Genomic DNA, 57463 nt, shown 5'->3' on the forward strand with positions numbered 1-57463 from the left:
AGAAAGAAAAAACTCCCTACGTTCCGCAGGCTAAGGAAGCACATAGTTTCATTTGCTGTCTTTGGGTTTAAAATTCTCATGTTCCTTCCTACTCAAGGAAATAAAAGAGCAGGTGGAAGCATTTGGTTATTAGACCCTGTAATTCCTTCTGAAGACATGAGGTGGAGAACTGGGGTCTCAGCCCACAAGACCTCCAGCAGCCTCTGGTCAAGTCCATCTGCACTGGACTGTGTGCCATGCCGGGCCCTCAATGGGGCCTTCCCTTGCAGGCACTTAACATTTCCAACTTTCTGACCTAAAATGACAGATGTTGTGTCATTTGGAGTAAAATTTTGTGGGTTTTGGGATAGCACGATCAAGGGTAGCCACAGGAAGATTTGGGAGGCTCCCAATCTGAGTCCCTTCTACTGGTTGGGACCACACTGAGACAACTGGAATTGATGTAGCACCCATGGCGTCCCAGTCATCATCCTGTGGAAGAGACATTCCCAACCCTGAGAAGGAGATGGTGCTGTTAGAGGAGGTGGTTGAAACACCAGAAGGAGAAGAAACGGGACATGGACCCAGAGGAGCCGGGCAGTAACACAGGATAAAAGGGTGGGTATCTGAGCAGAGACTTCCCGGGTCAGAACCCCTTAGAAAAGAGAAACAACATTTAGAGAAAGTGGGAAGGTTGAGGTGTGGGAGATGAGGCTGGGCCCACACACAGGTTTTTAGGACACGGGAACCAATGGGGCATGCAGTGAAAAGACTATTCTGGTTATCTATTACTGGAAAACAAACTACCAGCAAACATAGCAGCTTGAAAAAGCCATCTTTCCAATTTCCTGACTGGGCTTAACTACATGTTTTCCTTTGGAAGTCTTTCACGTGTACCGGAATCATTAGCAGTTTTGACTGGGCCAACATCCAAGCAGGCTCACTCACATGGCTGTCCTAGATGCTGGTGTGGGCTGGGCATTCAGCCCTGGCTGTGCACCAGAGTACCTACATGGGCCTCTCCATGGCTTGGGCTCCCATGGCACGGAGGGTGACTCTGAGAGGAACATCCCAAGGGAACGTAAGCCAGAATGCCCAGTGAGGAGCTGCAAGGCTTCTTATAACCTGGTCTTAGTCCCCAGTGAAACCTCTGCTGTCACATTGTATTCAGAGCATGTCACCAGGGACGCCCAGGTTACAGGGGAGGGGGCTGACAGTCTACCTTCTGGTGGGGAGAGGCAAGGTCACTTAGCAGAAAAGCATGTGGGATGGAAGACGTTGTGGCCATCTTTGGAAAATGCAATCTGCCACCTTCAGTCTCTGAAAATCCACTAGAAAGGACTCTTTAGTGACTGTCACCTTGCTTCACGGTAACAGGCTAGCTCATACTGCTGTCCGCATAATCTTGGAAGTACAGCCCAAGACTCTAAGAAAATGCCTAGGTGCTGATATGAATGAAAATGTGAAGACCTCTCAGATGTCATACGATTAAACAGATATTAGAGTCTTCTGCAACTTTCAAAGACATTTATATTTATTTAAACTTGTGCAAAGTTCCAAACTAAACAATACCTAAATGATTAAACAGACGTTAGAAGGTTCTGTAACTTTCAAAGACAATTAATTTAAACTGAGAAAAGTTCCAAACAGCATCTATCATAAAAGCTTTTTAAAATAAGCCGGTCGACATGAATCAAATAAAGCTGAAAACAAATTTTGATTTTACAAATGTGGATGAATGTCGCCTGCTATGTCAGTAAGCCAAGGATGTTGCAGCCATCAAGCCCTCTGCCACTGCAACTGCCCCCAACTGTGCACCCTGAGGGGATTCAGGATGGAGAAAAACAGGATACCGGCCCTAGATAGTTAAGATGCATAACAAAGGAGTAGTTTCAATAAGTCCAGACTCTGGCATCTTCCTACTCAAAGAAAAGCACTAAATTCGTCAACTTGAGATGTCTGGTTTTCTTTAATTAACAGTAATCTTTTGATGTTCTGACTACCTGATTTTATTTGTTTGTTTGTTTGCAAAGACTCCTATATATATCCTGGCTCCTCCCTTACCTGTTCAGAACAGTCCCTCAGAGCCATCTAAGTGGCTGTCTCCCCAGCTTAAGTCCTCAGGATGTCTGACAAATAAAGCATAATTCTCAACTTTTAGGTTGTACTTTTTTTTTTTTTTTTTCAGTCGACACAAAAAACTTGTCTGAAACATGAACTTACTATCAGAAGCTGAAAGAGGCAACAAAGGATTCCTCCCTAGAGCCCTCGGAGGGGATATAGCCCTGCAGACACTTTGGTTTGGAATTCTGGCCTCCAGGAATGAGAGAATAAATTCCTGTGACTTTAAGCCAGTGAGTTTGTGGTATATGTTGTGTCAGCCCCAGGAAACTACTGAACTTGTCCTGCACAGCTAGCCTCGTGCTCTCCTTAGCAGCCCAGAGGACACAGCTGTGGCGAGCAGAGCCGCACTTTGGTGGTCTGGTCAAGACCAACAAAGATGGGACTTCCCTGGTGGTGCAGTGGTTAAGAATCCACCTGCTAATGCAGGGGACATGGGTTCGAGCCCTGGTCCAGAAAGATTCCATATGCCGCCACAACTACTGAGCCCGCGCTGTAGAGCCCGCGAGCCACAAGTACTGAGCCCATGTGCCTAGAGCCCGTGCTCCACAAGAGAAGCCACCACAGTGAGAAGCCCACACACCGCAACGAAGAGTAGCCCCCCGCTCGCCGCAACTAGAGAAAGCCCGCGCACACCAGCGAAGACCCAATGCAGCCAAAAATAAATTAAAAAAAAAAAAAAAAACACACCATCAAAACCAAGTCAGACTTGCTGAACATAAGGGAGAGATAAGAAATCTCTCAGCTCACAATGGTTCTCGGCCTTTCCTCACATGCTTCAAATGCCACAGTCCACAAGGAAATGGTTGGCTAAGACGGGAGAAGTTTGGATTTAAAGATTTGCAAAAGCAGAAGAAAAAACACAAGAAGTTTGCATATCTTTTCCCTTCCTCACATATCCTCTCTCATCTAAATCAGGCACTGGTCAGTGCTGCAAACCAGGAACAGTCAATACCTCATAGCAACACATTCTCATACATTAAAATGCACTGAAAACATGCTTTGCTTCCTTCTCTTTCTATTTAACTTGGTGAAAATTAATATCTTCTTTACTCTCTGGCACCTCTTTCACTTGATGACACCAAATGTTTCCTGTTTTTCTCTGTGAGGGAGGAAAGACCATTAGAAAGATATGAAGGAAACATGGGAGTTAATGCAAGAAAACTTAATATTATATATGCTGCTCAAAAAGTAGTGGTGACACAAAATGGCCTAACTCATGCTGGGGAATACTGTGGTCTTTTTTGACACTAAAGTCCTGATCTCTGATAACAAGTGTTCTTACAGGGTTTCGTGCTCTGTCTCCTGAGTGTAGGCTGTGTCCTGTGGCAATTTTTGTTTTCCTTTGGTAGGAGGTAGTCCTGGTCTGCCCTTGCTGGCCCACCATCCTCACTGTCCCTGGATGTCTTGGGAGCCTTTTGCCACATGGCTGTCATATTGTCCCGGGTGTCAGTCTAACTTCCAAGAAGAAGATAGCTTCCTGGGGATGAGCTGCATTTCCAAACAAAAAACCCCTTGAGAAGCTCTTTTGCTAAGAGAACGTGGTCTCAGGTGGAGTTAACAATTCACCTGGTGGGAACCTGCACTTATCTTCTTCCTACTCACTTTCCCAGCTATCAAATGTGCACCAGCCAATCAGAACTACAGTGAGGCACCACCTCACACCAGTCAGAATGGCCATAATGAAAAAGAGTACAAATAACAAATGCTTGGAGAGGGTGTGGAGAAAAAGGAACCCTCCTACACTGTTTGTGGGAATGTAAATTTGTGCAGCCACTATGACGAACAGTATGGAGGTTCCTTCAAAAACTAAAAATAGAGTTACCATATGATCCAGCAATCCCACTCCTGGGCATATATATGGACAAAACTATAACTCTAGGGCTTCCCTCGTGGCGCAGTGGTTGAGAGTCCGCCTGCCAATGCAGAGGACATAGGTTCGTATCCCAGTCTGGGAAGATCCCACATGCCGCGGAGCAGCTGGGCCCGTGAGCCATGGCTGCTGAGCCTGCGCGTCAGGACGCTGTGCTCCACAACAAGAGAGGCCGCGATAGTGAGAGGCCCGCGCACCGCGATGAAGAGTGGCCCCCGCTTGCCACAACTAGAGAAAGCCCCCACACAGAAACGAAGACCCAACACAGCAAAAATAAATAAATTAATTAATAAACTCCTACCCCCAACACCTTAAAAAAATTAAAAAAAAAAAAAAAACTATAACTCTGAAAGACACATGCACCCCAAGGTTCGTAGTGGCACTATTTACAGTAGCCAAGAAATGGAAACAGCCTAAATGTCCATCAACAGATGAATGGATAAAGAAGATGTGGTACACATATACAGTGGAATACTACTCAGACATAAAAAAGAATGAAATAGCCATAAAAAAGAATGAAACAGAGCACGAAACCCAGTGGTTGAGAGTCCACCTGCCGATGCAGGGGACACGGGTTCGTGCCCCGGTCCGGGAAGATCCCACATGCTGCGGAGCAGCTGGGCCCACGAGCCATGGCCACTGAGCCTGCACATCTGGAGCCTGTGCTCCGCAACGGGAGAGGCCACGACAGTGAGAGGCCCGCGTACCGCAAAAAAAAAAAAAAAAAAAAAAAAAAGAAATAATGCCATTTGCAGCAATATGGATGGACCTAGAAATTATCATACTAAGTGAAGCAAGTTAGATGAAGATAAATATCAAGTGATATCACTTATACGTGGAATCTAAAATATGACACAAGTGAACTTATCTGTGAAACAGAAACAGACTCACAGACGTAGAGAACACACTTGTGGTTGCCAAGGGTGTGGGGGGTAGGGGGAGGGATGGATTGAGATCTTGGGATTAGCAGGTGCAAACTATTATATAGAGAATGGATAAACAAAGTCCTACTGTATAGCCCAGGGAAATATATTCAGTGTCCTGAAATAAACCATAATGGAAAAGCATATGAAAAAGAATATATATGCATAACTGAATTACTTTGGTGTACAGTGGAAATTAATACAACATTGTAAATCAGCTATACCTCAATAAAACAAATTAAAACAACAACAACAACAAAATGTGCATCAGGCCATTCCTGAGATATGGTGAGTGAGATTCTGGAAGTAGGATGCTTAAAAACATGCATAGAGTATTTTTTTTAATGTTTTGAACATTTTTTTAGTTTAAATGTACTTTTTTGTTTTTTTTGTCCCCTTCCCTATAAGGCTTTCCCCTAGGTGTGTACAAGGCTCCTTCCTTCCCCCTGGATTTGGCTGGAATGTCATCCTCTTTGTGAAGCCTGTCTTTACCGGGAACTAAAATTAAAACAACCCCTGGTAGTACTGTTCTCCCCTCCCCTGATTTATTTTTCCCATAGCATTTATCACCATCTGACATGCTATTACATTTTATTTGTTGGTTTTGTTTATTGTGTCTTTTCCACACATCAGCACTTAGTCTGTACAGAGACCCATACAGAGACAAGGGGCTCTGTTTTGTTCACCTCTCTATCCTCAGCACTAAAGACAGGACCTGGCACAAAGCAGACACACAACAAGATCTGCTCTCTGGACGAATGAATAATTGATGTATCCACATTATATGAACACATTCTCGGAGTTTTAAGAGTCAAGCAGGGAAGAAAAAGCAAAGGCCCATTTTGGAAATGTATCCCCTTAAATATTTCCCTTCCTCAGAGGAACAACCACAATTATTAATTCAGGGATATTAACAGTCCTTTTGCTTTGTCTTTACCCAAACACACATGCAGTTTTGTTTTTCATTGCTTTTGTCCCTTCTTTTTTTTTTTTTCTTTAAAGATGTAAGTGCAGGGCTTCCCTAGTGGCGCAGTGCTTGAGAGTCCGCCTGCCGACGCAGGGGACACGGGTTCGTGCCCCGATCCGGGAAGGTCCCACATGCCGCGGAGTGGCTGGGCCCATGAGCCATGGCCGCTGATCCTGCGCGTCCGGAGCCTGTGCTCCACAACAGGAGAGGCTGCAACAGTGAGAGGCCCGGGTACCGCAAAAGACAAAAAAAAAAGATGTAAGTGTGTCTTGTCCGTCATAAAACAAGCAAGCAAAGCTCCTCTTAACCCTGGGTTATTCAGTTACTGCATTTTCCTCCTCCTGTTTCCAGCTGAACCTCTTGAACAGCTTGTCTAAACTTGCTATCCTCCACTTCCCCACCTTCTATTCTCATCCTAACTTAGGTCCGTCCCTACAGTAAGGCTTTCCTTCCAGATCCTCCCAAATGACCTCATCTAGTCTAATTACTTCAGGTACCACCTCCACGCTAACGACTTCCTGTCCCCCTCCTGAGTTCCAAACCCATGTATCCAGCTGCCTACGAGACATCCTGACTCAGCTAACCCACAGACATTTCAGACTCTAATGTACAGAGCTGAAATCATCATCTTTCCCCGGAACCAGGGCATCTCCAAGTGCTCCTTGGCTTTGTGGATGGCACGTCCATCCATATCCTTCATTCCTCCCCTCTCCCTTTCTCTGACATACGTAATCAATCACCGATACATGAACCCTCATGAATAGCTCTCAAACACCTACACTTCTCTCCATCCTCATGGCTTTTGATCAGGGCCATCATCACCATCAATTTTTGCCAAGATGATGACATTAACCTTCTTGACGGTGACCTAACAAGCCTCTAGTTTGACTACTTCAAATCCGTTGTCTATATTGTAGGTAATATTTACTAAGATGCATATTGATTATGTTCCTCCATTGCTTAAAACTCATCAGTGGCTCCCCGTTGCCCTCGGGACAAACTCCATACTCCTTAACCAACTCAAAACACCCTGCATGAGTTGGGCCTTTCTTACCCCTCCAGCCTCATCTCTCACTACCCTCCTCACAATCTACCCCCCACAGCCATAATGAATTACCAGTTGTGCCCCCAATAAATCATACTCTAACCATTTTCAAATCTTTGCCCATCTGTTCCCCTCACCTCTAGGGCTCATCCCTGTCACTTGTCTTCTCCGTCCTCCCTAACCTTCTCCTGACAAGCTTCTAGTCCCACTTTCAGGCCTCAGTTTAAACGTCATTTCCATTGGGAAGCCTTACCTGACTCCTCACTTCTGGAGTGGCAGCTCCTCTAAATGGCTCCAAGGCAAACACACAGTACTTTATCCCCAGAGTTACACGTGTGTCCCATCCACCAGGCCTGAGCTCTCTGAGGGCAGGGATTTCGTCTGTCTACTGCACAGCTAAATCCCTAGCACCAGGCATGGTACCTGGTTCGTGTGTGTGTGTGTGTGTGTGTGTGTGTGTGAGAGAGAGAGAGAGAGAGAGAGAGAGAGAGAAAGGAAGAGATGCAAGGAAGCCAGTGAAGAGACAGATGCAATGAGAACCCTGGGGAAGGAGGCACAGATAATTACAGAAGTAGGTCTTGGCAGACTGCACAGAAGTTATAGCCACTAGCAAAATGTGAAGGACTGGATCATGTAGTTTTGTCATTATTTTAAATTTTATTTTATGAAAGTGGCATCGCGTCATATCTATTTGCAAAATGCCCTTTTCCCCTATGATTATAGCTTGGGCATCTTTCCCCGTTTGTACTTCAGATTGTGATGGTTAATTTTATGTGTCAACTTGGCTAGGCTATGGTGCCCAGTTCTTTGGTCAAACACTAGTCTAGAAGTTGCTGTGAAGATACCGTGTAGAAGTGATTAACATTTACGATCAGTTGACTTTAAAGTTTTTTCTCGATGATGTGAGTGGGCATGTAGGGAAGGAAAGATTCTTCTCTACCTTCTTAGGGTATCTGGCCTGCCTAAGAATTAAACTGACATAAACCAGATTAACAGAAGAAAATCATACACATTTTATTAAATTTTACATATACATGGGGACTCTTACAAGAGAATGAAGTTCCAAGGAAGTGACCAGAGCTGAAAGCTTTTATACCCTTTAGGCAAAGAAATGATAAATTTGTGGAAAAAATGACAAGAAAAAGGGGTTTGGCCTAAGGGCAGTAATTGTGGGGAAGTCACTTAGAAGCTATATATGGGGGCAGAGGGATGCAAAACTAGTGAAAGATGAGGGTTATTTTAGCAGGTTTGTTCACACAGATCCACTTCCGTGTTGACTCCCAGTCTCTGGTGACAAGCATGTATTTCTCTTCCTGGTACAGGGAGGGCACATCTCTCATGGGAAATTTCATGACCTGCTTTTAGGTAGAAAGGGCAGATCAGAAAGCTCTTCCTGGATCTGCTGATTCTCAAGTGCCTTCAGATCAAAATAATCAATATGCCAAAGCAGCACATTTTGAGACGGCCTATCCTCAACCCCTTCAGCCTCTTCTGTCAGCTGAAGGTCTTAAGAGCAAAACTGAGGTTTCCCTGGGAAGCAGGAATTCTGCCTCAAGACTGTAACATAGGGGATTCCCTGGTGGTGCAGTGGTTGAGAATCTGCCTGCCAATGCAGGGGACACGGGTTCGAGCCCTGGTCTGGGAGGATCCCACATGCCGCGGAGCAACTAAGCCCTGTGAGCCACAATTACTGAGCCTGCGCATCTGGAGCCTGTGCTCCGCAACAAGAGAGGCCGCGATAGTGAGAGGCCCGCGTACCGCAATGAAGAGTGGCCCCCGCTCGCCGCAACTGGAGAAAGCCCTAGCACAGAAACGAAGACCCAACACAGCTATAAATAAATAAATTTATTTTAAAAAAAAAGACTGTAAAATAGGTGTGTGTGTGTGTCCCTTATCGGCTCTGTTTCTCTGGAGAACTCTGACTGATACACAGACCCACCTTATAGACCCACCCACCATTTCTGACCTTCCCTCTATATCTTTCTCATTTGTATTCTCTTCCTCAGTAAAAAAAAAAAAGAAAAAAGAAAAAAAAAGGCGATTAGATTTCATTTCATGAAAGTGAAGCCAGTGAATAAAGAACATGTTAATTCTCATCAGGTTAAAAAGAAACAAAAGACCTTAGGGTGCTAGCTGATATATTTCTTTCTGTCTGCATTTGTCTATTTTGATGTTAAGAATGCCTTTGTATAAAGCTATTTAAGGTATTTATTTCCATATTCATAAAGACTGGAGTGGGTTTGTAAGTCCCAATTTATTTAAACTGCTGCACAACAAATCAACTATCTCCCTACAGGTGAACATTTAAGTTGCTCTCATCTTTTTGCCATTACAAGCAATACTTAATTTTAAAAAGACTAATATAGGCTGTTTTATACATACCCAAGTGTAGGACTACTGGGCCAGAGGGGCTGTCCATTTAAACAGAACTGCAAAATTGTCTTCCCAGAAGGCTGTCCCCACCATCTGTCTCACCAGCAGGGGGAACGGGGTCATTTCCCTGCACTGTTAGCACATCTGATATTTTCAGTCTTCATTGTACCTTGCCAATCTGATAAGTGAAAAGTGATGTTATTTTACTTACATTTCCCTGATCATCAGGGAGTCTAACCATCTTTTCACATGTTTATTGACTGTTTGTGTATTCTCGTCTGCAAATGGCAGTTTCATATCCTTAGGATATATTTCTCTAGGATATATATTTTATATCCTTAGGATGTATTTCTCTAGGATAGTTTCCTTTTCCTCTCAATATGTATGATTCTTGATGTTCATTTTTTGTTATAGGTTACAAATATTTTCTCCTAAGCTATCAATTGTCTTTTAACTATGTGGTGTATTGTTTTTACTTTGATCTATTGACATCTGTCTTTCCTTTATATCTTATGCTTTGTGTCTTTTGGTCCCGTTTAAGGTCATAAATATATTCTTCTTTATCTTTTTGCCATAGCTGTACAGTTTTATTATTTATGTTTAATTCTGAAATGCATCTGCAACATGTTTGCAGATCTAGGTTTTGGGTTGTTGTTTATTTTTTCCCCCAAATGACTAGCTTATTATTCAAACACCAGTCATTCATGTCCCACTGATTTGAAACACCATGTTTTCTTCTTATTTTTAAAGAGTATCTATTAAAATGCTTCTTCCCTTTTGATGTGTTAATGGGTCTGTCCCCCAAGCCGCTGAAGCTCGTCTGCCCAAAATACAATAGAAACCAGTGAATGGTCCCACCTTCCCCAAGTGGGGCCAGACCTGTAGAGGGTACTTTGGGGGCTGCTGGAAAATGGAAAGAACTGGATTTCTCCTGAGATAGACAAAAGCATCTAAACTGGGAAGGCAATCTGAAGGGAATGAGAAACCAAGAGCAAAGGGATTCTCAGATCACTTGGGCCAGAGAGCCCAACTTCTTTCTGAGTGTCTTTCCAGACCCTGCCTATGAAAGCACTGGTCACCCAGGCACCATTGCACCAATGCTCTCAAATCTTTGATATGTAGCCACTGAGAATGGAATGCGAGTCCCATACTCTTCCCTAGCTTCCCGTTCTTAGATTTGAGGTGCAGGGACCAGGAGTCTCAAGCTTGAAGAAGGGTAGTGAGTGAATGGATCTTTCCCTGAGCACCTACCACATTCATCAAAGCAACACAGGCCATGATTGAAGGTGCTATCGTTCACCTTCGTTTCCAAAAAATCCTTCCCCTCCTGGCTGTGTAGTCCTGAAACCATGTGCTCACCAGATCAATTTATTCCTAAGAAGTGAAGACTTCAGCTTGAATCTTTGAGATATAAGTTTCTGATGAAATGTCTAATGAAGCATTAATAGCCCATTGGTTAGAATCAGAATTTTTCCTGGAAAATCTTTGTGTTTTGTGGAGCAAGATGAAAAATTTTCGATTATGTATTAAATTTTACTGCTTCTGTTACCACTGCCAAGCAGAGGTGGACTGAGGAACACTACTGAATCCTGAATTATATCCAAATTGAAATCCATCTTTGGGTGGATTTGTCCAAAGCTAAAGTGGGAAAGGAATGTTTCTTCACATGGTTTCTCCTAGCCCCCACCTCCCCACCACTGCGTTTTGCTTTAATCTAATGCATTATTTAATGAATTTTCTCTTTTTTTTAATTAATTAGTTTATTTATTTTATTATTTTTGGCTGCACTGGGTCTTTGTGGCTGCCCTCAGGCTTTCTCTAGTTGCGGTGAGCGGGGGCTACTCTTCGTTGCGCTGCGCGGGATTCTCATTGCGGTGGCTTCTCTTGTTGTGGAGCACGGGCTCTAGAGCGCAGACTCAGTAGTTGTGGCACACGGGCTTAGTTGCTCCGCGGCATGTGGGATCTTCCCGGACCAGGGCTCTAACCTGTGTCCCCTACATTGGCAGGCAGATTCTTAACCTCTGTGTCACCAGGGAAGTCCCTGGATTTTCTAATATTGAATCATTCTTGAATTTTGGAGTTAAGCCTGATTTTGTCCTGATGTATCTTTGTTTTAAATATTTCTGGATTTGTTTGTGAATATTTCATTAGGTATTTTTGGCCTCCAGGTCTATAAACATATATAGCAACTCTTGGAAAAGCAAGCTGAGATTTCTGATGCATATGCCACCCCGTCCCAATCTAGACATAATTTGGACAAATGAAGGGTTATTAACCAGTGCACTCTGGATAGGGCCTAGGATAGATTAAAATATTTCCTGAAAATATTAAAAAGGAAAAGTCAAGAGGTTGAGAAGAGTAGGTATTAATTTTTAAATATTAATTCCAATTAGCATGTGGCTTTGTCAATAGGTGACCACATTTTTCTATTCAAATAGTTGTTGGTTATCCAAATAATTGCTCCTAATAAAGGCTTGATCCAAAATTTTAGAATTTAATACCCATGAGATTTCTAACTCAAAACCTATCCACAATAAGACAAAAACTTCTAAGAAATTAAGTCAGCCGTTTATATATTTAAATATATATAATGTATATATTTATATACCTTGAATATATATAAGTATATATAATAAGTATATATATAAAATATACATATCTATTTTATAAGAAAGGAAATTAATCACTATAGGACTCAGACACTAGGTTCAAATTTTAAGCAAACCAAGACAAATTCATAACTGATCTCTGTACCTTTTGCCCACAGGTGGATAGCTGCTGATTACTTGGGCTGATAGAATCACAGCGCTATTTGCCACTGTTCATGACAGAAGACAAATCAAAGTTGTTCTTTTCACACGTGGGTTTTATTTTTAGCCCTTTACACTGACCACAGACTCGCCTCTGGCTTCTAGACTTGTGAGCACTTGGCTGCTGCTCTTCTGGGTGTGATTTGGTGGATTTGCCTTTTGTTTCTCATCACCAGCATTCACTCACCTATCATTCATCTAGGGTCCTTAACAAGGTACAACACAAGGAGAAGAGGCCTTGAGGGGTCAGACTCACTACCTGCCTGCCTGGTTTTTCTGTACACAGGTGAGATATTCCTTCACATCATCCGGGGACCCTAGAATGAGGGGGACTCGTTGGTGAATGGCCTCAGGCTTCACGTCCAGCACAGGCTGGGTGCCTGTGGTTGCCATGCCTCCTGCCTGCTCGATGATGTAGGCCACAGGATTGCACTCATACAAGAGCCGGAGCTGCAGAGGAACAGAGTCAGGTGGACAAGTGTTGCAAGTTGTCAAAATTCCCAAGCCATGCCCCTAAAGCTCCACGAGGAATTCCAACTACTCAACTGCTGTCTCATTAGTGCGAGTGCATTTGCGCATCTCAGCGGAGCTGGCTGCCCGAGCCCTATACTCTCCAGGAGGCGGGTGCCTCAGCGGATGCTTATCACCTATGCCTCTGGGGACACCTCTGGTCGATATCTGCCTGTCTTGTGACCTTTGTGCTTATGCAAGCTTGGCCTTCTCACTTGGGAGTATGAGATCTAGGTATTCATTTCTCTCTGGTTCCGCAATGAGGTAAACTGACTCTGCGGGGCCCGGTTAGGAGCCTCTATAGGCCAGGCCTTATGGCCAGTCAAGAGTCAAGCTTGCATGGGATCGGAAGGTCACCTCGGGAGTGCTGGCCAGTCTCTCAAGATAACCACAGTGTCCGGCATCGTGGGGAGGAACATCTCAAGTGTCGACTTGGCCGAACAGTTTGCTGGTGTTTAAATGGCCTTTCCTTTTGGCACCTTAGACTAAGTTAGTTAACTCTCTCGTTGCATGCTCTCCCACAGAATCCTGTCCTTCCCCTTTCATAACAGTCCGGACTCTGAAGTTTGTTTAACACCTGCCTTCCTCATTGGACGCCCTCCCTTGAGGGCAGGGGAGGGGTCTGTCAGGTTGGTCTTTGTGGCATCTCCATTCCTAGTACTGCCTGACATGTAGAGAGTGTCCAAACAAGGCTACCGTGTACATTGCACAGGGGCTCCCAGTGGAGGGCAGAAATGGGGGGGGGGGGGGAAATCAGCCTGCACCTTTGTTTGCCAGGCCAGGTACATGGGTCCAGGGCCGAGCCTGTTCTGAGAAAGAAATGCCTTTCTAAAAGGCACTGTGAGAACTAGTGGGTGTCTGTCCTGTGTCCAGTTAGAATATGGTGAATTGAATTGAAATGGGCTGAATGAATGTCTTTTCTGGGTCTACTTCTGTCATTATGTTCTGACTCCCTCCCCATCCCCTGACCCACAGCAGACACACACACACACATCACATTAGATTCAGGGTGACATTCTAGCTACACGCTCTGACTCAGTATCGTCCTATCTTCTCCTTCCTTCCACCACAGGTACAAAATCTGTAGTTAAAAAATTTTTCTCCTTTTCTGCAATGCGCTTTCAAAGTGGTTGATCTAGCTCTGTGCAGCCTTTTTCTTTCCATTCTTTTCTTGAAATGCATTTGTTAAAACTACTTGGAGAAAATAGTTATATCTTGTGCTGATTTTTAAATTATTGTTATTTCAAAGAGAGGAACAAAGTATCTCCAATCTGGGTTGGAGAGCCACGCATCGAGGAGAAAGTAACTTAAGACTGTAGAGGGCATTTATTGCCATTTTGGGAAAACAGCATACCATGCTTTTGTTTGTATCATGTTGATTCAGATACAATAAATAAATAAGTAAACAAATAAATAAGCACAGCATTCTTGCATAAAGTTTGTCTCGGAGGCAAGGTTTGTTCTGACCTTAAAATGCCATTGTTGTAGTAAACGCATCTTAAAACACAATGTCCGGATATTCATGGTACCTTGACCTGCAGGCCATGCAATCTATTTTTTTTCCACGATTAAAATCTACACTGCTCTACAGAGACAAGCGCACATAGGAGAACCCAACCACGCACCCACACACACAAATGTGGTCACAGAGACCTTGAGAGCTAAAACATGGAGGTCAGAAACCAATGATACTTTCAATATGGTGCTATGAATATAGATTTATATATGCAATTATACATGCTTATGGAAATGTTTTTGTAATTATATGTGGATATTTTAAGACTCATTTTAAATCATCTTAATAATTAGTAATAATTAGTCTTAATGTTCTCCCCATTGGAAATGAGTACGTGACAAGAGCAGTTCTACTTAAGAATATCCACATTAAAAAAAAAAAAATAGGGGGGCTTCCCTGGTGGCACAGTGGTTGAGAGTCCGCCTGCCATTGCAGGGGACACAGGTTCGTGCCCCGGTCTGGGAAGATCCCACATCCCACGGAGCGGCTGGGCCGGTGAGCCATGGCCGCTGAGCCTGCGCGTCCGGAGCCTGTGCTCCGCAACGGGAGAGGCCACAACAGAGAGAGGCCCGCGTACCGCAAAAAAAAAAAAAAAGAGGGGGGCTACCTTGGTGGCACAGTGGTTGAGAGTCCGCCTGCCATTGCAGGGGACACAGGTTCGTGCCCCGGTCTGGGAAGATCCCACATCCCACGGAGCGGCTGGGCCGGTGAGCCATGGCCGCTGAGCCTGCGCGTCCGGAGCCTGTGCTCCGCAACGGGAGAGGCCACAACAGAGAGAGGCCCGCGTACCGCAAAAAAAAAAAAAAAGAGGGGGGCTACCTTGGTGGCACAGTGGTTGAGAGTCCGCCTGCCATTGCAGGGGACACAGGTTCGTGCCCCGGTCTGGGAAGATCCCACATCCCACGGAGCGGCTGGGCCGGTGAGCCATGGCCGCTGAGCCTGCGCGTCCGGAGCCTGTGCTCCGCAACGGGAGAGGCCACAACAGAGAGAGGCCCGCGTACCGCAAAAAAAAAAAAAAAGAGGGGGGCTACCTTGGTGGCACAGTGGTTGAGAGTCCGCCTGCCATTGCAGGGGACACAGGTTCGTGCCCCGGTCTGGGAAGATCCCACATCCCACGGAGCGGCTGGGCCGGTGAGCCATGGCCGCTGAGCCTGCGCGTCCGGAGCCTGTGCTCCGCAACGGGAGAGGCCACAACAGAGAGAGGCCCGCGTACCGCAAAAAAAAAAAAAAAGAGGGGGGCTACCTTGGTGGCACAGTGGTTGAGAGTCCGCCTGCCATTGCAGGGGACACAGGTTCGTGCCCCGGTCTGGGAAGATCCCACATCCCACGGAGCGGCTGGGCCGGTGAGCCATGGCCGCTGAGCCTGCGCGTCCGGAGCCTGTGCTCCGCAACGGGAGAGGCCACAACAGAGAGAGGCCCGCGTACCGCAAAAAAAAAAAAAAAGAGGGGGGCTACCTTGGTGGCACAGTGGTTGAGAGTCCGCCTGCCATTGCAGGGGACACAGGTTCGTGCCCCGGTCTGGGAAGATCCCACATCCCACGGAGCGGCTGGGCCGGTGAGCCATGGCCGCTGAGCCTGCGCGTCCGGAGCCTGTGCTCCGCAACGGGAGAGGCCACAACAGAGAGAGGCCCGCGTACCGCAAAAAAAAAAAAAAAGAGGGGGGCTACCTTGGTGGCACAGTGGTTGAGAGTCCGCCTGCCATTGCAGGGGACACAGGTTCGTGCCCCGGTCTGGGAAGATCCCACATCCCACGGAGCGGCTGGGCCGGTGAGCCATGGCCGCTGAGCCTGCGCGTCCGGAGCCTGTGCTCCGCAACGGGAGAGGCCACAACAGAGAGAGGCCCGCGTACCGCAAAAAAAAAAAAAAAGAGGGGGGCTACCTTGGTGGCACAGTGGTTGAGAGTCCGCCTGCCATTGCAGGGGACACAGGTTCGTGCCCCGGTCTGGGAAGATCCCACATCCCACGGAGCGGCTGGGCCGGTGAGCCATGGCCGCTGAGCCTGCGCGTCCGGAGCCTGTGCTCCGCAACGGGAGAGGCCACAACAGAGAGAGGCCCGCGTACCGCAAAAAAAAAAAAAAAGAGGGGGGCTACCTTGGTGGCACAGTGGTTGAGAGTCCGCCTGCCATTGCAGGGGACACAGGTTCGTGCCCCGGTCTGGGAAGATCCCACATCCCACGGAGCGGCTGGGCCGGTGAGCCATGGCCGCTGAGCCTGCGCGTCCGGAGCCTGTGCTCCGCAACGGGAGAGGCCACAACAGAGAGAGGCCCGCGTACCGCAAAAAAAAAAAAAAAGAGGGGGGCTACCTTGGTGGCACAGTGGTTGAGAGTCCGCCTGCCATTGCAGGGGACACAGGTTCGTGCCCCGGTCTGGGAAGATCCCACATCCCACGGAGCGGCTGGGCCGGTGAGCCATGGCCGCTGAGCCTGCGCGTCCGGAGCCTGTGCTCCGCAACGGGAGAGGCCACAACAGAGAGAGGCCCGCGTACCGCAAAAAAAAAAAAAAAGAGGGGGGCTACCTTGGTGGCACAGTGGTTGAGAGTCCGCCTGCCATTGCAGGGGACACAGGTTCGTGCCCCGGTCTGGGAAGATCCCACATCCCACGGAGCGGCTGGGCCGGTGAGCCATGGCCGCTGAGCCTGCGCGTCCGGAGCCTGTGCTCCGCAACGGGAGAGGCCACAACAGAGAGAGGCCCGCGTACCGCAAAAAAAAAAAAAAAGAGGGGGGCTACCTTGGTGGCACAGTGGTTGAGAGTCCGCCTGCCATTGCAGGGGACACAGGTTCGTGCCCCGGTCTGGGAAGATCCCACATCCCACGGAGCGGCTGGGCCGGTGAGCCATGGCCGCTGAGCCTGCGCGTCCGGAGCCTGTGCTCCGCAACGGGAGAGGCCACAACAGAGAGAGGCCCGCGTACCGCAAAAAAAAAAAAAAAGAGGGGGGCTACCTTGGTGGCACAGTGGTTGAGAGTCCGCCTGCCATTGCAGGGGACACAGGTTCGTGCCCCGGTCTGGGAAGATCCCACATCCCACGGAGCGGCTGGGCCGGTGAGCCATGGCCGCTGAGCCTGCGCGTCCGGAGCCTGTGCTCCGCAACGGGAGAGGCCACAACAGAGAGAGGCCCGCGTACCGCAAAAAAAAAAAAAAAGAGGGGGGCTACCTTGGTGGCACAGTGGTTGAGAGTCCGCCTGCCATTGCAGGGGACACAGGTTCGTGCCCCGGTCTGGGAAGATCCCACATCCCACGGAGCGGCTGGGCCGGTGAGCCATGGCCGCTGAGCCTGCGCGTCCGGAGCCTGTGCTCCGCAACGGGAGAGGCCACAACAGAGAGAGGCCCGCGTACCGCAAAAAAAAAAAAAAAGAGGGGGGCTACCTTGGTGGCACAGTGGTTGAGAGTCCGCCTGCCATTGCAGGGGACACAGGTTCGTGCCCCGGTCTGGGAAGATCCCACATCCCACGGAGCGGCTGGGCCGGTGAGCCATGGCCGCTGAGCCTGCGCGTCCGGAGCCTGTGCTCCGCAACGGGAGAGGCCACAACAGAGAGAGGCCCGCGTACCGCAAAAAAAAAAAAAAAGAGGGGGGCTACCTTGGTGGCACAGTGGTTGAGAGTCCGCCTGCCATTGCAGGGGACACAGGTTCGTGCCCCGGTCTGGGAAGATCCCACATCCCACGGAGCGGCTGGGCCGGTGAGCCATGGCCGCTGAGCCTGCGCGTCCGGAGCCTGTGCTCCGCAACGGGAGAGGCCACAACAGAGAGAGGCCCGCGTACCGCAAAAAAAAAAAAAAAGAGGGGGGCTACCTTGGTGGCACAGTGGTTGAGAGTCCGCCTGCCATTGCAGGGGACACAGGTTCGTGCCCCGGTCTGGGAAGATCCCACATCCCACGGAGCGGCTGGGCCGGTGAGCCATGGCCGCTGAGCCTGCGCGTCCGGAGCCTGTGCTCCGCAACGGGAGAGGCCACAACAGAGAGAGGCCCGCGTACCGCAAAAAAAAAAAAAAAGAGGGGGGCTACCTTGGTGGCACAGTGGTTGAGAGTCCGCCTGCCATTGCAGGGGACACAGGTTCGTGCCCCGGTCTGGGAAGATCCCACATCCCACGGAGCGGCTGGGCCGGTGAGCCATGGCCGCTGAGCCTGCGCGTCCGGAGCCTGTGCTCCGCAACGGGAGAGGCCACAACAGAGAGAGGCCCGCGTACCGCAAAAAAAAAAAAAAAGAGGGGGGCTACCTTGGTGGCACAGTGGTTGAGAGTCCGCCTGCCATTGCAGGGGACACAGGTTCGTGCCCCGGTCTGGGAAGATCCCACATCCCACGGAGCGGCTGGGCCGGTGAGCCATGGCCGCTGAGCCTGCGCGTCCGGAGCCTGTGCTCCGCAACGGGAGAGGCCACAACAGTGAGAGGCCCGTGTACCACACACAAAAAAAAAAACTACAGGAGAGTAAGGGGACCTCTTTTTCAAAACAGAATGATCTATTTTCTTTCCATTTTTAAGTGCAAAAGTAAACATTCATTTTAAATGGAAGAAGAAACCACAACATAATGCAAATTTTTAAAAGCTGACTCACACTATACTAAACAACATAAAATCCAGAAAAAAAATATTTTTATTAATTAACTACTTGATATGCTTTTTCCCTTTAAATTTTCTTGGTTGTACACTCTTTGATTGCCTCTTCAAATGACAGTGCTTTTGCAATAATTTCTACAAAGAGAGTTGGAATGATCCGTTTTCAATAACACATGACCATTGCACATATTCACACAAGAGAAAGTGAAGAACCCTATAACCTCAACTTCCAGAAACCACTATTAACAAGATGGCACATTTTAAAGACATTTTATGCATACATACATACTATGTATATCTGTGTGCATAAATACGTTCACATATATATGTGTATTTTGTGGACATGTTTCACTACCAATATATAAAGAAGCACTTACCTTCCTAATGGATGAATAGATGTGTGGCACAATATTTCACTAGAATATTGTGGATGCCCCCAACCGGTCCTTCCTGATGGATACAATACTTCAGTTGTTCCTTTGTTGTTGTTATAAACAATGCTGCAGTGACATATCCTTGTTCATTTATCTTTTTTTATTTGACCTATTAGTTCTTCAGGATCAGTTTCCAGGGGAAATTTAGGATTAACTAAGTCAAAAGATTTGAATATTTAATATTTGAAATCATATTGCCAGATTGCCTCACCCCCAGAAAGGTTGTGGCATTTATGTTTCCTTTAACATTTTATGAGAGCGCTTATTTTCCCACACCACTGAGCACTATTCATCTGTTAGATCTGTGCAAATCTCATATGTGGAAACAATGCTACATTTTAATTTGTATTTCTTTTTTATTAACATCTTCCCATTTGCTGACTGGATATTTGTTTCTTCCATGACTTGCACTATTGTGCCCTTTGCCTGGTTTTCTGTTTGTGTGTTCATCCTTGTATTTAGGTGCTTGTGTAGACAGACTGATCACCTGTTGTCAGTCATGTGTGGTGATTACTTTTTTTCTCAGTTTGCAACGTCTCCTTCAAAAAGATTTATGGGGGCTTCCCTGGTGGCGCAGTGGTTGAGAGTCCGCCTGCCGATGCAGGGGACACGGGGTCGTGCCCCGGTCCGGGAAGATCCCACATGCCGCGGAGCAGCTGGGCCCGTGAGCCATGGCCGCTGAGCCTGCGCGTCCAGAGCCTGTGCTCCAAAATGGAAGAGGCCACAACAATGAGAGGCCCGCGTACCGCAAAAAAAAAAAAAAAAAAAAAAAAGATTTATGGGTCTTTTTTCATACAAGTTTGGTTTTTCAGTGGTAAAATATGTATCTTCCTTTATGGGCTCTAGAAGAGGCGCATTTTAGTTTAGAATGGGAACCACCGTGAAATCATCTCCAAGACTGGGAACTTGTAAATAATTTTGACTTTATCAACCTCACAATTCATATCCTGTTACTTCTGCCCTTAAGATGTCTAACAGGTTTGTGCATGACACCAAAGGAGAGGTACAGGAGACTGCACTTCTAAGAATTTTGCTTAAAGAACAAACAGAACAGAGAAAGAAGAAAACTCTCTAAAGCTTCCGTTTGAGGCAGCAGAGGCAGGTCCCAGCACCCTGTTGACTAACTGCTTTGGATCCTCTGGAATCCTGAGCCTTTTCTCCCTGGAGCTCGTGAAGGGCTTCCAGGGACAGCCAGGCTGGTACATCACACCACTGCTTTTCCAGCCACTTCCAGTGTAGGTCAGACTTCACATTCTTGATCTGAAAATGCTCTGACTCTTTCTGTCTTGAAAGCGCTCTTTGTATGGCAGACATACATACTGGATTGTTTGGGCTATATTTTTTGTTTGTTTGTTTGGAGTTTGTTTGGAGCAAACTTGGAGTAAACACCAGGCCCTGATATTAGAGCATATGAATGGTACTTTTAAATGTAATTATTCCACCTGAATACAATTACGTGACCAGAATCAGCACAGGTGGTAGCTTAGCAGAAAATGACAGGGGAGATGCTCTGACCTGAAACTCTGGATTTTGAAATATTGGTCTCTCCCTTCTTCATAGACAATTTCTCCTGGACAAACTCACCTGGAGAGTATGATCTATAGTACGTAAATTTTAGTTATGAAAGACATTTATTGCTTATGAAGAAAGTCAGGGTTTGCCATTCTCATATGGTCCAGAGCCATAAACAGGGGCATCAACCTCTTTCAGCCAGGCCCCGACAGCCATCCCCAAAACAGGAACCCACCGAGACAGCATTCCCCCTGCTTCTGCCTTAGCTTTCTTCACTCACCTCGGGAAATTTCTTTTTCTGCACATATTCTGTGGTGGCAGCATCAAAATACTTGGCATAGCCCTCATTGAGGCTGTAAATCTTTCCTTTGTTTTTAATCTTGACATCTTTTTCCACCAGGACAAATTCACCAAGAGCCTAGAAAGGTGAAGAGAAACACCAGGAAGAAGAGAGATACCAGGAAACAGAAGCCAACAGCACACACCAACAACCAGAGAACAGTAGAAGATGTGGGTCTGCTAAAAGAACCCTGGGGTTTGCCAGGTCCTCTGCAGCCTGCCCAGTGATGCTTTTATAAAGAACAGTGACAATATGCAGCCTGCACAGGCAGCTCAAGCAGAGATATAACAAGAAATAAAATAATTCAAAAGAAAAAGAGGGAAAATTTCCTTTGTAACTTCCACCGTAGCTAGGTTACTCATTTGTAAAGAACCTAGCTGTATTTATCCCCCAAGTTCTCACCCCTGGTTAATTCCTAATGTTTTCAGGAAGATTTGGGCCATCAACAATGAGAGGCAGAAGTTACTCAAATGGGATTTGTCATGAAGGTGGGGGATGCAGTTAGACCACTAATTTGTGGTCCAGTAATTTTTCTTTAATTTATTTATCCTGTATTTCCTATAATGTTTTTGCCATCCTCTTCCACATTCAGTTCAGCTTTTCTTTTTGGGGGGGGGGGGCACCGCATGGTGAGGCATGTGGGATCTTAGTTACCCAACCAGGGATCGAACCTGTGCTCCCTGCATCGGAAGCGTGGAGTCTTAACCACTGGACCGCCAGGGAAGTCCCCAGTTATTTTGTTTATCTTAACGACTCAATGTTGGAAACCATTCAAAGTTCCTTGTATCCCAATACTCTTATATGGATAAAGACAAATCCCTTCAATCAGAAACTGTATTCGCTCAGCATGAGGAACAGTTGATAAAAAAATGTTTTTTAAATCCTCAGAATTAGAGTGCTGACAGTCTCATCCCTAGGAATGTAATTAGCTAGCTGCAGATTCATTTTGAAAGGCTGGATGTCTCTCTAAGTCACTAGGAAGAAAATCAGACCCTGGAAATCTAATCAGTTTTGATTAAACTTTGAAGACTGAGAAAATAAAAATCCCCCAAGATGACAGCTCACAGCTAGAAGGCTCTGAATGAACGTCTACAACACTCCCACAAAGAGACAAGGCCACACTGACCGTGTCTGAAATAAGACAATGATGAGGATACTCCAATGCAAAAACAACTCAACACGCCTCTCTTCTGCCAAATGTGAGTGATGAGTGCTTCTTTACCAATGAATCTTTACCCTCACTTTAAACTTCCCACCTCCTACATACAAACTGAGATACATCATCATTCATTGTACCCACATCTAGACAACACCCAATCCAGAACTGACCCTCCCTTTCTCAAATACTCCTTAGAATCATCAAGCAAAACCCCAAGTGCTATAATAAGCCCAAGCCAACCCCCTCTTAGCACGATGCCTCACGGTTCCTCCAGAGTGCCTTCTCCCTTGCTAGTAAACCAGCTTCTTATGTTGTGGGTAAGTACTTGATGGTCTCTGGATCATGAGCTTTAATCACTTGCTCTGGACATTTGTTGCTTTGGAGCAGCTCAGCATTGAGTTCCACGTCCTAAAAGTACCCGAACTTCCTTTGAATAATTAAATTTTCTCATTGGATGTCAGTCTAAGAAGACTCTAAGCTGGGCCTCCTCTAGCCCAAGGTCAGGCAACTAACTGAGCTTAACAAATTACATACCCCTTCCTGGCATTTGAAACCTGAGCAAGAGACACAGCATCAGGGGTGGTGTCCAGACCAGACAGGCTGTCCTGTGGGACCGTTCCTGTGAATCCTGCTTCCCAGACCTGCCCATCTCTAGCCTGGGGCCTGAGCTTTCCCATTAATACAGTAAGTCCTTTACTTAGTTTAGCCAGGATCCTTTTCTTTTTGTTTATCAGCAAAGATCAAAGACAGATACTGTTGTCTAAATAATGTCTTCACTTATTTATCCACCCCAGGGGCTGTGGGTGTAGACACTCAGGCCCCTGGAGAGTTGTTCCCTATTGTGGGATGGAGGAACTGGCTGTGGAGCCTTACTCTAACCTGGAAAATAAATGCCTTTTTCTGACTGTGTGATCACTGGCACTCACTGAATATTAAAAGGGCCTCCCACAGGGCTTCCCTGGTGGCGCAGTGCTTGAGAGTCCGCCTGCCGATTCAGGGGACACAGGTTCGTGCCCCGGTCCGGGAAGATCCCACATGCCACGGAGCGGCTGGGCCTGTGAGTCATGGCCGCTGAGCCTGCATGTCCAGAGCCTGTGCTCCACAACGGGAGAGGCCACAGCAGTGAGAGGCCCGTGTACTGCAAAAAAAAAAAAAAAAGAGAGCCTCCCACAGCTTTGAGAAGAGGGTACCTGATTATCAGGCACCATATCCTTGTCACCCAGAAATGATATCTGCTATTTGTAAACAAATGCCTTGTCATTGTGGCTTATACCACAGTTGAGAGTTTGGTTAACGTGAGGCGGTCCCTCCACGCCTGAACAAAATGTGTGCTCTGACAAAATCAAATTACCAGTCCTGCAAACTCACAGATCAGGCAGGCTCTTGTTGCCCCACCAAGGAACTCTGGCCTGTGAGGCCCTGCCTGAGTAACCTGCTGGCCACCCTCTATGGTTTCTACCTGTGACAATTGCCATAAGGTGCTTCAACTTGAAAACAACCTTTCAAACTGGTCCTCAGCTTCATACACTGGGTCCTTACTCAAGTGTCCTTTGTAGTAGGGCGATGTGATCCAAAGGGTTTTCAGGCTAATAAAGAGAGCTAAGCAGAGAGCATGCTATGGTTCGTCTCTTCTTTCTGATGTGTAATCAAACTGTCTGGCCTACCTGTATCCAGAGTGGGCCCCCCTATCGTGACCGAAGGTGGAAAGCATGAGCTGTGTCTCTAGAATCCTTCAGCTGGACCCCTGAGCCAAAGGCACCTCCCTACTACCCTTAGAACCATTCAGAATGTTCTTGGAGATATTTTGCTTATAATCGAGAGAGTTTATTCAAAATTGTCTGGTATGATAGTTAAGCACAAAACTGCCTGTGAATTGGTGTGCCAAGGCCACTTCCTCTGTGTGTGCGTTTATGTGTGTTTATGTGTGTGTGTTGGGGGGGTGGGTAGGGGGAGGAGTCCCACACATACTGTTAAGGGAACCACTGACAGAAACCACCCACCCTGGTCAGGTACCATAGTAACCACTTGCATGAGTTATCTTACAACAGGAGGTCCTGGTAAGGAACCTGGAACTAATAAGCTACCGCCAACCGGAAGAATTCGGTAAAGGTCAAAAGGAGAGAGGAGACCCCAGTGCGTATATATATCCTACCAACCTCCCAGAATCCTTCTTGCTGGAATCCTTCTTGGCTGAGCGATGCAGGCACCACCAGGAAGGACCCTCAGTCAGAATGATGGGTCAGAGACAACCCCGAAACTAATCCCATAAAACCCAAGACTGTGAGCCACATGGCAGAGCAGTTCTCCTGGGGTTCCCTTACCCTGCTACTCTCCGCCTGGGCGCTCCTTCCCAAAAGTCTCTTGCTTTGTCAGCACGTGTCTCCTTGGACAATTCATTTCCAACTGTTAGACAAGAGCCCACTCTCGGGCCCTGGAAGGGGTGCCCCTTCCTGCAGCAATTCTCGGACACCAGCAGTATGTCTGAAATTCAACTCAATTCTGACACTATCTACACAGAGATAGCATCAAATTCTACAAGTTAAGGGCTCAGTCCTAGAAGTCTGTCCTTTCCTGAAGTGGGGACACTTCAGACGCCAGTTCCAAACCCAGGTTGTCACCTATAATTCTGACCGGCCATAAATCAGAGGTTCCCAGGATGAAACCAAGCAGGGCCCTGTGGGGCTCCCAGGCATAGAGGCCTTTCTGTCCCCCATTTCTTGCAGGCAAGACTCCAGCCTGCATGACTTTCCCTGAGTTCCAAAGGGCAGATTCGAATAGTTGCTAATTAAGAAAGGAGCAGCCATGAAACCACCTAAGGTAAGATAAAAGGGACCAGAGAAGCTCATCAAGATTAGAAGACCTGACCACCAGAGACCCCGCACAACCCTAATCTTGTCAGCAACCCCACCCTTTTGAAATTTTACAGAAGAAAGAATGCAAGACTCTTACTGCCCTGATCCTTATCACATACCTCTGACAATGACTCCAGACTATAAGACCCCTCCCTATGCCCCAGGGAGGGGGGCACAGTTCTTGAGGCGCTAGCCTACTGTGTTCCCTCTTTGCCTGGCAAAGAAATAAAGCTTTCTTTCTTCTCCACAACTCTGTCTCCATATTTCTGTTCAGCATCAGTACACAGGAAAGCCAAGATTTGGGCATCAAGGACCTCTTTTTCAGGTCAGTTAATTTGCTACAGTGGCTCCCAGAACTCAAAGAAGCATTTTACTTACTAGATTACTGGCTTCTTATAAAAGTCTATAAACTCAGGAACAGCCAGATGGAAGAGATGCACAGGGAAGTGGTGAAGAACTCCACTGCCCTCTCCGGGCTCACCACTCTCCTCAGTCTCAACCCAGAAGCTCTCTGAACCCAGTCCTTTGGGTTTTTATGGAGGTTTCATTATACAGGCATTATAGGCATGATTGATTAAATCGTTCTCAATTGATTCAACCTCCAGTCCCTTTCCCCTCCTCAGAGGCCAGGGGGTGAGATTGAAAGTCCCAACCCTCTAATCACATGGTTGGGTCCATTGGAAACCAGCCCCCATCTTTAGGAGCCTTCCAAAAGTCACCTCATTACCATAACAAAAGACACCTTTAGCACTCTCAGCACTTAGGAAATTCCAAGGGTTTTGGGAGCTGTGAGCCAGGAACCATGGATGAATAACAAATATATGAGGAATATATTTTGGTCATCTTGAAACCGTGCACCTCAGATTGGGCCTTGAACCCCTGTGCCAGAACTCGAACACAGCCTAAACCCAGACTGGGACTTGAATCCACACTGCTAGGACTCAAACCTGGCCAAAACCCAGTCTTCCAACTGAGATCCCACACCTGGTTTCAGGACTTAATGAAGCTCATGTTCTTGATGTCTCACTGCAGAAAGAATTCAGTGAGAGACAAAGTGATAGGTAAGAAGTGGATTTATTTAGAGAGAAACACACTCCACAGACATCTCAGAAGGTGAGCAAGAAACCAGGGTATGGGGCTGTCAGTTTTTATAGGGGTGGGTAATTTCATAGCCTAATGAGTGGGAGGAGTATTCCATCTATTTCAGGAAGGGGCGGGGATTTTCAGGAATTGGGCCACTGCCCACTTTTTGATCTTTATGGTCAGTCTTGGAACTGTCATGGACACCTGTGGGTGTGACATTTAGCTTGCTGATGTGTTACAGTGAGCATATACTGAGGCTCAAGGTCTAGTGGAAGTCGACTTGTCCGCCATCTTGGACCCTTATGGTTCTAATCAGTTTAGGTCATGTCCTCGGGCTATGTCATTCTTTCAAAGGTCATGCCCTGCCCCCTTCCCTCCTGTTTCAATCTGAATGATCAAATTTATTTTTTTCTTATAAATCACAATTATCACAGCCTGAGTGTGACTCTTGGCTCCACTGCTACTAGCATGGCCTTGGGCAAGTTACTTACCCTCTCTGTGCCTCACTTTCCTCGTCTGAAAATATAATAGTAGGACCTACCCTCACAGGGCTGCTGTGAGGCTTAAATGCATTAATATATGCAAGTTGCTTAGAACAGATACCTATCCACCACTTAATAAGCACTGTCTAACTGTCAGCTACTATTCTGAGAGTATTATTGTAGCAGGGAAGAGCTAAATCAGACTCCATGTTCGATCTGTTTCTTTGACTTTAACCTTTGCTTTTTGTTGTTTTTGTTATTATAATCATACATAATGGCCTGCCACAGGGAACCCTCCTTACACCTGTGCCTGAATGTTAAACTAAAGTGCCTTTGCTCAGCTCACAGGGAGATAATCTGACCCTGACCACCTGTGAATGGCTGCACAAAAGAAGAAATTAACACATCACCTCCCGATGTTGGCCAAGACAGGCAAAACAATGGCCTCTTTACTTCACTTCCTCACCTCCTCCCAGTCTCTGTTCTATAAATGAAACTAGCATCCAGACCCCAGTAAGATGGTTTTTTGGGGACCCTAACCTGCCATCTTCTTGGTCTGCTGGCTTTCCAAATAAAGTCGCTACTCCTTGCCTCAACACCTTGTCTCCAAATTTATTGGCTGTCGTGCGGCAAGCAGAACAAGCTTGGGCTCAGTAACATTATTTGTGAACTACAGATTCCTGCTTCTATGAAAATAAGGAGAAATTAGAGCATCAGTAAACCGACACAGCAATGTGTTTTGCTCTGATGGGTTTATATGTGAAAAATTTAGACTTTAAAATGTACCAGATGGACTTCCCTGGTGGCGCAGTGGTTAAGAATCTGCCTGCCAATGCAAGGGGACATGGGTTCAAGCCCTGGTCCAGGAAGATCCCACATGCCGCGGAGCAACTAAGCCCGTGCACCACAACTACTAAGCCTGCACTCTAGAGCCTGCAAGCCACAACTACTGAGCCCACGTGACACAACTACTGAAGCCTGTGCGCCTAGAGACCATGCTTCGCAACAAGAGAAGCCACAGCAATGAGAAGCCCACGCACCGCAACAAAGAGCAGCCCCCACTCACCACAACTAGAGAAAGCCCACATGCAGCAACGAAGACCCAACGCGGCCAAAAATAAATAAATAAATAAATTTTAAATATAATAAATAAATAAATATTAAAAAATTAAAAGATACCAGATTTCCATACTACAAAGTTTAGTTTTTAAAAAAATAAATAAATAAATAAATAAATATTTAAAAAAATAAAAGATACCGGATTTCCATACTATAAAGTTTAGTTTAACTGTTTTGAAATTTGTAGCCCCCTTCCCTCCACTCATATGTGAAACAGGAAAGAAGGGGGCAGGGCACAACCTTTAAAAGAATGACAGAGCCATTGAGGACACAACAAAAACTGGTTAGAATCAATTAGGCTCAAGATGGCAGAAGATGACTTCCAGTGGACCTTGAGCCTCGTATATACGCTCAATGTAATACACCAGCATATGCTAAATGACACACCTACCAGCACCATAACAGTTCCAAGGATGACCATAAAAGGCCAAAAAGTGGGCAGTGGCCCAATTCCTGGAAATTTCTGCCCCTTCCCCAAAATAGTTGGAATAACCCTCCCCCTCATTAGCCTATGAAATTACTCAGCCCATAAAAAGCTAACCACCCCATATTTCCGGGCCTCTTGCCCTCTGAGATGGCTCACACTGTCTGTGGAATATGTTTCTGCTTTGGCCACTCTCACTTTCCAAGACAACCCCATGTCCTGTGGCCATTCTCGCCTTTTGAGGCAGATTCTGTGTATGGAATGTGTATCTCTCTAAGTAAATCCACTTCTCACAAACCACTTTGTCTCTCACTGAATTCTTTCTGCGATGAGACATAAAGAACCTGAGACCTGAGACCAGGTGTGTGATCTCAATTAAAAGACAGTTCAAGTCCCCATCTGAGTTGTGCGGTTTCACATGCACCAGCATGTAAAATCCTGAAATGTTTGTCTAAAATGTTTGTTTGATCAGTGCATTACATCCCTCCACTGCCTAGAATGGTATTTGGGGACACACTAGATGCTCAATAAACACTTGTAATTTCAAATTAAGTTGAAATACTGAACAATAGCTTTTGCTTCACAGAATACTGGAAATTTTGAAATGGACTTTGGTCAAAATTATTTGAGGGCTTCCCTGGTGGCGCAGTGGTTGAGAGTCCGCCTGCCGATGCAGGGGACACGGGTTCGTGCCCCGGTCCGGGAAGATCCCACATGCTGCGGAGCAGCTGGGCCCATGAGCCATGGCCGCTGAGCCTGCGTGTCCGGAGCCTGTGCTCCACAACAGGAGAGGCCACAACAGTGAGAGTCCTGCATACCGCAAAAAAAAATATTTGATTTTTCACAAGACCTGATTATATTTAGCAAAGTAGTTCACAAGTAATAAGCAAAGCATCCAGCATTTAAAAGAGAAATTCTATAAGTGACACATTTTTTCCAAAATTTCTCCTGAACATTTTTTTTTTGCGGTACACGGGCCTCTCACTCGCATCGGCAGGCGGATTCTCAACCACTGCGCCACCAGGGAAGCCCTCTCCTGAACATTTTTAATGTACATTTGCCATGAAGGCTCACCCTTTATTTTTGAACTTTTGTGTCTTTATCCAATTATGTCATCCTCCAAACAGCTTTGTGCTATCATATTTTTCATATTTCATCATTTTTCATTTTTTCATATCAGGAAGAGGCTGTGCTTCTTCCCCTTCTGCTACTGAGCATTTTCTCATTGTGGAAAGTGTGGAGAACAACACAGAATCTGATAAAATAGCTTTCTACCAGTCACTCCTCCCATTGGGAAGAACATGTGTATTAGGGGAAGTCCTCCAAACTGGTGTCCAGTAGGGTAGCCACTAGTCACATGTGGCTATTTAAGTTAATTAAAAAGAAATAAAATTTAGAAACCCAGTTTCTTAGTCACACTAACCACACAGCAAATGTTCAATGGTCACAGGAAGCTAGTAGCCACCATAACAGACAGTACAGATTACAGAACATAGCCATCATCACAGAAAGTTCTAGTGGATGGTGCTACTCTAAAGAATCCATGCTTCTGGCTGGAAATTGGCATCATTGGGATTCTTAAGTCATTGTATTCCCATAAACCAAAGGAAGTTGAATGCATTTTCTGGTCATAAATTCCTTAAGAACAGGGCCTGAGTTGCTACGACTGACTTTGTAGAACCCCTCAAATGCCCTCACTTGAACAGAAGTTCTTAATGTTTTTAGATGATTCTGTTGGCTCTCCAAACTAGACTCTCTGGCCCCAAAAGCAAGTATTAGGAATGACTAAGAAATTACCTCAGAGGACAGGAATTAAAGCACAAAGGCCCATACTGCCTTATTGGGTACCTACTGGGTCAAGCATGAAGAGGTCCACTCCTTGCCCAGTGGAAAGAGCCACCAGTGTTGCACTTCCATAGAGTGCATAGCCCGCGGCTACAATGTTGCGGCCAGGCTGCAGCGCATCCTTTTCAGAAGGCTCATCCTCTGAGGTCTGCAAAAGAGGAAAGGGAAACATTACTGTCTCTGGAGAGAACCCTTTGCCAGAGGCCTGCATTTCAGATCTACTTGAACCACTGAAGGAAACGCAGTTCTAGAATTTCAAGCCACAACAAATGCATCTGGAGGAAACACGTTGCCATGTTAATGAATGGTTCTAGCTGAACCATTGCAAAGGCCATTCTTGGACTTTTCCCTGTTTTCTGAACGTATTTGTCTCCATCCTGCCAAGAACAGCACCCCAAAGTGCTAAAACTACACCTTCTCTTAAAAATCATAACCCATGCTCCTTGATGATTATAACGACCAAGGTCATTGAGCTCTGATTTTGTGCAGTACCTCATTCTACATACACTACAGCACTCCAAGGTAGGTACCGTTATGACCTCCATCGTTCAGATGAAGAACTCAGAGCCTGAGCGACTGGATAACTCACCCAACATCAAAAGGAGCTGGAGTCAACCCAGGCAGCTGGGCCCAGAGCTCGTCACCATCCATGCGCTGCCCCTTGAAGACACTGCCCCTGTCTGTCCCCAAGTCTACAGTTCTGGACATTTTCTTGAGGAAGTCTCTCTCTTTGGCCAGCAGCACTAACAGTGACAATGGGAATGGGAATTCAGAGAGACAGGGCAAGGCAGGCATGCTGACGAAGGAAGAGCGAATGTCCTTGATGGAGGGGCAGAGCCACACCTGAGACTGGATTTCACAACCTACTTTTCCAGGTATCTCTTGAAGGGCTCGTCCCTCCCTACTTCCTTGTGCTCAAAAAGGCAAGGAGGGACTTCCCTGGTGGTGCAGTGGTTAGGATTCCAGCCTTTCACTGCCGTGGCCCGGGTTCAATCTCTGGTCGGGGAACTGAAATCCCACAAGCCGTGCGGCAGAGCCAAAAAAAATAATAAAAAATAAAGTTTTACCTTTAAACCTGTAATCTATTTTGAGATGATTTTGGTATAAAGTTTAGGTTGAGTTCTTTTTTTTTCCCTCTGTGGATATACAGTCACTGCAGCATTAATTGTTGAAAATACTCCTTTTTCCATTGAATTGTTTTCACAACTTTGTCAAAAGCTGTTAGCCATAAATTGTGTGAAACCATTTTTGGGTTCTCTGTTCTGTTCCACTGAACATGTGTCTATCCCTCTGTTAATATCATATATTCTTAACTTTTAGAATAACCTTATCTATATCTACAAAATATCTTGCCAGGATTTTGAGAGAAATTGAGCCAAACCTATACATATATCAGCTTGGGGAGAATTAACATCCTTTACAATGTTGAGTCTTCCAAGCCATGAACATGGTATGTTTCTCTACACAAGAGAGATTATTTGATTACTTTCATCAGTAATTACTGGTAGAATTACTCTTCCTTTTTTTTTTTGAGTAACTGTAAATTGTATCATATTTTAAAGTTTAGTTACCATACGTTTATTGCTGATATATAGAAATCCAATTGATTTTTGTATGTTGATTTTGTACCCTGTGACCTTGCTGAACTCACTTATTAGTTCTAGTAAGCCGGCTTTGGTTTTGGTGTTTGTAGATTCCTTAGGAGTTCTCTACATGGACCATCCTATCGACAGTTTTTCATTCCAATCTGTATGGTTTTATTCCTTTTTCTGGTCTCACTGCCCTGGCTAGCTCTTTCAGCATTATGTTGAATAACAGTGGTGAGATTGGACATCTTTCCCTTGTTCTTGATTTTAGAGAAAAAGCATTTTGTCTTTCACTGTTAAATATAATGTTAGCTGTTGTCTTTTTATGGATGTTCTTTATCAAGTTGAGGGAAGTTTCCTCTCTATTTCTTGCTTCCTGAGAGTTTTTGTTTGTTTGTTTGTTTTGTTTTGTTTTATAACTGAGTGTTGAATTTTGTCAAATGGTTGTTCTTCACTGATGGACATGATTCTGTGATTTTTCTTCTTTAAGCTTGTTGATGTGGTGGATTACACTGACTGATTTTTGAATATTGAACCAGCTTTCCATCACTGGAGTAAACCCACTTACTCATGGTATATAATTCTTTTTATGCATTGTTGAACTTTATTTGTTAATATTTTGTTGAAGATTTTTTTATCTATTCATGAGAGATATTGGTCTGTAGTTTTCCTTTCTGAACTGTCTTCATCTGGTTTTGGTATCTGCGTAATGCTGGCTTTAGAAAATAAACTGGGAAGTATTCCTTTCCCTTCTCTTTTCTAGAAGAGACTGAATCATCTTTAATCATTTGGTATAATTCTCCAGTGAAACCATCTGGGCCTAGAGATATCTCTTTTGAACTCTATTTTCTTAGTAATTATAGGGCTGTTCAAGTTATCTGTTTCATACTGAGTGAGTAATAGCAGTGTGCTTTTTAAAAAATTGGTCTACCTCATCTAAGTTATCAAATTTATGTGTGTAGAGTTAGTTATAGTATTATATTATCCTTTTGATGTCTCCAAATGTTTTAAAATATCAGAACGACTCTGAGATGAAAAATCTAGGGCATAAACATGTTTCTCTGATTATTTTCCCAAGAGAAATTCCAAATAATAAAAGTATTGGGTAAAATACTTTTGATACATATTGAAAAGTTGCTGTGCAGAACCTGATAAACATAAGATAGTATTGTCTTTTCAACTTGGCCCATTTGATAGGTGCAAAAAAAGACATCTGCTTTAATTTCCATTTTGTATAATTAATAAAATAAATTTTTATGTATTTATTGACCATTTTTATTTCTATCAGGGTACTCATCTTCTTATTGTTAATTTTAACAGCTTTTTATATATGAAAGATATAAATACCTTATATGTTACAAACATTTTCCTCAATTGTCATCTGCCTTTTAATTTTATTTATAGTGTCTTTTTTTTTGAAGTTTTTTTGGTAATTAAAACTATTCATTACAGCCTAATTATTTTCTTCTCTTGTCTTCATGTTTAGACAGAATTTCTCCTACATCAAGACAAGATTAGACAAATATTCTACACTTTTTTTCTGGTTTTATTCCCCACCTCTCCACCAAATTTACAACGCATCTGTAACTTATTTCAGTGCCTGGAAAAAGGAAAGTTTCAACTCTCGTTTTCCCTCCAATATGGTCTTGGAACTCCTAAAATACATTTCATGTTAGTATTCTCCATTGCCATGACACTTTTCTCAAAAATCTCTGAGGAGTTTACAAATGATTTAGTGTTATCTTTCTCAAATCTCTATATTTTTCCCTACTTCCTACTTCCCTGTCACATATAAAGGCAGTGGTGTTTGGTGGTAGAAGGTATGGGAAAGTTGATTATTTTTCTTTTAATTGAGGTATAAATTACATATAGCAAATCACACAAATCTTAACTATGCAGTTTGATGAATTTTTACATATATATAGTACATACCGATGTAACTACTAAGATCAATTATCTTAAGAAAGCCATGCCTTGTAAGCTCACTTACTCCTAGGATTTTTGTTGCTGCTACTGTTGTGGTGGTGGTTTTTTTGTTTGTTTTTTGTTTATTTTTTTTTGCAGTACGCGGGCCTCTCACTGTTGTGGCCTCTCCTGCTGGGGAGCACAGGCTCCGGCCGTGCAGGCCCAGCGGCCATGGCTCACGGGCCCAGCCGCTCCGCGGCATGCGGGATCCTCCCGGACCGGGGCACAAACCCGTGTCCCCTGCATCGGCAGGCGGACTCTCAACCACTGCGCCACCAGGGAAGCCCCTAAGATCAATTTATAGAATATTTCCAGCCACACTATCACCTCCCCCAAGGTAACCTCTATTCTGGCCTTTATCATCTGGACATTAAAAGAATAATTAGCTTTGACTGTTTTGGAACTTCATATAAATGAAATTACAAAGCATGTGTTCTTTTGTATCTGGCTTATGTTTCACAACATATGTCTTTGTGATTTTATCTGTGTTGTTGCACATAGCAATAGTTTGTTCTTTTGCATTGCTATGTAGCTTTTTGTCGTTTGACTATATCACAGTTTATTTATCCATTCTTATGTTGATACACTTTTTGATCTTTTTCAGTTTGGGTCTTTTATGAATAATTTGTACACATCTTTTGGCAAACACAGGCACCCATTTAGCCTGGGTGCACTCCAGGAGTGGACTTGCTGGGCCGTAGTGTATCAGTATATGTTTAATACTAGCAGGTGCTATCAAATTTTTCTGAAGTGTTTGTATCATTTTCTACTCCCACCACCAATATATTAGAATTCCAGTTTCTTCATCTACAGTTGGTATGGTTAGTCTTTTTAATTTTAGCCACTCTGGTTGGGGGCGGGTGGTAAATGATGTCTCAGTGCTGTTTCCATGTCCATTTCCCTGATGACTAATGATGTTGAGCATCTCTCATGGGCTTATTAACAAGCTGGGGGAAAAAAAATCTCTTTTTTGAAGTTCCTGTTCAAGTCTTTTGCCCATTCCTTTGATAAGATTTACAGTATTTTTTATTGATTTGTAGGAGTTCTTTATTTATTCTGTATATGAGTTCTCTGTTGGATGTATGCATTGAAAATTTTTCCATCTGTCTGTAGTTGCCTTTTTACTCTCTTAATGTTGTCTTTTTTTAATTAATTTTTATTAGAGTATAGTTGATTTACAATGTTGTGTTACTTTCTGCTGTACAGCAAAGTGAATCACTTATACGTATACATATATCCACTCTTTTTTAGATTCTATTCCCATATCGGTCATTATTGAGTATTGAGTAGAGTGCCCTGTGCTATATAGCAGGTTCTTATTAGTTATCTATTTTATATATAGTAGTGTGTATATGTCAATCCCAATCTCCCAATTTACCCCTCCCTCCCCTTCCCCCTTGGTAACCATAAGTGTGTTTTCTACATCTGTGATCCTATTTCTGTTTTGTAAATAGGTTCATTTGTACCACATATAAGCAATATCATGTGATATTTATTTTTGTCTGACTTACTTCACTCAGTATGACAATCTCTAGATCCATCCTTAATGTTGTCTTTTGAAGAACAAAAGTTCTTAGTTTCAATGAAGCCCAGTTTACTAGCCTTTTCCTTCATGGTTAGTACTTTTTATGTCCTGTTTAAAAAATCTTTACCTTCCCCAAAGGCATGAAGATATTCTCCTGTGGGTTTTTTTCTAGGAGATTTATAGCTTTACTTTTTACAGTGAAGTCTCTGGTCTTTAATTAATCTTTGTGTATGGTGTTAAGTAGGAGTCAAGTTCATTTTTTCTCATGCCGATATTCACCTGAACCAGCATCACTTATTGAAGGGATCATACTGTACAAATTAAACTTCAGTATTGCCTTTTCATAAATAAGGCAATCATTCGAGTGTGGGTTTATCTCTAGGCTCTCTTTTGTGTTCCACTGGTCTATGTATCCTTATGTCAGTAAAAGAGTAGAATTTTGGTGAGGTTGACTTACCCATAATAATGGGAGATGGGGTCTCCTGACCCTGTAGGGGTGTTAAAACCCACACTCTTGATTTACTCAGATCAACAAGACCAGCTCCTCCCATCAGGACGACTCCCTCAGTCCTCCTTTTAAGCCTCTGGTTTTCAGTTTTCTGTGATTCTGGTCCCCCGCCCCTTAACTTGTGTTTATTGCTTGTTCATTTCAATGAGCTCAGCCACGAATTTAAAGGATGATATATTGTATCCAAAAGTTCTGGATGTCTTGAAGGGAGAGAGTTTGCACTTTGTCTAATCTGTGACTGTTGGAAATGGAAAATGTCAACTTCAAGAAAAAGGAAAATCATAGAACAGGGAGCTGAAAGCAGTATGGGACATCCTGAAGGGTGTTTACCAATGCTCCTCAGAGATAAGGGGAAGAAAATACTTTTGACAGTTCTCTGAGAGTCCTGAAACTTCTATCTTGATGCTTATAGAAAATCACAGAAATCCTGGTCAGAAACGGGCATCATCCCTGGCTTTGATAAGGTTCTAAGAGGCTGTGACAGCCCCGTGAGGTCTCTGAAGCAAGCTGCTCCCTCATTAGATATTGCTTAAGCATCACAAAGCTTTCTCTTCATGTCTCTTTCGTTTCTCAAACTTTCCCCCCTTCTTTAGAAACAGTATCAGAGAAAATCTATGGTTATTTGGACTAGCCTTCAAAGCCTCTGGTTTATTTGAATTTTAAGACAAAATCTCTGTATTCAAAATCACCAAAATTCAAGTGTGAATATCCCATATTATGTATAGTAATATTCCTCTTTTTTTGTTTCAAAGACTTCATTTTTTTGAGAAGAGTTTTAGGGTCACAGAAAAATTGTGAGAAAGATACAGAGATTTCCGACATACTCCCTGTCCACACACATGCAGAGCCTCCCTCATTATTCCTCTTTGTTTTTAAATCAGTTGGCTTTAAGAAGCTATTAAGACCATCAACAAAATGAAAAAGAAAAAAATATTTGGAGATCATACATAGAATAAGGGATTAATATCCAAAATATACAAAGAACTCACACAACTCAATGGCAAAAAAACAAATGATCTGATTGAATAGACATTTTTCCAAAGGAGGCATACAAAGGGCCAACGGGTATATGAAAAGGTGCTCAACATCACTAATCATCAGGGAAATGCAAATCAAAACCACAATGAGATATCACCTCACACCTGTCAGAATGACTGATATCAAAAAGATCAGCAATAAAAAGTGTTGGTGAGGATGTGGAGAGAAGGGAATCCTCGGGCACTGCTTGTAGGAATGTAAATTCATGAAGCCACTATGGGAAACAGTATTGAGGTTCTTCCAAAAATTAAATATAGAGCTATATAAGATCCAGCAATTACACCTCTGGGTATATACCTGAAGGACATGAAATCACTCTTTCACATATATATATATACATAAAATGCAGCAATAAAAAAAAAGGAAATCCTGCCATTCATGACAATATGGATGGACTTTGAGGGCATTATGCTAAGTGAAATAAGTCAGAGAAGGACAAACACTGTATGATCTCACTTACATGTGGACTCTAAAAAAAAAAAAAAAGCTCATAGATACAGAGAACAGATTGGTAGTTTCCAGAAGCAAGGGGTGGGGTAGGTGAAATGAGTGAAGGTGGTCAAAGGTACAGACTTCCAATTATAAGATGAGTAAGTCCTGGGGATGTAATGTACGGCATCGGGACTAGAGTTAATAATACCATGTTGTCACACTTTCTTCTCAACTGCTCATGGAACATAATCCAGGATAGATCATATCTTGGATCACAAATCAAGCCTTGGTAAATTTAAGAAAATTGAAATCGTATCAACTATCTTTTCTGACCACAATGCTATGAGACTAGATACCAATTACAGGAAAAAATCTGTACAAAAATACAAATACATGGAAGCTACACAATATACTACTTAATAATCAAGAGATCACTGAGGAAATCAAAAAATACCACGAAACAAATGACAATGAAAACAAGACAACCCAAAACCTATGGGATGCAGCAAAAGCAGTTCTAAGAGGGAAGTTTATAGCCATACAATCCTACCTCAAGAAACAAGAAACATCTCAAATAAACAACCTAACCTTACACCTAAAGCAATTAGAGAAAGAAGAACAAAAAAACCCCAAAGTTAGCAGAAGGAAAGAAATTATAAAGATAAGATCAGAAATAAATGGAAAAGAAATGAAGGAAACAATAGCTAAGAGCAATAAAACTAAAAGTGGTTCTTTGAGAAGATAAACAAAACTGATAAACCATTAACCAGACTCATCAAGAAAAAAAGGGAGAAGATTCAAATCAATAGAATCAGAAATGAAAAAGGAGAAGTAACAACTGACACTGCAGAAATACAAAGGATCATGAGGGATTACTACAAGCAACTCTATGCCAATAAAATGGACAACCTGGTGAAATGGACACAGTCTTAGAAGAGCACAACATTTCAAGACTAAACCAAGAAGAAATAGGAAATATAAACAGACCAATCACAAGCACTGAAATTAAAACTGTGATTAAAAAATCTTCCAACAAACAAAAGCCCAGGACGAGATGGCTTCACAGGCAAATTCTATCAAACATTTAGAGAAGAGCTAACACCTATCCTTCTCAAACTCTTCCAAAATATAGCACAGGGAGGAACACTCCCAAACTCATTCTATGAGGCCACCATCACCCTGAAACCAAAACAAGACAAAGATGCCACAAAGAAAGAAAACTACAGGCCAATATCACTGAACATAGATGCAAAAATCTTCAACAAAATACTAGCAAACAAAATCCAACAGCACATTAAAAGGATCATACACCATGATCAAGAGGGGTTTATCCCAGGAATGCAAGGATTCTTCAATATATGCAAACCCATCAATGTGATACACCATATTAACAAATTGAAGGAGAAAAACCATATGATCATCTCAATAGATGCAGAAAAAGCTTTCAACAAAATTCAACACCAATTTATGATAAAAATCCTCCAGAAAGTAGGCAGAGAGGGAAATTACCTCAACATAATAAAGTCCATATATGACAAACCCACAGCCAACATCATTCTTTTTTTTTTTTTTTTTGCGGTACGCAGGCCTCTCCAGTTGCAGAGCACAGGCTCTGAATGCACAGGCTCAGCGGCCATGGATCACAGGCCCAGCCGCTCCGCGGCATGTGGGATCTTCCTGGACCGGGGCACGAACCCGTGTCCCCTGCATCGGCAGGCGGACTCTCAACCACTGCGCCAACAGGGAAGCCCAACATCATTCTTAACGGTGAAAACCTGAAACCATTTCCACTAAGATCAGGAACAAGACAAGGTTGCCCACTCTCACCACTATTATTCAACATAGTTTTGGAAATTTTAGCCACAGCAATCAGAGAAGAAAAAGAAATCAAAGGAATCCAAATCAGAAAAGAAGAAGTAAAGCTGTCACTGTTTGCAGATGACAAGGTACTATACATAGAGAATCCTAAAGATGTTACCAGAAAACTACTAGAGCTAATCAATGAATTTGGTAAAGTACCAGGATAAAAAATTAATGCACAGAAATCTGTTGCACTCCTATACACCAATGATGAAAACCTGAAAGAGAAATTGAGGAAACACTCCCATTTACCACTGCAACAAAAAGAATAAAATACCTTGTAATAAGCCTACCTAAGGAGACAGAAGACCTGTGTGAAGAAAACTATAAGACACTGATGAAAGGAGTTAAAGATGATACAAACAGATGGAGAGATGTACCATGTTCTTGGCTTGGAAGAACTAACATTGTGAAAATGACTATACTACCCAAAGCAATCTACACATTCAATGCAATCCTTATCAAACTACCAATGGAATTTTTCGCAGAACTAGAACAAAAATTTTCACAATTTGTATGGAAACACAAAAGACCCCGAATAGCCAAAGCAATCTTGAGAAAGAAAAACGGAGCTGGAGGAGTCAGGCTCCCAGACTTCAGACTATACTACAAAGCTACAGTAATCAAGACAGTATGGTACTGGCACAAAAACAGAAAGATAGATCAATGGAACAGGATAAAAAGCCCAGAGATAAACCCATGCACATATGGTCATCTTATCTTTGATAAAGGTGGCAAGAATAGACAATGGACAAAAGACAGCCTCTTCAATAAGTGGTGCTGGGAAAACTGGACAGCTACATGTAAAAGAATGAAATTAGAACACTCCCTAACACCATACACAAAAATAAACTCAAAATGGATTAAAGACCTAAATGTAGGGCCAGACACCATCAAACTCTTAGAGGAAAACATAGGCAGAACACTCTATGACATAAATCACAGCAAGATCCTTTTTGACCCACCTCCTGGAGAAATGGAAATAAAAACAAAAATAAACAAACGGGACCTAATGTAACTTAAAAGCTTTTGCACACCGAAGGAAAACATAAACAAGATGAAAAGACAACCCTCAGAATGGGAGAAAATATTTGTAAATGAAGCAACTGACAAAGGACTAATCTCCAAAATTTACAAGCAGCTCATGCAGCTCAATATCAAAAAAACCAACAACCCAATCCAAAAATGGGCAGAAGACCTAAATTGACATTTCTCCAAAGAAGAATCTTATACAGACAGCCAACAAACACATGAAAGAATGCTCAACATCACTAATCATTAGAGAAATGCAAATCAAAACTACAATGACATATCACCTCACACTAGTCAGAATGGTCATCATCAAAAAATCTACAAACAATAAATGCTGGAGAGGGTGTGGAGAAAAGGGAACCCTCTTGCACTGTTGATGGCAATGTAAATTGATACAGCCACTGTGAAGAACAGTATGGTGGTTCCTTAAGAAACTAAAAATAGAACTACCATACAACCCAGAAATCCCACTACTGGGCATATACCTTGAGAAAACGATAATTCAAAAAGAGTCATGTACCACAATGTTCATTGCAGCTCTATTTACAATAGCCAGGACATGGAAGCAACCTAAGCGTCCATCGACAAATGAATGGATAAAGAAGATGTGGCACATATATACAATGGAATATTACTCAGCCATAAAAAGAAACGAAATTGAGTTATTTGTAGTGAGGTGGATGGACCTAGAGTCTGTCATACAGGCTGAAGTAAGTCAGAAATAGAAAAACAATACTGTATGCTAACACATATATATGGAATCTAAAAAAAAAGAAAATGGTTCTGAAGAACCTAGGGACAGGATAGGAATAAAGATGCAGATGTACAGAATGGACTTGAGGAGATGGGGAGTGGTAAGGGTAAGCTGGGATGAAGTGAGAGAGTGGCATGGACTTATATACACTACCAAATGTGAAATAGATAGCTAATGGGAAGCAGCCGCATAGCACAGGGAGATCAGCTCAGTGCTTTGTGTCCACCTAGAGGGGTGGGATAGGGATGGTGGGAGGGAGATGCAAGAGGGAGGAGATATGGGGATATATGTATATGTATAGCTGATTCACTTTGTTATAAAGCAGAAACTAACACACCATTTTAAAGCAATTATACTCCAAAAAAAATGTTTAAAAAAAATACTGTATTGTCTATTTGAAAGTGGCTGTGAGAGTAGATCTTAAAAGTCCTCATCACACACACACACACACACACACACAAATTCACACACTCACACACACACACACAAATTTTAACTGTGTGTGGGGATGGATGTTGACCGTTTCGGTGAATTTTGCCAACGGCCTAAGTGAGCCTGGAAGCGAATTCTTCTCAATAGGATGCCAGGCTGGCTGACACCAAGATTTTGGCCTTACAAGCCAGAGAAACTAGCCATGCCTGCCAAACTTCTGACCCAAGAACTGGGCGATAATTAATGGAGGTTGTTTTAAGCCTCTAAATGTGTGGTGAATTGTTACAGCAGCAACAGAAAGCAAATGCAGTAAGATTTAAGATACACAAGGAAGGAACAGAGGGGCCTTCAGATGCCACCAGGAACCTAATTCCACGTCTGGCATTTGTGTTGCCTCCAGATTTTTAAAACAAGGCCCCATCTATCAGCTCACCCTCCCTTCCTAGGAACGCTGAGAACAGGACTGAAGGAAATGACCGATTCGGGTATTCAATGAGCAGCCCGAGGCAGAGCGAGGTTCATGGCTTGCCTGCCACGGTGTGTCCGGTTAGTGGGAGGACCGAGGTTAGAACTCCAGACTCGTGGCTCCCAGCCCAGGAACGTTTGGAACCACCAGAGGAAGGACATGTTAAAGAGCATACTGTTTACTCACCTTTCTGTAGATGGCAAATATGGTTCCAATGGAGGCCAGGCAGTCGATGTTCGAAGATCCATCCAGTGGGTCAAAGCAGACCACGTATTTCCCCTACATGCACAGAGGGCAGAACACCTGATCAGGTCACCTTCTGAGCAACACACTCTGTGTACGTGGCTGTGTATGTCAGACAACACTACACCAAAAGCGATTCAGAGCAAAGGGATATACTTGTCAAAAAATGCAATTACTTAAGGAGTGCAGAGGGTATCAGCACACATTAACTGTGCAGCTCAGAGCCCGCCTGCCCATAAACAGATGAGTTGACACCCACAGTGGGTGACGGAGGTCCCACCCACCTCCAAATAGCTCTCCGCCCATCCGCCCTGGCTCCGCCCTCCCCGCCTCCCTGGGACCAGTGGGGACTCAGAGCTGCTGAGGGTGTGAGAGGAAACCAGGTCTGAAATGGGCACCTTGCAGGGAAGAGGTGGAGAAGCTGAAGACGACCTTGGACAAGCCCTACCCACGTCCACAGTAAGGTCGGCTACTGATTTACTGATACTTCGGAGCCTCTCCCCAGAGAGGCTTTTTTCATTTTAGCACAATTTTACTGAAAGAAAATCTCAGAACAATGTCCCAGGGCCTCCGGGTCTGTCTTATTAAAATAGCTGGTATGTATGACTACATCAGGAGAATAAAAATACTCCTCTGGGTTTTGCTGCATCCACCCTACCTTGCTGATGTGAAGACCAGAGACAGAGTAGGTGGGGTCTTGAGATACCATGTCCCTCATGCCCACTCACGCTGCTGTTGCCGGCAGCTCGGGGGAAAGAAAACACCAGATACTTTTTACAGGCCTCCTATGTGCAAGGTTCTGTGAGAGCCTTAGTGTTGGGGACTGGGGTGTCCTGGCTAATTAAACACTGGTGATCAAGTATCAAGTAAAATGGGAGTCATTTTTCCCACCACTAAACTCCTTTCCCCTGACTTTCCAATGAGTAATGCCCTAGCTTAATGTGAGCTTTCTTCCTTTCTTTCTTTCCCTTTTTTCCTTTCTTTCTTTCTTTCTTTCTCTTTCTTTCTTTCTTTCTTCCTTTTCTCCTTTCTTTTTTCCTTGTTCAACAGCAGGTGAAGCAGGAAGGGCAGTGGAATTCATAAACTTGGAAATTCCCCATTCTCCCTGTAGATAAGCCAATTCAGCCCATTCATTTCACACATGTATGCATTCAACAGATATTTGTTGAACATCAAGCATATGCTGGAGAAGGTTCACGAGCTGATGTGGGAACAAGCAAGGAGTATTCAAGAACTAGCGTGAAGACCTGTGTAGCTCAGGCCAACGGGGAAAGAAAACGTGAGATTTGATCAGAGAGATAGTCAAGGGTCATATCGGTGGAAGTTGAAAGTTGAAAATAATAGGTGTGACTTAGCCTAATTATGTGAGACAACAAGTATAACGTGCTTTGGCATAGTCCCCACCATACAGCAAGTGTTCAGTAAATTTGGCTTTACTTTACTTTTTCCATCCTTTCAGCTAATCACAAGGAAATGGCACCTTGTCTCCAGGACCCACTGTACAAAACAAAGGCCAACAGTCTTAGCGTTTCTTTGGCATTACTGTACGGCAGCTGAATATGGGTTGAATATTTTGGCCACCAGCTTTTTTTTTTTTTTTAATAAACTGTGAAAACATAGTGAATATAGACCCTCCCCAGTCATGCCCTGCACTAACCAAGTTTGCCATTGCATTAAGGCCAGAGCAACGATCTTTACGAATTCTTTTATGCTTTAGTCTAACAGTTTGTCAGGCATGAAGGAATCTCTGCTGAAACCAAACCCCCTTGGGGAAGGGGCTGGGAGTATAGTGGGGATGAGAAGATTAAGAGACGGTATAGTACCACAGGAACTCTACTTTTTACTGGACTGGATTTTCAAGCGCTCCAAAATGTTGGGACTTGTTACCAGTACAGTAAGTGAAAACCCATGATGAACCCCATCCACTGAGAAGTTACAGTAAAGCACTCTATTTCCTGAATGAATCACTGCCCTATTACAGAGTCTGTTTGACTAGACAGCATAAGGATTCCAACTAAAGAAGCATGTAATCCCTTGCTTGTTTCCAGAAAATAAAAAATTAAGCAATAGAGGAAAATACCAGAAATAAAAAAAAAAAAAAGCAAGGCAACCAGAGTCTTCCCAACTCAGTTTCGCCCTCTACTGGTGAGTAGAGGAACTTCAGCAAGGCTGCCACACTCACCCTCTTCTCCTGGGCGGTGATAAGTGCGTCTTTATTCTCTTCCGAGACCAGGACGCAGGTGCTGTAGGAGGACTGGAGCATGTTGATCACCAGGGAATTGGATAACACGTCCAGTTTCTTCACCTCATCCCCTGTCACGTTCACGCTTCCTGCGATTCCGTACCTAAGAAGACAAAAGATTGGAGGAAATCAGGAAGGGAGCCTGGACGCCAGCAAAGATGCCCAGATGCCAAGATACCTCCCCTGTATCTCTCTTTTCCCTTCATGGCTCCAGAGTCTCCAAATTATAAATATGACCAAGTGAGTCCTGTCTCAGCACTGGTTCTTACTCTTGCTTCCTTTACACCTCAGGGATATTGTCCTAAGTCCCTCGTCGTCCCAGTAAACATTAACCAGAATTCAATCTTACTAACGAGCAACCCTGCCCCCGGCCCTGGGAGAGAGAATTCATGAAGTCAGACACAGCGCCATAATTAATAACTCTAAAAAGTAAAAGACCGTGGCTTTCCAGCCCGGGAATTTCTAGTATTTGTTGATTATCCTCAAATAGTGGCCTGCTGGGCTGAATTAAAATTTGCTCTGCTGTAGCTTGGCATTACTTGAATAAGAAGGAAAGTGGGGGACAGACTTAACTAGTTTAATTTGATTCTTTACCACCATTCCAAGCAATGTAAGAATGAACACTGCTGTAAGAATTCTATCTGGAGGCTTTGTGTTTTAGAGGATTGCTATGCAAAGATCTCCAGGGAATTCCCTGGGGGTCCCGTGGTTAGGACTCAGTGCTTTCACTTCCCCAGGCCCGGGTCTGATCCCTGGTTGGGGAACTAAGATCCTGAAAGATGCGTGGCTCGGCTAAAAAAAAAAAAAAAAAGTCTCCAGCTCCCACCCTCGTGGGTGGGATCCTTCTAAAATCAGTCAGATCACCCCTGTCTCTCCCAGAGTCTCCAGGTCCTCCACAGTGGGTTTCAGGCCGCACCAAGGAAGGCCTGGTCCCACACTGGCCTTGCCTCTTGGCCCTCTCACCCTCAGTCTCAGCCTCTGGAACCCAACGGGCACACACCTGCCTTACACAGACCCCTGGGTTCCCTGTCCCCCACCCCCCATGCTCTTCTCTCCGTGAGCCACATGGCTACCACCCACCTCAAGTCCTTCTCATGCCAACAGCCACCAAGGTCCTGAGGCCACCAGCACCCAGCAAGCTGCTTCTCTCCTCTCCCCCTTCACTCATGGTATACCCCCCATGGGAGTGCTTTCTGCCCACAGACAGCTTTCTTCTACTTGCCCTCCTAACTTCTTCCAGAAGCTTCCCTGGTGCCACACACACCAGATACAGCCTTGTCAGCCCTTCCAGAGCAGTTCACAATCTGTTTGTGGGAATGTCCTTCCTCCTGGATTATCTGCTCACCGAAGGCAAGAGCTGTGACTCACTGTACTTGTTTCCACAGTGCTCAGACGCTCAATATATGTTCACTGAATTATGAAGAATGGATGGCAGAAAAGTAATTCCCCCCCTCTCCTTTTTGTTAACGCCATTTATTTGTTGAAGCAATCCTCAGGCTGCTCTAACAGGTAGCCAGGGTTGAGACGCACTGATTCACCCTAAGCCGGGGTCGGGGACAGCTCATTTCCCAACCTTTTCCCTGATTGACAGCCTCTCCCCTCCCCCACAGATCCCCCCATCACTTGATGTCTGATGTGATGAGATCTGCTTTGAAAAACAATACTGGTGGCCTCATCTCAAAGACTGTACCTTCTGGTTCAAAATAAAAGCAAACAAACACACAACAGCAACCACAAAACTGGGTTAAGTTGCATCAGAATTTAAAGGGTCCACAAACCCAATCCTGTTGTTTAACTGGAATCTTGATACGGCTTCTACCGGAGAACGAAGAGCTGGGGTGCCCGAGGCCTGTGGGTGTTGGAGAAACAGGCTCTGTGTCCTGTGCTTTGCAAACACTTCCTCCACCGCCACACAAACCCCGCCCCTCAACCCACCCTCTGCACCCTCCCTGCAGGTGCGGGGCATTCTTCTCTGCCTACCCCCTCCCACCATCCACACCCCTCCTTTCAGAAAGAATGGAAGATCGTCACAATGAGATCTAGTCACCTGACAACTGCTCCAAGTTAGATCATGGGCAGAAAAGTGCTTTTTAACCCGTAAGACTATTTTTTAGACCTTAACTAACATTTAAGCTTTACTGATAATTTTTTAATGGATTGTTCTGCTGTTTTGACATTAGAAAGCCGTGGAGAGGATTCCAGGGGTGGTATTCTAGCATTCCCTTCTTCCTACAGCAAGGAGCAGAGAAAAAAGAAGAAAAATATGAGACTTTCTGATCCGTTTTGCATTTATTGAGCAGGTGCCTAGAAATGTCCTCCCAAAAAGAGGAAGCAAAGGAATGAGGGGCTTGAGGCCCCCTAAATGGGAAAGTGGCAAGAATATGTTAAAGTCCCATTTTCATGAGCAGAATTGCTCTGGGATAGGGGGTTCCCTGTCCCCCACCCCCCATGCTCTTTAGCTCTTTGAGAAGCAATTCCAGGATCCTCTTAAAATTATCTCAGCATCTTATTAGAAAGAAGGAATTTCCAGCCAATGGACTTCTCCCACTGACACCTTGGGTATCTATTACAGAGGCACCCAGGCAAGGATGCCGCCTGAATTGGCAAAATACGTGGTCTCTGCCTTACGGAGGACATCTGCCTCAGCCTCCGAGAAAATGCGAAATCCTGACGTCTTGTTTCCACGGGCTCCGTCTGCCACCTAGTGGTGGCTCAGCGACATCGCCCTGTTAGCCGGCAAATTTCCGCAGGTTCGGGCTTGGAACCACAGTAATAAGGAGCATTGACTACGGGGCTGGCACTGTCGAAATCATCATCACATGCACCTACGAAGCTTTACAACTAGCCCTACGAGTTAGGTGCTATTAGTATCCAATCCGTTTTACAATTTTACAGGCCCTAGCGAGAGTAGATCATTGACCATGATCACATGGCACAAAAAACCAAGTCAGAGGAGCACCTGAATTATCCAGTCGCTGAGTCCACGTCCGCTGGACACTCCATGGCCACAAAGTCAGAGTTCTGCAGCGATTAGCACAACCCCACCACACCAGCCCCTGCCCAGCCCAGCCCCCCTGCACTGGGGAGCCCATTAACATGGGTAACACTGAGAGGTCAGCAGGCAATCCAGGAAACTGCTCTATGCGTAGCCCAGCTCACCACCAGATAGGAGCAGAACAGAGGCAAGTAGCTGTGTCTCACGTTCATGAAGGTTTTTAAAGGTAGAGCTGGCCATTATTGCCAAATGAGGTACTCGTACAGTTATAGCAATACACAGAGAGGGGGAAAACCAGTCACAATCACCTTTAACTTGGAGCTCATTACTGAGTCACCAAGCATTATATAAATAAACTCTGTGATTATCACTTTTTTTTTTCCCCCTGCGGTACGCGGGCCTCTCACTGTTGTGGCCTTTCCCGTTGCAGAGCTCAGGCTCCTGACGCACAGGCTCAGCAGCCATGGCTCACGGGCCCAGCCGCTCCGCGGCATGTGGGACCTTCCCGGACCGGGGCACGAACCCGTGTCCCCTGAATCGGCAGGCGGACTCTCAACCACTGCGCCACCAGGGAAGCCCCAATTATCACATTTTTTTGTGTTAAAAGTACTAAGTTGTTAGAATAAATATTTCAAATTATTAGACTTTGCTATTTCTTCATTTTGGAATAATAATAATAATAACAACAATTGGTGTGTTCATCTTCTGAGAGGACCTCCACTGCAATTGCTACCAGGAAAATGGAAGCCCAAAGAAAGACTGCTTCTTTTCACCACAGACTTAAACTGGACCCTTGGCTGTGAGGACTGGCAGCTGTAGCATGAACTTGGGTAAAGCACCAAGGGGGCAAAGTGGAAGAACGCTCTGCATTCCCTCCTCCCGGGCCCAGCACCTCCCAGCTTCCTGCACACCAAGTGGAGAGAAGATTGAGTCACAGAGAAGAAATAAAATATTGTTTTAAAAGCAAAAGACTCTTTGATGGTGAGAAAGGAGATGGACGACGGGCCCTGGGATTCAGTAAATGATTTCTACCTCCTAATGACTATGATGGGCAAAGGTCATGGTAATAAAACACTCATATCTGCAAAGGGCGTCAAGCGTCCTCTCAAGTCTCCTGGCGGTTGCTTTGTGCCAGTGAGAATGCAAGCACAAGTCACGATAACTCAGGATATGTTTCAATGGAACAAGCCCCTGAGCTTGTTATCATTATAATACATGGTAACTGGGAAAATTATATATTTTTTCTCCATAGCATGTCTCCAAGTATTTTGTTTCTTTCTTGAAACAAGTCAAAGGACCCTTTATCAAAGGACACCTGGCAGAAACTTTAAAGGCAACTTCCCTCCAGGGCGCACGGGCTAATACTTCTGAGCCCGTTTTGGCCCAAGCACCTACAGCTCTGCCCACCCGCACCTGGGCCCCACCCCACCCCACCCCACCCCGTTGCTGCGTGTCGCCAGGGGGTAGACTCACAGATGGGCCAGGCCAGCCTTGCGCACGGCCGAGGAGATGGCTTTGATGGCCGTCAGCATGGAGTTCAGCAGCTGTGTGAGCTCCCCGGTGCCTTTGGCCTGACGCCCCTTTTCCATAACGTAGCGGGTCAGGGTGAGCATGTCCGTTTCGAAGGGGCTTCTGTCCCCCATTGCGGCAGGTAGTTTTTCAAATCCTTTTCTCCCTGCAGAAGAAAGTCTTACCTCTAAGGGCTGGTCAGTGGCTCTGCGGTATCAGAGCTGATTAGAAATCTGTACTGGATATGCCAGGACCTTTAAGGGAAAGTGCCCCAGGCCACGTGGTTGAGATAACTGGGCGAGTCCTCAAGGAAACCTCTCGGCCTGGCTGATCTGAAGGCTGCCAAGCTGTAAATAGAACCGGGCAGCTGGGAAACACAGACCTACTTTTTCTTGACGAAACTTCTTTAAAGATCCTAAGAAGCAACCGTTTAGTAAAGGTAAGAGATGAGAATTCCAGCCCCCCCCCCCAAAAAAAAAAATGATCCATAAAACCCTCTTATTCAAAGACTCAAAAGGTTTCTTCACATGTATCTACCGCAGGGCCCCATTCCCTCACATTGCAGGAGGCAGATTGGCAGATATCTTATCTGGGGTATAGGTCACATAACAAAATGATGGCAATCCTGGGACTTCTTAGCCAGGGTTCTTTCATATGTTTGAAAAGGATGCTTTTAAATTCCAAAAAGCATGTATGATTGGATGGATATTTATAATAGGTATTCAAATCTGGAAGAAAAAAATATGCCTAGTGCCTAGCACTAGGGTTATTTTATCAATTCTTTATTTTTTCAATTTCTCTAGATTTGCATTTTTATAGCAAAAATGATGCTTGCTTATTGAAAAGGAAACACTACAGAGCCAGCCCACCCTCCAACCCACTGCCAGAAATAACTGCATTAGAGGTGGTGGGGGTCTGTATTTGTAAACAGGGGAGGAGGTCTGCATAGGGTGGTCCAAGCACTTTCTCTAGGGGCAGAGACACCTGGCTCTGAGTCCCAGGCTAGTCATCTGCTAGTTGTACAGTTTGGAAAAGCTCCTGAAGCCTCAGTTTCCTCACTTGTAAATGGTGATAACAATAAAACATCTACCTGACAGAGTGGTTGTGAGGATTAAAGTGATAAGATGTGCCTGTCATAGTAGGTGCTCAATACTTGCTAGTTGTTATTACCCTTCCAATTTGTTGATGTATGTTAACTATCATGTATAGATACACAATTTCATTTTACAAAATAGGACAATATGCACATTGCTGTGCAAGTTGATTATTTTCCTTTGACAGTTACTTCAATCAGAATGTGTTTAGTTGCAAGTAATAGCAAACGTGGAGTGATTTAAATATGTGGGGTTCATTAGTCTCATATTTTCTCCGAGGCAGCAGCTGGCATTCATTTAGCTGGTCAAAAGTTCCATTAGGAACCCCTCTCTGTCTCTTCTCCGTAATCCTCGGTCGGCTGGCTTTTGCCTCCAAGCTTATCATCTCATGGGCACAAAACGGCCACTACAGCTCTGAACATCTGAAGACCGAAAGAGGGGAGAAGGGCAACCACATCCGCTCCCTTTTATTAGGAAAGAAATAGTTCCCCAGAAACACCCTCTACCTACCCCGCACCCCCACCCCAAGTAGCCTTCCACTTTTGAAGCATTGGCCAGATTTACGGCATATGACGATGCTTTACTGCGAGAGTCGGGCTGATATTGAATCAACCAATCAGAAGTGTCTTCCACAGCAAAACATCTGGGAAATACATCCGTGTCGACACACAGAGACATACTGCTTTCCCACGTGTGGACAGTCAGATATTTTTGAAATATTTGCTCCTCAAACAATGCTGCACCAAGATCCTTACCTTTGTGTATGTGCTTGTGTGAGGGCTTCAGTAAGATACAGCCCTAGAAGAGGAGCTTCTATGTCAGAACACTTTAATTTTGACATCACCAGGGTCTAAATTGGAAAACTTTCTTTTTCTTCCCTAAGAGCTTCTGGAAATTGTGAGGACTGTAGAATGGAACTTTCTTTGATCCTGATGTTTCATGTTGCCATCAATAAATAACTCAGTTTTGTCTTCCACATGGGAGATCAACCATGATTCTTCAGACATAATTATAGAAAGAGTAGCGGCTGGATATTAGGAGTTCTGGGCCAGTAAATGGCTACAAGATAAAGAGAGTGGCCTGGCTGATTGGTTTCCAGATTTCCTTTGAAGTCGAATGTCATCTGATTAAGAGGGTTTCCCCTCTTTGTGGTGGTACAAAATGATGCCACTCAGAGTGGACTGTCACATCTTCCCTAGAGAAATGAATTGTATGTTCACACCAAAACCCATTCGTGAATATTTATAGCAGCTCTATTTAAAATTGTCAGGAACTGCTAACACGCAAATGCTCTTCAATAGTGGTAAAGAAACTGTGGTAGATCCATAAAATAGAACACTATTCAGCAATAAAAAGAAACAAGCTATTGTTACATGTGGCACTGGGACTAATCTCAAAGGCATTATGCTGGGTGAAAGAAGCCAGTCTTAAAGGACTATATGCTGTATGACTCCCTTTATATGATATTCTCAAAAAAGACAAAATTTGAGAGTTAGAGACCAACTTCATGGTTGCCAGGGATAGTTGGTGTGGGGCAGGGAGGACAGGATGGGGAATTTTTTGCCTGATGGAACTGTTCTGTATCCTGATTATGGTGATGGCAACTTGAACCCATACATGTGTTAAAATTCAGAGAACTGTACATTTTTAAAAAGTCTTTTTACTGTAAAGTGAAACTCTGTGCCTATTAAACAATAACTTTCTCTTCCCCCTCAATCCTTAGTCCCTGACAACCTGCAGTTCTACTTTCTATTTCTATGAATTTGACGATTCTAGGTACTTCATATAAGTGGAATCATACAATATTTCTCCTTTTGTGGCTGGCTTATTTCACTTAGCAGCATATTTTCAAGGTGCATCCATGTTGTAGCATGTGTCTGAATTTCCTTCCTTTTTAAGACTGAATAATATTCCATTGGTGGATATACCACATTTTGTTTATCCATTAATCCATCGACGGACACTTTGGTTGTTTCCACCTTTTGGCTACTGTGAATAATGCTATCATGTCCACAGTAGGACAAATACATGTTCAAGTCCCTGCTTTCAGTTTTTTGGGGGTATATACATACACAGAAGTAGAATTGCTGGATCATATGGTAATCCTATGTTTAACTTCTTGAGGAATCACTGTACCATTTTCCACAGCGGCTGCACCATTTTACATTCCCACCAGCAGTGCACAAGGGTTCCAATGTCTCAACATCCTTGCCAACAGTTGTTATTTTCTGTTTTTTTGTTTTTGTTTTTTTGTTTTTTTTATAAGTAGCATCCTAATGGGTATGAAATGGTATCTCATTGTGTCCTTTTTTTTTTTTTTTCCCCCTGCGGTACACGGGCCTCTCACTGTTGTGGCCTCTCCAGTTGAGGAGCACAGGCTCCGGACGCGCAGGCTCAGCAGCCACGGCTCACGGGCCCAGCCGCTCCGTGGCATGTGGGATCTTCCCGGACCGGGGCACGAACCCGTGTCCCCTGCATCGGCAGGCAGACTCTCAACCACTGCGCCACCAGGGAAGCCCTCATTGTGGCTTTGATTGGCATTTCCCTAATGATTGGTGATGTTGAGCATCTTTTCATGTGTTTATTAGCCTTTCTAGTTAATTTTTATTATGTATTTGTTCACAAGAGATTGGAAGTAAACAAACAAACTAGTGCTTCAGCACAACTGTCTGGAGAATCCCTGGTGCCCAGCACACTATGGGTGTTAAGAATGAACAAGACTAGATCATTTGGGAGTCAGAAGGGAGAGTATTGGCTGGTGTCCTTTATAAGCAATCAACCACTCATCCATAAAGGGATCTGAGGAAGGGGCTGCTACTTCTGTCACCATCTAGCGCAGGCTGACAGCCAGTACAGCAATCCCACCACTTTGCAGCTGCATTTAAATGTCAGAAGTTTGTTACCCAATGGTCTAAAATTGCAGCTGATGACCTTTCAGCAAATGCCAAAGTTCTTTCAGGGCACAGGACAGGGTGGAAATTGAAAGAGCAGCTGTGGCGAAAGCCCAGAGGGAGGTAGAAGAGCATCCAGCTCACACTTATTTCAGTGCCAAGGATACACTGGTGACCACAAAGCTATCTATGGCTTTGCACTGCTTAGTGAAAGATGCTCACAGGACTGAGTCTAGGTAAATAAGGTCAAGCAGACAGTCCTAATGGCTGGGCCAATCTTGCTGCTGCCTCAGGGCCCTCCACCCAAAGACAAGGATCTGGAACGTGCCTCTAGAATATCAGCTGAGGGACCATTCTTTGTTAGCAAAACTTTGCTAAGATGCTTTATGTAATCCCAACATAGGTTTTTTGCGTTTTGTTTTGTTTTTAATATTTATTTGGCTTCACCTGGCCTTAGTTGCAGCATGCGAGATCTAGTTCCCTGAGCAGGAATTGAACCCAGGCCTCCTGCATTGGAAGTGTGGAGTCTTTAACCATTGGACCACCAGGGAAGTACCCAACATAGATTTTTGTTTTACTTTGTTTTTGAAGTTTTCAATCAGAAAAGGTTTTATTATAAGAAGTAATGCTGGCTTTCCCTGTTGGCACAGTGGTTAAGAATCCACCTGCCAATGTAGGGGACATCGGTTCGAGCCCTGGTCCGGGAAGATCCCACATGCCGTGGAGCAACTAAGCTCGTGCATTACAGCTACTGAGCCTGTGCTCTAGAGCCCGCGAGCCACAACTACTGAGCCTGTGTGCCAAAACTACTGAGTCCGTGTGCCACAACTGTTGAAGCCTGCACACCTAGAGCCCGTGCTCCACAAGAGAAGCCACCACAGTAAGAAGCCCGCACACTGCAACGAAGAGTAGCCCCCGCTCGCCTCAACTAGAGAAAGCCAGCGGGCAGCGACGAAGACCTAACGCAGCCAAAAATATAAATAAATAAATAAATAAATAAATATATAAATTTGAAAACAAAAAGCAAAAAAAAGGAAATAATGCCATCAGGTAAAAATGCAAAAAAATTTACAATTATGGCAAAATGTTTCAAAATACCTACACACTTGCTCCCATAGGACTACGGTACTTACTACATACTTGAGCACTGAACATTGAGTGCCATTCTAAACAGCTTCACATAGGAACTCTGTTTCTTTGCAGATCACACCTTCCTTTTCTCATGTGCCAGTGAAACCAGCTTCATGCTTAAGCATCAGCTTTGTTGGATAACAGAAAACAAAGATAAAAAAATAAAGAATACAATTTCTGCTTTCCTATAAAATAGTTTTACCAAGATACCAAGTCTAGTTTTCAATGTATAAAAATATGTAGGAAAGTGCTATATACATTCTTCAAATGCAAAAATAAAGTTAAAGTGGGACTGGCATATGTTCGAACTATATTTTAATTCTTTGGTACCCATTGCACCATTTACTTATATTCTCATCATACTACGCTTTAAAAAAAATAATAATAAGGCTTTATCTTTTAGAGTAGTTTAGGTTTACAACAAAATTGCAAGGAGGTACAGAGATTCCTCATTTCCCTCTGTACCCACACATGCATGGCCTTCCCTGTTATCAACATCACTCACCAGAATGGTATTTGTTTTTTCTCTCTTTTTTTTTTTACAAAAATGAACCTACATCAACCCACTGTTATCACCCAAAATCCATAGTTTACCTTAAGGTTTACTATGGGTGTTGTACAGTCTGTGGGTCTGGACAACTGTATAATGACATATATCTATCTATCATAATATCACACAAAGTAGTTTCACTGCCCTAAAAATTCTCTGTGTCCTGCCTTTCATCACTCCCCACCACCTCACCCCTCGTGACCACTGATATTCTTATTGCCTCCGTAGTTTTGCTTTCTCCAGAATGTAAAATAGTTAGAATCATACAGTAGGTAGCCTTTTCAGATCGGCTGCTTTCACTTAGTAATATGCATTTAAGATTCCTTCATGTCTTTTCACTGCTTGATAGCTCATTTCTTTTAGCAATGAATAATATTCCATTGTCTGGATGGACCACAGTTTATTTATTCATTCCTCTACTGAAGGACATCCTGGTTGCTACCAAGTCTTAGCAATTATGAATAAAGCTACTATTAACAACAGTCTGCAGGTTTTTGTACTAATGTCAGTTTTCAGCTCCTTTGGGTAAATACCAAGGAGTGTGATCATATGGCGAGAGTATGTTTAGTTTTGTAAGAAACCTCCAACTGTCTTCTGAAGCGGCTGGACCAATTTGCATTCCCATCAGCAAAGTATGAGAGTTCCTGTTGCTCCACATCTTCACCAGCATAATTGGTATTCTGGATTTTGGTCATTCTAATAGGTGTGTAGGAATGTCTCGTTGTTTAAATTTGTATTTTCCTGATGACATATGATGTGGAGCATCTTTTCATATGCTTATTTGTCATCTGTGTATCTTCTTTGGTGAGGTGTCTGTTAAAGTCTTTGGCCCTTTTTTTCTTTTTTTTTTTTGCGGTACACGGGCCTCTCACTGTTGCAGCTTCTGCCGTTGCAGAGCACAGGCTCCAGACATGCAGGCTCAGCAGCCATGGCTCACGGGCCCAGCCGCTCCGTGGCATGTGGGATCTTCCCAGACCGGGGCACGAACCCGTGTCCTCTGCATCGGCAGGCAGACTCTCAACCACTGTGCCACCAGGGAAGCCCTGTTTATTTATTTATTTAGCTGCATCGGGTCTTAGTTGTGGCACGCAGATCTTCATTGTGGCATGCGGGATCTTTCATTGCAGCTCATGGGCTCTTTGTTGCAGAGCATGGGCTTCTAGTTGTGGCATGCAGGGTCCAGAGCGTGTGGGCTCAGTAGTTTTGGCATGTGGGCTTAATTGCCCCGTAGCATGTGGGATTTTTGTTCCCTGACCAGGGATCAAACTCATGTCCAATGCATTGGAACCCAGATTCTTAACCACTGGGCCACAGGGAAGCCCCCTTCATCATCGTTTTAATTTCCAAAGGATCTGTAGTAATGTCCCATCTATTATTTCTGATACTAGTAATTTATGTCTTCTCTCTTTTTTCTTAGTTAGCCTGGCTAGAGACTTATCAATTTTATTGATCTTTTCAAAGAACCAGATTTTGGTTTTGTTGCTTTTCTTTATTGATTTCTAATTTTTACTTTCATTGATTTCTGCTCTAATTCTTTTTATTTCCTTTCTTCTGCTTACTTTGGGTTTAATTTGTTCTTCTTTTCCTAGATTCCTATAGTGGAAACTTAGATTGATTTTAGATCTTTCTTATTCTCTAATATATGCACTTAATGCTATAAATTTCCCTCTAAGCACTGCTTTTCACTGTATCCCACAAATTTTGATAAGTTGTATTTTTATTTTCATTTAATTCAAAATATTTTAAAATTTCTCTTGAGATGTTTTTCTTTCATCCACATGTTATTTAGAAGTATGTTATTGAATCTCCATGTATTTGGGGATTTTCCACTTATCTTTCTGTTACTGGTTTCTAGTTTCTTTCCACTGTGGTCTAAAAGCAGACATTGTGTGATTTCTATTCTTTTAAATATGTTAAGGTGTGTTTTATGGCCCAGAATGTGGTCTATATTGGTGAATGTTCCATGCAAGCTTGAGGAAAATGTGTCTTCTGCTGTTGTTGGATGTAGTAGTCTGTAGATGTCAATTATATCTTGTTGATAAATGGTGTTAAGTTCAACTATGTGCTTATTGATTTTCGCCTGCTGGGTCTTTCCATTTCTGAGAGAAGAGTGTTGAAATCCCCAGCTGTGATAGTGGATTCATCTTCCTCCTTACAGTTTTATCCATTTTGCCTCATGAAGTTTGATGCTCAGTTGTTAGGCACATACATTATTATGTCTTGCTCGAGAATTGACTCCTTTATTATTATGTAATACCCCTCTTTATCCCTAATAACTTTCCTTACTTTGAAGCATGTTCTGCCTGACATTAATATAGCTACTCCTGCTCTCTTTTCCTTAGTGTTAGCATGATATATTTTTCTCCACCCATTTACTTTTAATCTATATGTGTCTTTATATTTAAAGTGGGTTTCTTGTAGACAACATATAGTTAGGTCATGTTTTTTTTGTGTGTGTGTGGTATGCAGGGCTCTCACTGCTGTGGCCTCTCCCGTTGCGGAGCACAGGCTCCGGACGCGCAGGCTCAGCGGCCATGGCTCACGGGCCCAGCCACTCCGTGGCATGTGGGATCTTCCCGGACCAGGGCATGAACCCGTGTCCCCCGCGTCGGCAGGCAGACTCTCAACCACTGCGCCACCAGGGAAGCCCTAGGTCATGTTTTTGATCCACTCTTTTAATTGGTGTATTTAGATCACTGACATTCAAAGTGATTATTGATACACTTGGATTAATGGAAAATAGTAACCATATTTGTTACTATTTTCTATTTTTTGCCCTTGTTCTTTGTTCCTATTGTTGTCTTCCTTTCTTTTTCTGCCTTTTGTGATTTTAATTAGTCATTTTATATGATTTCCTTTTCTTTCCTTTCTTTGCATATCAGTTATACTTCCTTTTACTATTTTTAGTGCTTTCCCTAGAGTTTGCAATATACATTTACAACTAATCCAATTTCACTTTCAAATAACATATACCTCTTCATGGGTAGTTGTACTTTATAATAACAAAAGAATTCTAATTCCATCCTCCTGTCCCTGTATAATTGCTATCATTCATTTCACTTATATGTAAGCATACATAAGTGCATATATATGATATATACATAAGCAGATATAATTGAATACATTGTTGCTATTTTGAACAAACTGTTGTCTGTTAGATCAATTAAGAATAAGTCGTAATTGAATACATTCTTGCTATTAGTATTTTGAAAAAACTTTTCTGTTAGATCAATTAAGAATAAAAAATAAAAGTTTTTATTTTACCTTCTTTTTTCCCTTCTTCAACGCTCTTC

At 44.0% G+C, this 57463-nt stretch overlaps 1 protein-coding gene across 1 annotated transcript; it reads right to left on the reverse strand.

The window, feature by feature from the left end:
* Positions 1-12346: 12346 nt before the first annotated feature.
* Positions 12347-48638, reverse strand: FBP2 (fructose-bisphosphatase 2). Its single transcript, XM_007448283.1, has 6 exons — positions 48469-48638; positions 43941-44103; positions 41702-41794; positions 29925-30065; positions 20882-21031; positions 12347-12547 (listed from the first exon to the last, which is right to left on the reverse strand). Exons 1-6 carry the CDS (start codon positions 48636-48638, stop codon positions 12347-12349), a joined length of 918 nt encoding a protein of 305 aa, XP_007448345.1.
* Between the last annotated feature and the right edge of the window lie 8825 nt (positions 48639-57463).

The sequence above is a fragment of the Lipotes vexillifer genome, unplaced genomic scaffold (genome assembly GCF_000442215.2).
Source record: "Lipotes vexillifer unplaced genomic scaffold, Lipotes_vexillifer_v1.1 scaffold252, whole genome shotgun sequence".
In the NCBI taxonomy this organism is placed as follows: Eukaryota; Metazoa; Chordata; class Mammalia; order Artiodactyla; family Lipotidae; genus Lipotes; species Lipotes vexillifer.

Excerpts from the sequence above, each read along its gene's own strand:
- FBP2 (XM_007448283.1), bottom strand. The coding sequence starts at position 48,638 with ATGGGGGACAGAAGCCCCTTCGAAACGGACATGCTCACCCTGACCCGC. Across the intron at positions 44,104-48,468 it reads AAGGCTGGCCTGGCCCATCT|GTACGGAATCGCAGGAAGCG; the intron begins GTGAGTCTACCC and ends TTGTCTTCTTAG. Across the intron at positions 41,795-43,940 it reads TCACCGCCCAGGAGAAGAGG|GGGAAATACGTGGTCTGCTT; the intron begins GTGAGTGTGGCA and ends CTGTGCATGTAG.